Raw genomic sequence first — 72,089 nt, forward strand, 5'->3', positions numbered from 1 at the left:
TTTTTCAGTTTTGCGCTGTGTCACTTTAATGCAGAGATATTCACATGTGTTGGTTTTGGAGCGCAGTATGGGAAATCTCTGATTGTATTTTCACTGAGCATTTCTTAAGAATCTTCTCTTGGGGCAGGTCCCCCCCCTTCCCCCTCCAAATGCTGCCAAATCACAATTCAGCAGTATTTGAGACTTCTAGAGTTGTAGATCAGCTGTGATTGGCAGTGCCCATGAGAGAAGACTCTAACAACTAAACAAATGCACAATTGAACTCCGCTCCAAAAGCAATAAATGTGAATATCTCTGCAATTGAATGATGCAGCGCAAAAAGGAAAAGAACGGCAGAATCAGAGAAGTTCAAAGATTTTTATAAGGTATTTTGCTAAAAAAATGTAGCAAGTGAAAGGTCCTCTTTAAGAAAGATAAAATAAATAGTTGCCCAAAGAAACATAAGTAATTAAATACATAAAAATTGCAGAACAATGGATCATAAAATTACAATATAGTTTATTAGATTACATTAAACGTCAAAATTAAAAAGGATCCAGATAGTGGAACTGTAGATTATACATATATCTTTAAATAAATATACTGATTAGAATTAATTAGATTATTTAGCTGGGCATGATTCATAAATAGACAGGAAGGTATACAAAATTCATAAGGTGCCGCCTGAGAAAGTAAGTAGAAAACACGTGTTGTGGTGCAGGTTCTTACAGTAATACTAATGGTTAGTTGTTACTTTACATCCTATTTAGACTTTTGATTATGTTTATTCCAATTAATTCATTAAAAGGGATGTCTAGTCTTATGATAAAAGTCTGCAGTCAATCTACAGCTCGGGCAAAAATTAAGAGACCACTGAACAGTTTTCTATTGGAAAGCATGGAAAGACTGGTGGAAAGCATGGCAAGACGCATGAAAGCTGTGATAAAAAATCATTGTTAGTCCACCAAATATTGATTTCTGATCTGTTCCTGAGTTAAAACATGAGTCATTTGAGGTCTGAAAGCAGTGTTTGTTTTTTAGTATTTTGACACTTTATCATTTGCTGCAAATAAATATAAAATTTTTAGCTTTGAATTTCGGAGACATGTTGTCAGTAGTTTATAGACTAAAACAACAATGTACATTTTACTCAAAAATATACCTAGAAAGAGAAAAATCAGAGAAAATGAAAATTTTGCAGTGGTCTCTTCATTTTGCCAGAGTTGTATGTGACTGCAGACTTCTGAATATTTGTATCATCAACAAATCTATTAATTATTTATTATGTGCTATATCTGTTGTTGGTACCCCATTAGATCTTTTCTCATTTTGGTAACCTAATTAAACTTTACTGTAATTTTATGATCCATTTTCTGCTTTGAGTATTTAGCACAAAGATATATGTAGAAATATTAGCATGATTGTTTGTACAGGTGAGTTTTTAGGAACATTTGAAAGTTGCGAGGGTTGGAAAATATTGGATCTAGTGAAGACGTGAGCTCAAACAGAGAGGGGAAGCAGAAGAGACGTTTTCTTTCCAAGAGTGTAATTACAGTTGTAGAAAGTAAAAATTCCACAAGTGGTTGGTTTAAAGTGTATCTGTTATTTCCGCAGCTTTTCAAAATATACTGCCATGTGTATTTAAATGTGGAATGACATAATCTCTGGCCATTATATAATCTGTTTCCTGCATTTATCAACAGCTTGCTCCTCCCCTGACTCTAGCTCTGATTTTCAGTTCTCTCTGAGATTGTGGGTTAAGACTAGATGTGATTATAGCTCAAACACACAGTGCACAGAGACAAGAGGAATTCCTGCACTTCCTTCTCTGCAACACACAGAATCAGAAGCAGCAGCATGGAAGACATTGTACAGCAACGCTATGAATCCACCACTGAATACATGTTCTCTAAAGTGAAGTTTGATCTGACTGTGCTGAGTGTTCCTTGCTCCTCATCCTCCCTATCCATACAGTTCAATATATACATTAACCCCTCACTGTGCTGGCAGTCTGTCTTGCTTTGATCAAGACAGATTTAAGCTTTTTTTTTTCCAGAGTGGACGGTGAGTTCAGTGTGCCGTGGAGAGGGGAAAAGGGGGCTCATAAGTGGAGAAAGATTTCTCTGATAAAATATATACAAGTCTGTACTAGTGATTTATGCAGTTGGTTGAAACAATAGCGACCATTTAAATAAGAATTTTTCAGAATATAGTACATTTGTGTATATATATATATATGTATATATATATATATATATATATATACAGTATATGTAAATACAGTACAGACCAAAAGTTTGGACACACCTTCTCATTTAAAGATTTTTCTGTATTTTCATGACTTTGAAAATTGTACATTCACACTGAAGGCATCAAAGCTATGAATTAACACATGTGGAATTATATACTTAACAAAAAAGTGTGAAACAACTGAAAATATGTCTTATATTCTAGGTTCTTCAAAGTAGCCACCTTTTGCTTTGATGACTGCTTTGCACACTCTTGGCATTCTCTTGATGAGCTTCAAGAGGTAGTCACCGGAAATGGTTTTCATTTCACAGGTGTGCCCTGTCAGGTTTCATAAGTGGGATTTCTTGCCTTATAAATGGGGTTGGGACCATCAGGTGTGTTGTGCAGAAGTCAGGTGGATACACAGCTGATAGCCCTACTGAATAGACTGTTAGAATTTGTATTATGGCAAGAAAAAAGAAGCTAAGTAAAGAAAAACGAGTGGCCATCATTATTTTAAGAAATGAAGGTTAGTCAGTCTGAAAAATTGGGCAAACTTTGAATGTGTCTCCAAGTACAGTTGCAAAAACCATCAAGCGCTACAAAGAAACTGGCTCACATGAGGAACACCCCAGGAAAGGAAGACCAAGAGTCACCTCTGCTTCTGAGGATAAGTTTATCTGAGTCACCAGCCTCAGAAATCGCAGGCTAACAGCAGCTCAGAATAGAGACCAGGTCAATACCACACAGAGTTCTAGCAGCAGACACATCTCTACAACAACTGCTAAGAGGAGACTTTGTGCAGCAGGCCTTCATGGTAAAATAGCTGCAAGGAAACCACTGCTAAGGACAGGCAACAAGCAGAAGAGACTTGTTTGGGGTAAAGAACACAAGGAATGGACATTAGACCAGTGGAAATCTGTGCTTTGGTCTGATGAGTCCAAATTTGAGATCTTTGGTTCCAACCACCGTGTCTTTGTGCGACGCAGAAAAGGTGAACGGATGGACTCTACATGCCTGGTTCCCACCGTGAAGCATGGAGGAGGAGCTGTGATGGTGTGGAGGTGCTTTGCTGGTGACACTGTTGGGGATTTATTCAAAATTGAAGGCATACTGAACCAGCATGGCTACCAGAGCATCTTGCAGCGGCATGCTATTCCATCCGGTTTGCATTTAGTTGGACCATCATTTATTTTTCAACAGGACAATGACCCCAAACACACCTCAAGGCTGTGTAAGGGCTATTTGACCAAGAAGGAGAGTGATGGGGTGCTACGCCAGATGACCTGGCCTCCACGGTCACCAGACCTGAACCATATTGAGATGGTTTGGGGTGAGCTGGACCGCAGAGTGAAGGCAAAAGGGCCAACAAGTGCTAAGCATCTCTGGGAACTCCTTCAAGATTGTTGGAAGACCATTTCCAGTGACTACCTCTTGAAGCTCATCAAGAGAATGCCAAGAGTGTGCAAAGCAGTCATCAAAGCAAAAGGTGGCTGCTTTGAAGAACCTAGAATATAAGACATATTTTCAGCTGTTTCACACTTTTTTGTTAAGTATATAATTCCACATGTGTTAATTCATAGTTTTGATGCCTTCAGTGTGAATGTACAATTTTCATAGTCATGAAAATGCAGAAAAATCTTTAAATGAGAAGGTGTGTCCAAACTTTTGGTCTGTACTGTATATCTTTATAATGATATATATATTAATGTATATACATTAATGGAAGTACACTGTGCACACACAGGATTCATAATATATGTTTTTTTTATTGATTTATTTTATTTTACTCACTTATATAGCACCATTAATTCCACAGCACTTTACAGATATTATGGGCACTGTCCCATTGGGGCTCTGATCCCCTATCAATAAGTCTTTGGAATGTGGGAGGAAACCAGATAACCAAGAGGAAACCCAGATAAACACGAGGAGAACATACAACCTCCTTGCAGATGTTGTCCTTTGTGGGATATGAACCCAGGACCCCAGTGCTGCAAGGCTGCAGTTCTAACCACTGAGCCACCGTGCTGCCCTGTAGCATTTAGCTTATAATGAAATTGTATTACTTTAGTCCTTCTGAATATGTGAGACAGCCACTACTTAATAGATATGAAACAGATTTGTGTGCCAAAATTATTCCCATCCCGAACATGGGAAAAAAATTTGTCCGGGTGGCAGGAGGTGCAGAGTGTGATATTTTGACTCTTGTCTTCTATGGTATCATCCTGAATATTCTGTGGTAAAATACCACCACGTTCCAGTAGGATCCTTCAAGAAAGAAAAATAGAAGAAACAAAATCAGATGAACCAGACTATTCACTTTATATTAGCTTTACTTTAAAGATGATCAGTATGTATAAGACTTGAAAGAAAATGACTGTAAGCCACCTCTCACCACAGAAGTGACGTTGTTTGGTTGCCCCATTATTAGCCCCTCCACATTTCGCAAATAAGTACTTGCTATTTTATTGCTTCTGTGTACTACGTATTGGTCAGTTAGCCCTGAAATTGTGCTCTAGTAGCATAATGATGCCAATCGCAGAAGACATGAGCAGAACATAGAGCACTTTGCACAAAACAGCGCATGTGCGGCTCTGTGCCTTCTCTTCTATGGTGGCGCTAAAAATTGCTGGGCATATGGCGAACATCTCATTCCATGATGGAGTCCCGTTCCTGAGACAGATGCAGATCAAACTTCTTGCTGCTTGGCCATTTATGGCATATTCTATCACTATGCTATAAATATGCCATATCAATAGAATATGCCATAAATGTCCCAGACAGACAACCCCTTTATCTATTTGGCTTTAGTTTAAAAACCCATCTGACACACTTAACATGGCTCTTTTAAAGGAATTTCAGGACAGACCATGATTATTTGTTCGGTGCAGGAACAACTTACGGCAACGTCACCAATCAGCACAATGAAGGACCAGCTCATCCAATATGTCTTATCTGAACTACATCAAACCTAAAAAATCTATTTTATAACATGTTCAGCAATAACTTCAAGGACAAAGCATGATGTAGTAGGCACAGGAAAGTGAAACATTAATTTAATTTTGAGCACAGAAGACTTCACAATGTTCTCCTAGCTAAATAAAACATTTTTCCCTGGAGAACTTTGGACATGAATTATTGACACCAGCTAAAAATATAGCGTTCTGAATCCTCCCCTCTAGTACATGACCCATTTACAGCAGTTTTCTGACACTGAAGGTATCTGTCATGAAGTGTGCTTAAACTTGTCAATGTAAAATACAGAAACATTCCTAATGTATTTCCTACTAATACAGCTATCCGAATAAAGCAGTAATAAATTATTGGTCATTCCTTTCCTTGTACAAGTGCCCAAGTGCCCCTGCTGGTGTATAATACAGTGCTGGCCAAAAGTATTGGCACCCCTGCAATTCTGTCAGATAATACTCAGTTTCTTCCTGAAAATGATTGCAATCACAAATTCTTTGGTATTATTCTCTTCATTTAACTTGCTTGCAAGGAAAAAACACAAAAGAGAATGAAGCAAAAATCAAATCATTGATCATTTCACACAAAACTCCAAAAAAGGGCCAGACAAAAGTATTGGCACCCTCAGCCTAATACTTGGTTGCACAACCTTTAGCCAAAATAACTGCGAACAACCGCTTCCGGTAACCATCAATGAGTTTCTTACAATGCTCTGCTGGAATTGTAGACCATTCTTCTTTGGCAAACTACTCCAGGTCCCTGATATTTGAAGGGTGCCTTCTCCAAACTGCCATTTTGAGATCTCTCCACAGGTGTTCTATGGGATTCAGGTCTGGACTCATTGCTGGCCACCTTAGAAGTCTCCAGTGCTTTCTCTAAAACCATTTTATAGTGCTTTCGGAAGTGTGTTTTGGGTCATTGTCCTGCTGGAAGACCCATGACCTCTGAGGGAGACCCAGCTTTCTCACACTGGGCCCTACATTATGCTGCAAAATTTGTTGGTAGTCTTCAGACTTCATAATGCCATGCACACGGTCAAGCAGTCCAGTGCCAGAGGCAGCAAAGCAACCCCAAAACATCAGGGAACCTCCGCCATGTTTGACTGTAGGGATCGTGTTCTTTTCTTTGAATGCCTCTTTTTTTTCCTGTACACTCTATGTTGATGCTTTTTCCCAAAAAGCTCTACTTTTGTCTCATCTGACCAGAGAACATTCTTCCAAAACGTTTTAGGCTTTCACAGGTAAGTTTTGGCAAACTCTAGCCTGGCTTTTTTCTGTCTCGGGGTAAGAAGTGGGGTCTTCCTGGGTATCCTACCATACAGTCCCTTTTCATTCAGACATCGACGGATAGTACGGGTTGACACTATTGTACCCTCGGACTGCAGGGCAGCTTGAACTTGTTTGGATGTTAGTCGAGGTTCTTTATCCACCATCCGCACAATCTTGCGTTGAAATCTCTCATCAATTTTTCTTTTCCGTCCACATCTAGGGAGGTTAGCCACAGTGCCATCGGCTTTAAACTTCTTGATGACACTGCGCACGGAAGACACAGGAACATTCAGGTCTTTGGAGATGGACTTGTAGCCTTGAGATTGCTCATGCTTCCTCACAATTTGGTTTCTCAAGTCCTCAGACAGTTCTTTGGTCTTCTTTTGTTTCTCCATGCTCAATGTGGTACACACAAGGACACAGGACAGAGGTTGAGTCAACTTTAATCCATGTTAACTGGCTGCAAGTGTGATTTAGTTATTGCCAACACCTGTTAGGTGTCACAGGTAAGTTACAAGTGTTGTTAATTACACGAATTAGAGAAGCATCACATGATTTTTCAAAGGGTGACAATACTTTTGTCCACCCCCTTTTTTAGGTTTGGTGTGGAATTATATCCAATTTGGCTTTAGGACAATTCTTTTTGTGTTTTTTTCATTGAAGACAAATTAAATGAAGATAATAATACCAAAGAATTTGTGATTGCAATCATTTTCAGGAATAAACTGAGTATTATCTGACAGAATTGCTGGGGTGCCAATACTTTTGGCCAGCACTGTATATCATTACATTATACAGGGATCCAGGATAAGGTTGGCATCATTCTACATTTTCATGGGAATTATAAACGTGTGCTGGGCTCCACTGACTCTAAAACCCCCATATACCTTAGTTAAAAGGCAGCTGAAGCCACCAATTCCATGTGATAAGGCTCCCATAATGATGAGCAGGACCGATACCTATCCACATTCATTTCATATGGAGATATGCAGAAAAAGAACCTGTGACATGCTCCACTGGAATTAAGTGAGGGCTGAGGCATTCTTCTCTAAAAGCATTTCTAAGCAGATCTTACAACCTCGGCCGTATATTTTAGAATCTGATGTAGAATCTGGATTATTTATGACTATTTTGTAATTCAGCTAATGAAAACTAATATCACTGATAAAGGGAATCTGTCACCAGTTTTTTTTTTGTTATGTAATCATGCCGTAGGGGCAGAGACCCTAATTCCAGTGATATTTCAGAACTGCTTGTTGGAGTTTTGATAAAATTACTGTTTTCTCTGCAGATCTAGCAGCTCTCTGAATTCTGAGCTCACACTATTGAGTGGCAGCCTTCTGTGTGCACTGTACATTAGCAGAAAGCTGCCAGTCAATGGTGGGGGCGGGGTTATACAGAGCAGGAGGACTACATGGCATGAGACAACTAGTCCAGTAGTGATAATCTCCTGCTGATTTTATTGAAACAGTAAAACAAAGTCCAGTAAGTGACACATTGCTGGAATCAGGGTCTCTGTCATATGTCGTGCTGCTCTCAGATTAAATAGCAAAAACCTGCTGACAAATTCCCTTTAAGGAAAATCACCTTTCTCTAAACAATGTGATTAATGTGAATACATGAAACAAGGACTGACTTACCGTGTTGCTCTTCTAATATCAACATATGGATTGGGGGACTCAAATTGCCGGACACAATAGCGGTCAATGTCATAAAAGGCCTTGGCTTCCTCTTGTATTAATGTAAAGCAGCAAGGTCCAACAGAAGGGCCCAGGACTACTAGGATGTCCTTCACATCACTCCCATACTCTGATATCATTGCGTTCACTGTGGCCATGGAGACTCCTAGCAAGGTGCCTTTCCAGCCTAATAAAAATATACACAGGTTTTGATAGTAGTTATATGAAGAACAGGACACTTGACATTTACTATCCCCTGCACTATGTTGCTGATGGTGTTTTTAGCAATGTTCAAAAGCTGATATATATACCAATAATAAATATGCACGAGTATGATACGCTTTATAAATCAGCATTTATTCTGCCAAAAGTTTAGGCATAGAAAGGGTTGGCCGTGCATTTCTTTCATTGTTCCACAAACCAATCCCTTTAATGACCCCAAATAATCCAATCATAATTGACTATATAATCCTGATGTGTGATGGAGGGTGTAAACTTTGGTCTCCTAAGTTATTAGGGTGAGTTGCATTTCTGAGTAACGACAGAAAATACATCCTCTGTAATTACACAATAGCACAGGCTGCAGACCCAAGACGAGCTCTGTCCAGGGCTCAAATGTCAAACTCTGGCCCGTGGGCCAAATCTTGCCTGCAGGGTGAGTATATTTGGCCGCGATGCTGGGTGGGCCCCTTACCCGACATTGAACTTTCAACTGTTTCGGCATTCTGGATGCCTATACCATTGAAAGCAATGATGGAGGAGGGAACGTCAGCTGACGTTCCCTCTGCCATCATTCTCCCGTTGCGTCTGACGTCTCAGCGCAGCGGGCGCGATGACGTCATTACAACGCGCCTGCTGTGCAGAGGATCAGAACATGTGCTGCAAAGACAGGTTAAGTGGGGAAACGAGGAGAATTGAAGTGTGGGTTTTTTATATTTTTTTTTGTGGGGACCATTATACTGTATGGGGGACTACGTGGGGCCCATTGTACTGTATGGAGGACTATGTGGGGCCCATTATACTGTATGGAGGACTATGTGGGGCCCAACATACTGTATAGAGGACTATGTGGGGCCCATTATACTGTATGGAGGGCTGTGTGGGGATTACAGTTGGGGAATCATACTGTGATGGGGTCACCATACTTTGCCAGGGGAGGGGGGTACAGTAGGGTCATCATACCATGCATGTGGAGGGTGCTGTGGAGGAATTCACTGTGGGGGTGTCTTACAGTGTATGTGGGGCACTTTTGTTGTTATCATACTTTATATCTGCATTATTCAAGGTTTTTTAACCTTCATTAATTTTTTAAATTAGGCCATTGGACCATCTGCTTTATACCGCTCTTAACATATTATATTATTCCAATATGCTAAGATCTATTAATTAAAATGTGCTTTGTTTGTGGGAAAACCCCTTTAAGTTTGTTTCCATATGAAAAGGCTCATCGTTATATTTGATGATAAAGAAATACTTCCTCAATTGTAGACTTTTTTTTCTTTTAAATATCAAGGTTCACCCACAACTTTGTCCAAGCTTAAATTTTGTCCCTCTCTGTATTTGAGTTCTCTGGTCTAGAGATACCACACAGCTTCCCTCTTAGAATAGGTTCAAACATTGTGTTTTTTGTTTTTGTAATTTTTGCAGCATTTTTTAAATTAAAAGCTGCTTATTACAGTACTAGCAAAAGCTATGAGATTTCAGACATGTCATGCACATGCTTGTTTTTTCCCCCCTCAGTGAATGCGAAAACTGCAGTGTTTTTTATATCTGCAACATGTCAATTCTTTCAGCATTTTTACTGCATTTTTTTCACCTATAAAAAGCAATGAGAAAGTAAAAAACTGCAGTGTTTTTTGCAGCGTTTTTATGCGTTTTTGGTGATTAAAACTAACTTGATGAAACATGTACTGTAGCTAAAACGCACATGTAATCCACACCCAAAAAAACACTTCGAAATTGCCTTGAAAATGTTGAAAAAAGGGCGTTTTGCTGCAGAAAAAAAAGCAAAAAATGCTGCATGTGAACATAGTCTCATAGACTTCCAGCTGTTACTTTTTTCTATAATATATATTTTTATATTTTACAAAAGAGCTTCATATTATTTCTATTAAATCTGATATTGCACCTTTAAATTAAACTAGACAGTGGTTGACAAGGAGTATAAATACTTCAGACTTTGCAGTATTCTAACTGCAGCCTAAAGTCCCCCAAGAAATGGCCTTTAGGCTGTGTGCCCACGATGCATTTTTTAAGCGTTTCCACAGCGGCAAAAACGCTGCAGAAACGCTTAAAAAACGCATGTTCCCCAATGATAATCCGCATGTGCTGTGCACATGCTACGGAAATTTCCACTGTGGATTATCATTGCGGAAAAAACGCAGCACTACCAATTATTTTGCGGAAGCGCTGCGTTTTCGCCGCCATTGACTTGCATTGGAACGCATGGATTCCGCATCACTGCATCTGTACATGCGGAATCCATGCGTTTCAATGTGTGGATGGTACCCGTGTTTGAAGAAGAGGAGACTGTCCTCCGGACCTGGGTAGTATAGAAAACTGTAAAAAAAACTAATAAAATAAAAAATAAATATATACTTACCTACTGGCGGCCCCGCGGTGCGCTCCTCCTCGCATGCCGGCAGTTCGCGATGGACTGAAGGACCTGCGCTGACGTCATAGTCATGTGACGGGTCACGTGACGCTGACATAGGCAGGTCCTTCAGTGTACCACTGCCGGCAAGGAAGAACGGAGGGAAGCAGGACACCGGGGGCCATCAGAGGGTAAGTATATATTTATTTTTTTATTTTTTACCATTCTATCGGTCACAGTATATAAATCCATGCTGTTTGCATGGATTTATATAGTGTGACCAAGTTGACAAGCACTTTCCAAATGATGCTAAAATCGCTTGGAAAGCGCTTGTCAACCCGCATGCGGAAATGCAAGTGAAGAACGCTTCACATCCGCTTGTCCCTGGCAGGAAAAACGCATGTACAATCCGCATGTACAATCCGCATGTACAATCCACATGTACAATCCGCATGCGTTTTTTCTGCCAGGGAGATGCAGAAATGCTCAGGAAAAAATCCTGAGCATTTCTGCATCGTGGGCACATAGCCTTAGAAAGTTAATATTTCTATAGAAAGACAGATGCCTCCATTGTGACTATAGTCTGATATCTTATTTCGCTTCTCCAGCGGTGTAACTAGAGTCCAATGGGCCCCGGTGCAAGATTTGGAGCGGGGCCCCCGCCCCCCCTCCTGGTATATCCTGACGACTGGTATATATACACTGCTCAAAAAAATAAAGGGAACACTCAAATAACACATCCTAGATCTGAATGAATGAAATATTCTCATTGAATACTTTGTTCTGTACAAAGTTGAATGTGCTGACAACAAAATCACACAAAAATCATCAATAGAAATCAAATTTATTAACCAATGGAGGCCTGGATTTGGAGTCACCTCCAAAATTAAAGTGGAAAAACACACTACAGGCAGATTCAACTTTGATGTAATGTCGTTAAAACAAGTCAAAATGAGGCTCAGTATTGTGTGTGGCCTCCACGTGCCTGTATGACCTCCCTACAATGCCTGGGCATGCTCCTGATGAGGTTGCGGATGGTCTCCTGTGGGATCTCCTCCCAGACCTGGACTAAAACATCCGCCAACCCCTGGACAGTCTGTGGTGCAACGTGACGTTGGTGGATGGAGCGAGACATGATGTCCCAGATGTGCTCAATCGGATTCAGGTCTGGGGAACGGGCGGGCCAGTCCATAGCGTCAATGCCTTCATCTTGCAAGAACTGCTGATACACTTCAGCCACATGAGGTCTGGTATTGTCATGCATTAGGAGGAACCCAGGGCCAACGCACCAGCATATGGTCTCACAGGGGGTCTGAGGATCTCATCTCGGTACCTAATGGCAGTCAGGCTACCTCTGGCGAGCACATGGAGGGCTGTGTGGCCCTCCAAAGAAATGCCACCCCACACCATTACTGACCCACTGCCAAACCAGTCATGCTGAAGGATGTTGCAGGCAGCAGATCGCTCTCCACGGCGTCTCCAGACTCTGTCACGTCTGTCACATGTGCTCAGTGTGAACCTGCTTTCATCTGTGAAAAGCACAGGGCGCCAGTGGCGACTTTGCCAATCCTGGTGTTCTGTGGCAAATGCCAAACGTCCTGCACGGTGTTGGGTTGTGAGCACAACCCCCATCTGTGGACGTCGGGCCCTCATACCACCCTCATGGAGTCGGTTTCTAACCGTTTGTGCAGACGCATGCACATTTGTGGCCTGCTGGAGGTCATTTTGCAGGGCTCTGGCAGTGCTCCTCCTGTTCCTCCTTGCACAAAGGCGGAGGTAGCAGTCCTGCTGCTGGGTTGTTGCCCTCCTACGGCCCCCTCCACGTCTCCTGGTGTACTGGCCTGTCTCCTGGTAGCGCCTCCAGCCTCTGGACACTACGCTGACAGACACAGCAAACCTTCTTGCCACAGCTCGCCTTCTTGCCACAGCTCGCATTGATGTGCCATCCTGGATGAGCTGCACTACCTGAGCAACATCTGTGGGTTGTAGAGTCCATCTCATGCTACCACGAGTGTGAAAGCACAACCAACATTCAAAAGTGACCAAAACATCAGCCAGAAAGCATTGGTACTGAGATGTGGTCTGTGGTCCCCACCTGCAGAACCACTCCTTTATTGAGTGTGTATTGATAATTGCCAATAATTTCCATTTATTGTCTATTCCATTTTGCACAACAGCATGTGAAATTGATTATCAATCAGTGTTGCTTCCTAAGTGGACAGTTTGTTTTCACATAACTTTGATATACTTGGAGTTATATTCTGTTGTTTAAGTGTTCCCTTTATTTTTTTGAGCAGTGTGTATATATATATATGCCTGACAGGTCTCTGCACTGCAATACACTTCAACTGAATGTGAGGAAGCACATCCAGTTGAAGTTTGTGCTGGCACTGGGAGCCTCTCAACCACACGGGCCTGGTCTCAAGCTCTGTCGTTACACCACTGAGCTTTGCAACAAACCACAGTACATGGGCCCATGTCTACATTTATTTTACTTACATTGCACCATCATATTCCACATCGTTTTACAGATCTAATCACCAGTCTCCCTACTGGGGACCACAATTTAACCTCCCTATCAGTATGGCTTTGGAGAGTCAGAGGAAACCCACAGACAACATACAAACTCCTTGCAGATATTGTACTTGATGGGATTTGAACCCAGGGCCCCAGCGTTGCAAGGCTGCAGTGCTAACCACTGAGCCATCGTGCTGCCTGTTAGAAAGCAACTTCTGCTATTGTGACTTAATGTCTAATTTAAAAGGAATTGTACAAAATTTTCAAAAAGTTGTACAGCTGTAAGCATTGTTACAAAATAATAAACGAAACATTACTTTTAATTACTCTCTCTTCTGGTGCCACCTCCAGCCGTTATGGTGCGTAGCTGTCAGCAGTCAATCTCACTATAAATAAGACAAAAGCAAGCCCTACAGTGGCCATTTGATTGTGCTCATATGTGATTCCAGGGGCTGGGCTTAAATGTCCCTAAATTTCTCTCATAAACATTGGTAAGTATGAATTACATCACATCCATTGGTCACATGATCGCAGCAGCCAATCACATGCCTCAGCGATCACATGCTGTAGACACAAGTGTCACCACTGCAACCACTTATTGACAGCGGCAGTCATGAGACCACTGGTCATTATGTCTTCCTTGCAAGTCGGTTGAGGTACTCTGGAGCAGGACAACAGTGGGATTTAACCGGTCAGTAATGTTTCTTATATTACTCTATAACAATTCTCGCTGTTAGACAAGTTTTTGACAACCACCCTTAAATTTTACTGAAATGTTTTCATCCTTAGGATGCAGATACTGTGGAAAACAAACCGGCTCGTTCAGAACCTCCAGAGGTTCTCTGGGCCGGAATCAGGACCCACCTCTTCACCTCTTGCTGCACTGTGTCCTGTCCGGCCGCGCAGACGATGCCTCATGGTCTCTGTAAGTGCAGAAGATGAGGCTCCGCCCACCAGCTCCCACCAGTAGTTCCAGCAGAGGGGCTGCTCCAGCATGGCCCCTGCTCTCCCTGCCTCCCCTGCTCTGTAGGTATCTTACTGCTCCGCTCTTCCCCTCCTGACTTCAGCACTGCAATTTGCAAGAACACTCTGCTGTCGGGACCTGGGAGATGGGAGGCTGCACCAGAGAAATGCATCATGTGGAATCATCTGCAGAGAGGGTAAGTCCATGTCTAATGTGTGTGTGCGCATATATGTATATGCATATGTGTGTGTATATATGTGTGTGTGCATATGTGTGTGCGTGTGCATATATGTGTGTGCATATGTGTGTATAAATATATATATACAGTACAGACCGAAAGTTTGGACACACCTTCTCATTTAAAGATTTTTCTGTATTTTCATGACTATGAAAATTGTACATTCAAACTGAAGGCATCAAAACTATGAATTAACACATGTGGAATTATATACTTAACAAAAAAGTGTGAAACAACTGAAAATATGTCTTATATTCTAGGTTCTTCAAAGTAGCCACCTTTTGCTTTGATGACTCCTTTGCACACTCTTGGCATTCTCTTGATGAGCTTCAAGAGGTAGTCACCGGAGGTGTACCCTGTCAGGTTTAATAAGTGGGATTTCTTGCCTTATAAATGTGTGGCGCCCCAGAGGCTTCGGTCGCCACAAGGGGGGATACTGCAGCCAGTCAGCAGGTGTAGTGTCTCCTCACCCAGGTAAGGAAGGTGCACTGGTCAGGACCCTGAATCTACATTCAACACTACACAATCCTGACCTATGGGAGGCAAGTATGCACCATAGTGCTGCCTCAGCAGGATCACGAGTGGGGGGAACCAAAAGTTAGGGGAACCATGTAGTGGGTGAAGGGTAGAACACACTTTTAGTTACACACATAGTTTCATATATAATAGCCAGCCATCTTAAGCACAAGGTTTTTGATTCCTAGTTCTTGGCTCCTGTTCTTTGGAGTGTGATCTTCACAGCTGGCAGTGGCCTTGTGTAGGAGCCTGCAGGGTGCTGAAGATGCATGGTCCTCGTGCTCTGACCTTAACACGAGGAGCGGGTATGAGTTAACAGTGTCTCTACCCTGGTCAAGTTCCCTTGCTTAAGAAGGTCGGGAACTATAGTGACAGCTCCACAGGCAAAAGGATCCCAGGGAGCACGGACGGAGCGGAGTACGCCACCTGTACTCTCCATTCTGGCCCTGCCAGAGGGACTCCTGCTGCAAGAGGGGTACCGGCCCCCGACATCTGACTTTGCCACTTCACGTCTCTGTCAGAGAAGCCCGGTAGGCTACAGTGGATCCCGTCGGGTGACGGGCGAACCGGAATTGCCGCTTTACCCTATATCTGTGCATAGTCCAGAGGGAGACCCAGCCTTTGCACGCACATGGACAGGAGAGGTTCAAAGGGGAATGTTAGGAACACTCTGAGGGTCCTGATCCAGGCACCTGAAGCACCTGGGTGCGCTGAGCCCTCATCCCTGGTGGCCGCAGTGATCCGTGAGGAGCAGGGAGAAGCCTTGCGGCTGTGCTAAAAGAACTGTGAGTAAAAACCCTGGAAGACTATCCCTATGGCCTCCGGACTCTTTATTACACACTGTACCACACTGCACCTGAGTGACCCAGGACTACTCTCTCCATCCTCCTGTCACATCTGCCCTGAGGTCCAGCTCCGCCTGTGGGGAGTTATAACATCGCCTGCTGCCACTACATCCAGCCTCAGAGGACTGCTAGCAGAGCTGGTGGTGCATCACCAGACACCACAGGTGGCGTAGTCGATAATACCACTCAACCCTGAAAGCCCTTACATCCTTTTTAATGTGACGGCCCTGGGCACGGAACGGGTCCAGGCCACGGCTGCATCCCCCTCAACATCTGACCCGGCTCCGAGTACCCCCCCATCTCTTCCCAGGGCAGGGCTGCGAGCGTCACATCACTGGCGTAGTCGGCAGGATCTCGTGCCCGCAGCAACGGAGAAGATTGCCCATTGCTACCGGGTACTGCGCGTCTTTTTCCACGGACTGTCGTTTTTCACTTAAAATGGCGCCCGCCCAAGAAGAACGGACGCCATAATGTGCAGAAAGGACAGCGCTTCAACACCTCCCATCGTGGGCCGGGCTCCCCAATGGCGCCAAGAGAGCAGACCGCCCCCTTCATTAGAGACTGTCCGCGGGGTAGTGTCCATCACCCCGGATGGGATGTCCCTGGGAGGGTCCGTCAGCCAGCCGCCCTGGAGCCGCCCTAAAAGGAGGAGGAGACGAAGAAGTGCAGCGATTGTTGTGCGAGTTCCAGCATCGTCAGCAGTCAATCTCACTATAAATAAGACAAAAGCAAGCCCTACAGTGGCCATTTGATTTTGCTCATATGTGATTCCAGGGGCTGGGCTTAAATGTCCCTAAATTTCTCTCATAAACATTGGTAAGTATGAATTACATCACATCCATTGGTCACATGATCGCAGCAGCCAATCACATGCCTCAGCGATCACATGCTGTAGACACAAGTGTCACCACTGGAACCAGTTATTGACAGCGGCAGTCATGAGACCACTGGGCATTATGTCTTCCTTGCAAGTCGGTTGAGGTACTCTGGAGCAGGACAACAGTGGGATTTAACCGGTCAGTAATGTTTCTTATATTACTCTATAACAATTCTCGCTGTTAGACAAGTTTTTGACAACCACCCTTAAATTTTACTGAAATGTTTTCATCCTTAGGTTGCAGATACTGTGGAAAACAAACCGGCTCGTTCAGACCTCCAGAGGTTCTCTGGGCCGGAATCAGGACCCACCTCTTCACCTCTTGCTGCACTGTGTCCTGTCCGGCCGCGCAGACGATGCCTCATGGTCTCTGTAAGTGCAGAAGATGAGGCTCCGCCCACCAGCTCCCACCAGTAGTTCCAGCAGAGGGGCTGCTCCAGCATGGCCCCTGCTCTCCCTGCCTCCCCTGCTCTGTAGGTATCTTACTGCTCCGCTCTTCCCCTCCTGACTTCAGCACTGCAATTTGCAAGAACACTCTGCTGTCGGGACCTGGGAGATGGGAGGCTGTACCAGAGAAATGCATCATGTGGAATCATCTGCAGAGAGGGTAAGTCCATGTCTAATGTGTGTGTGCGCATATATGTATATGCATATGTGTGTGTATATATGTGTGTGTGCATATGTGTGTGCGTGTGCATATATGTGTTTGCATATGTGTGTATAAATATATATATACAGTACAGACCGAAAGTTTGGACACACCTTCTCATTTAAAGATTTTTCTGTATTTTCATGACTATGAAAATTGTACATTCAAACTGAAGGCATCAAAACTATGAATTAACACATGTGGAATTATATACTTAACAAAAAAGTGTGAAACAACTGAAAATATGTCTTATATTCTAGGTTCTTCAAAGTAGCCACCTTTTGCTTTGATGACTCCTTTGCACACTCTTGGCATTCTCTTGATGAGCTTCAAGAGGTAGTCACCAGAGGTGTACCCTGTCAGGTTTAATAAGTGGGATTTCTTGCCTTATAAATGTGTGGCGCCCCAGAGGCTTCGGTCGCCACAAGGGGGGATACTGCAGCCAGTCAGCAGGTGTAGTGTCTCCTCACCCAGGTAAGGAAGGTGCACTGGTCAGGACCCTGAATCTACATTCAACACTACACAATCCTGACCTATGGGAGGCAAGTATGCACCATAGTGCTGCCTCAGCAGGATCACGAGTGGGGGGAACCGAAAGTTAGGGGAACCATGTAGTGGGTGAAGGGTAGAACACACTTTTAGTTACACACATAGTTTCATATATAATAGCCAGCCATCTTAAGCACAAGGTTTTTGATTCCTAGTTCTTGGCTCCTGTTCTTTGGAGTGTGATCTTCACAGCTGGCAGTGGCCTTGTGTAGGAGCCTGCAGGGTGCTGAAGATGCATGGTCCTCGTGCTCTGACCTTAACACGAGGAGCGGGTATGAGTTAACAGTGTCTCTACCCTGGTTAAGTTCCCTTGCTTAAGAAGGTCGGGAGCTATAGTGACAGCTCCACAGGCAAAAGGATCCCAGGGAGCACGGACGGAGCGGAGTACGCCACCTGTACTCTCCATTCTGGCCCTGCCAGAGGGACTCCTGCTACAAGAGGGGTACCGGCCCCCGACATCTGACTTTGCCACTTCACGTCTCTGTCAGAGAAGCCCGGTAGGCTACAGTGGATCCCGTCGGGTGACGGGCGAACCGGAATTGCCGCTTTACCCTATATCTGTGCATAGTCCAGAGGGAGACCCAGCCTTTGCACGCACATGGACAGGAGAGGTTCAAAGGGGAATGTTAGGAACACTCTGAGGGTCCTGATCCAGGCACCTGAAGCACCTGGGTGCGCTGAGCCCTCATCCCTGGTGGCCGCAGTGATCCGTGAGGAGCAGGGAGAAGCCTTGCGGCTGTGCTAAAAGAACTGTGAGTAAAAACCCTGGAAGACTATCCCTATGGCCTCCGGACTCTTTATTACACAGTGTACCACACTGCACCTGAGTGACCCAGGACTACTCTCTCCATCCTCCTGTCACATCTGCCCTGAGGTCCAGCTCCGCCTGTGGGGAGTTATAACATCGCCTGCTGCCACTACATCCAGCCTCAGAGGACTGCTAGCAGAGCTGGTGGTGCATCACCAGACACCACAGGTGGCGTAGTCGATAATACCACTCAACCCTGAAAGCCCTTACATCCTTTTTAATGTGACGGCCCTGGGCACGGAACGGGTCCAGGCCACGGCTGCATCCCCCTCAACATCTGACCCGGCTCCGAGTAACCCCCCATCTCTTCCCAGGGCAGGGCTGCGAGCGTCACATCACTGGCGTAGTCGGCAGGATCTCGTGCCCGCAGCAACGGAGAAGATTGCCCATTGCTACCGGGTACTGCGCGTCTTTTTCCACGGACTGTCGTTTTTCACTTAAAATGGCGCCCGCCCAAGAAGAACGGACGCCATAATGTGCAGAAAGGACAGCGCTTCAACACCTCCCATCGTGGGCCGGGCTCCCCAATGGCGCCAAGAGAGCAGACCGCCCCCTTCATTAGAGACTGTCCGCGGGGTAGTGTCCATCACCCCGGATGGGATGTCCCTGGGAGGGTCCGTCAGCCAGCCGCCCTGGAGCCGCCCTAAAAGGAGGAGGAGACGAAGAAGTGCAGCGATTGTTGTGCGAGTTCCAACATCGTCAGCAGTCAATCTCACTATAAATAAGACAAAAGCAAGCCCTACAGTGGCCATTTGATTTTGCTCATATGTGATTCCAGGGGCTGGGCTTAAATGTCCCTAAATTTCTCTCATAAACATTGGTAAGTATGAATTACATCACATCCATTGGTCACATGATCGCAGCAGCCAATCACATGCCTCAGCGATCACATGCTGTAGACACAAGTGTCACCACTGGAACCAGTTATTGACAGCGGCAGTCATGAGACCACTGGGCATTATGTCTTCCTTGCAAGTCGGTTGAGGTACTCTGGAGCAGGACAACAGTGGGATTTAACCGGTCAGTAATGTTTCTTATATTACTCTATAACAATTCTCGCTGTTAGACAAGTTTTTGACAACCACCCTTAAATTTTACTGAAATGTTTTCATCCTTAGGTTGCAGATACTGTGGAAAACAAACCGGCTCGTTCAGACCTCCAGAGGTTCTCTGGGCCGGAATCAGGACCCACCTCTTCACCTCTTGCTGCACTGTGTCCTGTCCGGCCGCGCAGACGATGCCTCATGGTCTCTGTAAGTGCAGAAGATGAGGCTCCGCCCACCAGCTCCCACCAGTAGTTCCAGCAGAGGAGCTGCTCCAGCATGGCCCCTGCTCTCCCTGCCTCCCCTGCTCTGTAGGTATCTTACTGCTCCGCTCTTCCCCTCCTGACTTCAGCACTGCAATTTGCAAGAACACTCTGCTGTCGGGACCTGGGAGATTGGAGGCTGCACCAGAGAAATGCATCATGTGGAATCATCTGCAGAGAGGGTAAGTCCATGTCTAATGTGTGTGTGCGCCTATATGTATATGTGTAGCACCCTGAGGATTCGGCTGCTACAGGGGTATTGCACCTCAACCCAGAGGTGTGATATTCCACTCCCGGGTAAGGAAGGAGTGTGGAACTGAGCTCGGTAGGCTGCATGCACTACACACATCCCATTTCCGAGGAGCAGGCCGACGGTACTCCCACTTAGAAATGTGCAGGTACGACCGAGTCTGTTCCTGGCTGGAGTGGGAGGGGGGTGGTACATCCCAAGTAGTGTAGGGGCAGATAGGGGGAGCAGCCTGGGTAAAGATAGGAGCTCATTGGGTGCTGGTCACCTGAGCTCACACATAGAGGGATATATAAGGTGGGCACCAACTAAGAACAGGGTCAGTTGCAGAGAGAAAGTCAGCGAGCAGAGGAGAAGAGAGACCCAGAGTGAGAGAGGAGAAAGAGAGACCCAGAGGGGGAAACAGAAGAGAGGACTCTAAGAACCCAAATTAAATCCACGGGTGAAGAGTCGGCATCAGGGTACCGGAACCCAAGCTGGTGGGGGCAAAAACACACCCCAGCCAGAGACCGGAGGCCGTGGGCAGCGTCTGCCACGCCACCCACCACATCCACCATGAAGGCATACCACGTGGAGGGTCAGGGAACCCAAGGCCAAGGGTCTCCCAACAGAAGGCCCGAGGGAGCTGGACCTGGGTGGATCAATAGTGGGGACGGCCAGAGAAAGGACAGAAGGAGAGCTCAGGGTCACGCTCCGGACTTATTTGGGGGTTGGCTGGATCCAGAACCTGGTGGACGCAGCACGGCTCGGGAGGTCACTCGAAGCTGGAGTGACCGGAACATCAGCAGTGAGTAAACATCCTAAACTGCATAACCCGACTCTGTCTCTGATTGCCGTCTACACTGCATCACCACAACCCCCATCCTCTGCACCTGATCCCCCTGAGGCTATACCCCACCCGTTGGGGGTTATATCACCAAAGCTGCACCTACACCATCAGCCTCAGCGGACCCTGATGCAGCGGCGGCCGTAGTGACCGCAATACAACGGGTGGCGTAGTCGACATTAAGAACTTATTAACATCTGTAGGACTGCCACATACAACTGAGTTTGACACCCTGGGCACGGACCGGGTCACAGCCACTCGGAAGACTACAACTCCCATCTGATCCGGCTCCGGATATTCCCCCTAAAGAATATGGCCCAGGGGGCGCGTCAACTTTGGCGTAGTCGGCAGGATTACGTGCCCGCAGCACCCGGGTACTGCGTGCCTGAAGAAAAGTGCGAGTTTACCTCAAAAAGAAGTCTCCTGCCGGTTCCGGAGGGTCCCCGCCATCGGACTCCATCACCAGTCGATTCCCGCCGGTTGTCCGCCATAAACAGCTTTTTCCCGCCATCTGCAGAGTTTCCCGCCACTGGGAAGCGGTTCCCGCCATTTCCAAGGATTTCCCGCCTTGCCAGAGCGGACGCCATTATGGGCGTGCCAGAGGGTGGCAAGAGGCCGCCTCCCATCGTGGGCCAGGACCGAAAATGGCGCCAAAAGTGGAAACCGCCCCCACCAACAGAGACTGTGATGCTAGAGGTGTCTGTCAGCGTGAAAGAACAGCCCCTGGAGCTGACAATCACCAAGTGGCCCCGGGACCGCCCTCGAAGTGGGAGGAGACGAAAGGAGAGAACAAAGATGGGTGCCGCCTGGAGCAGTCTAGAGCGAGCGCACCCGGAGGCAAGAAGCCTGGAGAAGAGTAGCGGAGGAGCTTACCCGGAGATGGCGAGAAAGCAGAGCAGCACCGGCCCGCTGGCCAGGAGCCTGCTAGAGACAGAGGAAGGAGAGCAGAGCAGCACCGGCCCGCTGGCCAGGAGCCTGCTGGAAGAAGAGCAGAGCAGCACCGACCCGTTGGTCAGGAGCCTGCTGGAAACAATGACCCCACTAGGCCTAGTGGAGGTCCTAGCACAGCTCCCCCGAGACCGGGAGTGTGCACAGACCGCTCTGGAGGGCCTCGCAAGGAGGATGGCCCGGGTGCAGCTAGAGACGTTGGCGGAGTGGAGCCGTGAGATGGCCCAGCAGACCGAGACCTGTCAGCGGAGCACGCCACCCGAGACGAGGAGACAGACCGCCTCTGAGGATGGCGCGGGAGGACTGAAGGCCGGAGACGGCGCCGAGAAGGGAGCCGAACGAGTGGAGGCAGGTAAAGGGGACGTCTATACCCCAGACCGGGAAACCGCGTACCTGCCCCAGCTCCCCGTCGCAGAGCCCGAAGTCTATCCTGCCGTGCCCGTCGCTGCAACGTCACCGCCGCAGACTAGGCCTCAAACGGGAGCCGCGACCCCTGTGACGTCACACGCCTCGACCCCGAGCGTGACCAAGCAGGAAGTACCACCAGCCTGGTCGCAAGGCCTAGTACCCCCGGGCGCCGCATTACCAACAGCGCCCCCTACCTCCGCGGAGCCCCCGGCCTGGTCGCAGGGCCAAGTAGCCCAGGGCGCCGCCGTCCTTACGGTGCCCTTTACCTTCCAGATACCCCAGGCCTGGCCGCAAGGCCCGGGCAACCCGGGCGCCACCACCACCGCGCCCATAAGACCAAGAGTGCCGCATCTGGGAGAGGACCTGTACGCCCAGCATACGTGCCCGGATGGGCAGCCATTTATATGGCCACCGGAGTTCCACCATCCCCGACTCCGGAGAGAGAGACCCCTGGATGAACCCCTGATCCCGGCTCCAAAGCCCGTAAAGAGGATCTCGCCCCCGCTAGCGGAAGCGCAGTTTGAGTGGGACCCCACCGGAGAAGATCTTATGGGGTTCACTCAAGAGACTCGGGCAGCTGCAGCGGAGCGTGCTGAGTGCTGCCGCCAACAGCTCGAGGACTTCGAGAGGGAGCGGAGAGAGAGGCGGGTCCGGGAACAGCTAGCTCAAGTAAAGAGCGCGGAGCAGAAGAGCCGGGCCAGGAGAAACCCCCGTGCAGCGCATAGTCCCCGCACCACCGGGACTGTGATAAAGTTTAACCTGCAGCATGGGTGGGGCTTCATCCGAGACCACAACACCCCCGGCGACGTCTTTGTCACGCGCAGAGACGTGGAGTCCCATCTGCCGGAGGGGCACAGAGGTCGTGACCTTTACATCGGGGACGAGGTCACCTTTACCCGGCACAAGTGTGCCAAAGGACCTTACGCCCTCCATGTGCATCGCCTGACAGAGGAGGAGCTGCGATGTGAGGAGGAAGAGCAAGAGGACCCGGACGGGTCTGAAGCTAAGATCCCCAAAGAAAGAGCAGGAGGAAGACGTCGTTAAGTACAGCGGAGCAGGTGCTGTAAATAGTTACCCGACCGGGGTACAAAGAAACTGTTACTGCAAATATAGTCCCCGTTGGGACCAGCTGATGTGAACTGTTCACCCGTTTACCCTTAATCCCACTGACCGAGGACTGAGAGCGGTCATTCCTCCCCAATACCTGGCCGAGGACTGAGAGCGGCCATAGTCCCTGTATATAGTTGCGCGTCCTAAAGCGCCCCCTACCGGTTTTATAGGAAAACCAGTTTTCCAGAGAGACTGTCGCACTTTACCCGGTCACACGTTGCACAGTGACCGGAGGAGGAGCCAGAGGCGACGAGAATGTTTTATCTGAAAAGTTTTATATGTTTATGCAAAAATTTGTATGTTTTGGTGTTATTTATGTCTTACAGCCCGAGGACGTGCTGTGATTTACCAGGGGGGAATGTAGCACCCTGAGGATTCGGCTGCTACAGGGGTATTGCACCTCAACCCAGAGGTGTGATATTCCACTCCCGGGTAAGGAAGGAGTGTGGAACTGAGCTCGGTAGGCTGCATGCACTACACACATCCCATTTCCGAGGAGCAGGCCGACGGTACTCCCACTTAGAAATGTGCAGGTACGACCGAGTCTGTTCCTGGCTGGAGTGGGAGGGGGGTGGTACATCCCAAGTAGTGTAGGGGCAGATAGGGGGAGCAGCCTGGGTAAAGATAGGAGCTCATTGGGTGCTGGTCACCTGAGCTCACACATAGAGGGATATATAAGGTGGGCACCAACTAAGAACAGGGTCAGTTGCAGAGAGAAAGTCAGCGAGCAGAGGAGAAGAGAGACCCAGAGTGAGAGAGGAGAAAGAGAGACCCAGAGGGGGAAACAGAAGAGAGGACTCTAAGAACCCAAATTAAATCCACGGGTGAAGAGTCGGCATCAGGGTACCGGAACCCAAGCTGGTGGGGGCAAAAACACACCCCAGCCAGAGACCGGAGGCCGTGGGCAGCGTCTGCCACGGCCACCCACCACATCCACCACGAAGGCATACCACGTGGAGGGTCAGGGAACCCAAGGCCAAGGGTCTCCCAACAGAAGGCCCGAGGGAGCTGGACCTGGGTGGATCAATAGTGGGGACGGCCAGAGAAAGGACAGAAGGAGAGCTCAGGGTCACGCTCCGGACTTATTTGGGGGTTGGCTGGATCCAGAACCTGGTGGACGCAGCACGGCTCGGGAGGTCACTCGAAGCTGGAGTGACCGGAACATCAGCAGTGAGTAAACATCCTAAACTGCATAACCCGACTCTGTCTCTGATTGCCGTCTACACTGCATCACCACAACCCCCATCCTCTGCACCTGATCCCCCTGAGGCTATACCCCACCCGTTGGGGGTTATATCACCAAAGCTGCACCTACACCATCAGCCTCAGCGGACCCTGATGCAGCGGCGGCCGTAGTGACCGCAATACAACGGGTGGCGTAGTCGACATTAAGAACTTATTAACATCTGTAGGACTGCCACATACAACTGAGTTTGACACCCTGGGCACGGACCGGGTCACAGCCACTCGGAAGACTACAACTCCCATCTGATCCGGCTCCGGATATTCCCCCTAAAGAATATGGCCCAGGGGGCGCGTCATATGCATATGTGTGTGTATATATGTGTGTGTGCATATGTGTGTGCGTGTGCATATATGTGTTTGCATATGTGTGTATAAATATATATATACAGTACAGACCGAAAGTTTGGACACACCTTCTCATTTAAAGATTTTTCTGTATTTTCATGACTATGAAAATTGTACATTCAAACTGAAGGCATCAAAACTATGAATTAACACATGTGGAATTATATACTTAACAAAAAAGTGTGAAACAACTGAAAATATGTCTTATATTCTAGGTTCTTCAAAGTAGCCACCTTTTGCTTTGATGACTCCTTTGCACACTCCTGGCATTCTCTTGATGAGCTTCAAGAGGTAGTCACCGGAGGTGTACCCTGTCAGGTTTAATAAGTGGGATTTCTTGCCTTATAAATGTGTGGCGCCCCAGAGGCTTCGGTCGCCACAAGGGGGGATACTGCAGCCAGTCAGCAGGTGTAGTGTCTCCTCACCCAGGTAAGGAAGGTGCACTGGTCAGGACCCTGAATCTACATTCAACACTACACAATCCTGACCTATGGGAGGCAAGTATGCACCATAGTGCTGCCTCAGCAGGATCACGAGTGGGGGGAACCAAAAGTTAGGGGAACCATGTAGTGGGTGAAGGGTAGAACACACTTTTAGTTACACACATAGTTTCATATATAATAGCCAGCCATCTTAAGCACAAGGTTCTTGATTCCTAGTTCTTGGCTCCTGTTCTTTGGAGTGTGATCTTCACAGCTGGCAGTGGCCTTGTGTAGGAGCCTGCAGGGTGCTGAAGATGCATGGTCCTCGTGCTCTGACCTTGACACGAGGAGCGAGTATAAGTTAACAGTGTCTCTACCCCGGTCCAGTTCCCTTGCTTAAGAAGGTCGGGAGCTATAGTGACAGCTCCACAGGCAAAAGGATCCCAGGGAGCACGGACGGAGCGGCGTACGCCACCTGTACTCTCCATTCTGGCCCTGCCAGAGGGACTCCTGCTGCAAGAGGGGTACCGGCCCCCGACATCTGACTTTGCCACTTCACGTCTCTGTCAGAGAAGCCCGGTAGGCTACAGTGGATCCCGTCGGGTGACGGGCGAACCGGAATTGCCGCTTTACCCTATATCTGTGCATAGTCCAGAGGGAGACCCAGCCTTTGCACGCACATGGACAGGAGAGGTTCAAAGGGGACTGTTAGGAACACTCTGAGGGTCCTGATCCAGGCACCTGAAGCACCTGGGTGCGCTGAGCCCTCATCCCTGGTGGCCGCAGTGATCCGTGAGGAGCAGGGAGAAGCCTTGCGGCTGAGCTAAAAGAACTGTGAGTAAAAACCCTGGAAGACTATCCCTATGGCCTCCGGACTCTTTATTACACACTGTACCACACTGCACCTGAGTGACCCAGGACTACTCTCTCCATCCTCCTGTCACATCTGCCCTGAGGTCCAGCTCCGCCTGTGGGGAGTTATAACATCGCCTGCTGCCACTACATCCAGCCTCAGAGGACTGCTAGCAGAGCTGGTGGCGCATCACCAGACACCACAGGTGGCGTAGTCGATAATACCACTCAACCCTGAAAGCCCTTACATCCTTTTTAATGTGACGGCCCTGGGCACGGAACGGGTCCAGGCCACGGCTGCATCCCCCTCAACATCTGACCCGGCTCCGAGTACCCCCCCATCTCTTCCCAGGGCAGGGCTGCGAGCGTCACATCACTGGCGTAGTCGGCAGGATCTCGTGCCCGCAGCAACGGAGAAGATTGCCCATTGCTACCGGGTACTGCGCGTCTTTTTCCACGGACTGTCGTTTTTCACTTAAAATGGCGCCCACCCAAGAAGAACGGACGCCATAATGTGCAGAAAGGACAGCGCTTCAACACCTCCCATCGTGGGCCGGGCTCCCCAATGGCGCCAAGAGAGCAGACCGCCCCCTCCATTAGAGACTGTCCGCGGGGTAGTGTCCATCACCCCGGATGGGATGTCCCTGGGAGGGTCCGTCAGCCAGCCGCCCTGGAGCCGCCCTAAAAGGAGAAGGAAACGAAGAAGTGCAGCGATTGTTGTGCGAGTTCCAGCATCGTCACTGCGAGCAGCGACGATGGATGCCAGCGGAGACGGAGCCAGACCCCCTCCCTACCTGGGAGCCCCTTCGGTCCCCAGCTATGGACCGGGTAACCTGGCCAGGAAGCAAATGGAGAAGGCCCTGCGGCATCGGGAGGAGCAACGGCGGAGAAGTGAGTCCCTTCGCCAAGCGACGGCGGCCCAGCAGGAAGAGTCCCTGGAGGGCGCCTGCAGCCTAGCATCGGGTGAGTCGGAAACCCTTACCCCGGCCGCGGAACAGGCCGAGCCCCTCCTGGACCTGTGGTCCGAGTGCCAGTTCCCAGGTGTGGTATCCTGGGAGGAAGCCTTCTCCGCAGAGCTCCAACCCGCCGCCATGACTGGAGACCTCCGTGGTCTCTCACCTCCCGGTCCGGAGGAACCCGGTTCTGCATGGGGTTCCACTGGCCCCAACCCGGACTGGTCCGCATACTCAGGCCTGCTGCAGCAACCCCTAATGCTGCTTCCGGCCCCCTCCGTTAACTGCCCAGCGGCAGAAGAGTGGGCCTGGGAAAACCAGGGGGGCAACTTAATTGGCTTCCCCAGGGAGACCCGAGTGGAAGCTCAGAGGAGGAGCGAGTATTGCTCCCAGCAAATCCAGCAGCTGAGTCAGGAGCAGCAGGAACGGGAGCTTCGCTGTGAGCAGCTTCAAGTGCGGGCCAAAGCTGCCAAGTCCAGCGCCCGCCAGAAGGAGGCGTCCAACCCAAGCCCCTGTGAAGAAGGGCAGGTTGTCCGCTTCCACCGTGAGGCGGGATGGGGCTTCATATGGAGTCCCGGGCTGGAGCGGGACGTCTTCTTTAACCGGCGTGACGTCGAGCCCCAGCTCAAGAAGGGACACCCTGGCCGGAGTCTCGCCGTGGGCGACGTCGTAACGTACACCCGCCACCGTGGAGAGCGAGGTTGGTACGCCTTGGATATTCATAAAGTACCCAGGAGCGAGGCCCCTGCGCGCTCCGTTGCAGAGGACTGGCTAGCCTCTGTCGGGAGGAATGAGCCCTTTACTCGGCGGGAACCCAAGGACTGAACAGCCCCCGGCTGCTGTTGCAGTTTAAAAGTTTAAAAGTTAACTGTTTGCTTTATTATGCTTTTTCCCCATTTCCAGAGACTTTGGTCCCTGCGGACTATGGCAGGCGGCAGACTTTCTTTGTAAAAAGTTATGCATCTATTTAGGTGCTTCCTATTTGTTTTATGCAAAACCGTGCCTCTTCTTCTACCTCAGACCTCAGAAGCAAAACCTGTCTGGAGTGGCACGTGTGGAGGTCCAACACCGGATCTTCATGCCCTGCAGCCAACCCAGGGCCCACGTAGAGGGTTTAGGACAGGTCCCTCTTGCTACTGAACTGCCTCTTGCTACCTCATTTTAAACAAGTCTGCTGCCATAGTTAAAAGTCTCTTGCTCTAATTTATGCTTTCATACTTTTATATTTTTGTACTTTTGCACTTTATCTATTTACTGTTTGTAACGTTCAAGTGTCCTTGCCTCCCATAAAGGAAAGAGTGTTATGTTTATATGAAAATGTCTTTACCAGGCTTTACTCTCTTTGCTGCCCGCGGACGTGCTGTGTTTTACCAGGGGGGAATGTGGCGCCCCTGAGGCTTCGGTCGCCACAAGGGGGGATACTGCAGCCTGTCAGCAGGTGTAGTGTCTCCTCACCCAGGTAAGGAAGGTGCACTGGTCAAGACCCTGAATCTACATTCAACACTACACACTCCTGACCTATGGGAGGCAAGTATGCACCATAGTGCTGCCTCAGCAGGATCACGAGTGGGGGGAACCAAAAGTTAGGGGAACCATGTAGTGGGTGAAGGGTAGAACACACTTTTAGTTACACACATAGTTTCATATATAATAGCCAGCCATCTTAAGCACAAGGTTCTTGATTCCTAGTTCTTGGCTCCTGTTCTTTGGAGTGTGATCTTCACAGCTGGCAGTGGCCTTGTGTAGGAGCCTGCAGGGTGCTGAAGATGCATGGTCCTCGTGCTCTGACCTTGACACGAGGAGCGAGTATAAGTTAACAGTGTCTCTACCCCGGTCCAGTTCCCTTGCTTAAGAAGGTCGGGAGCTATAGTGACAGCTCCACAGGCAAAAGGATCCCAGGAAGCACGGACGGAGCGGCGTACGCCACCTGTACTCTCCATTCTGGCCCTGCCAGAGGGACTCCTGCTGCAAGAGGGGTACCGGCCCCCGACATCTGACTTTGCCACTTCACATCTCTGTCAGAGAAGCCCGGTAGGCTGCAGTGGATCCCGTCGGGTGACGGGCGGAACGGAATTGCTGCCTTAGCCTATATCTGTGCATAGTCCAGAGGGAGACCCAGCCTTTGCACGCACACGGACAGGAGAGGTTCAAAGGGGACTGTTAGGAACACTCTGAGGGTCCTGATCCAGGCACCTGAAGCACCTGGGTGCGCTGAGCCCTCATCCCTGGTGGCCGCAGTGATCCGTGAGGAGCAGGGAGAAGCCTTGTGGCTGAGCTAAAAGAACTGTGAGTAAAAACCCTGGAAGACTATCCCTATGGCCTCCGGACTCTTTATTACACACTGTACCACACTGCACCTGAGTGACCCAGGACTACTCTCTCCATCCTCCTGTCACATCTGCCCTGAGGTCCAGCTCCGCCTGTGGGGAGTTATAACATCGCCTGCTGCCACTACATCCAGCCTCAGAGGACTGCTAGCAGCGCTGGTGGCGCATCACCAGAAACCACAGGTGGCGTAGTCGATAATACCACTCAACCCTGAAAGCCCTTACATCCTTTTTAATGTGACGGCCCTGGGCACGGAACGGGTCCAGGCCACGGCTGCATCCCCCTCAACATCTGACCCGGCTCCGAGTACCCCCCCATCTCTTCCCAGGGCAGGGCTGCGAGCGTAACAAATGGGATTGGGATCATCAGTTGTGTTGTGCAGAAGTCAGGTGGATACACAGCTGATAGTCCTACTGAATAGACTGTTAGAATTTGTATTATGACAAGAAAAAAGCAGCTAAGTAAAGAAAAACGAGAGCCATCATTACTTTAAGAAATGAAGGTCAGTCAGTCCGAAAAATTGGGCAAACTTTGAAAGTGTCCCCAAGTGCAGTTGCAAAAACCATCAAGGGCTACAAAGAAACTGGCTCACATGAGGACTGCCCCAGGAAAGGAAGACCAAGAGTCACCTCTGCTTTTGAGGATAAGTTTATCCGAGTCACCAGCCTCAGAAATCGCAGGTTAACAGCAGCTCAGATTAGAGATCAGGTCAATGCCACACAGAGTTCTAGCAGCAGACACATCTCTACAACAACTGTTAAGAGGAGACTTTGTGCAGCAGGCCTTCATGGTAAAATAGCTGCTAGGAAACCACTGCTAAGGACAGGCAACAAGCAGAAGAGACTTGTTTGGGCTAAAGAACACAAGGAATGGACATTAGACCAGTGGAAATCTGTGCTTTGGTCTGATGAGTCCAAATTTGAGATCTTTGGTTCCAACCACCGTGTCTTTGTGCGACGCAGAAAAGGTGAACGGATGGACTCTACATGCCTGGTTCCCACCATGAAGCATGGAGGAGGAGGTGTGATGGTGTGGGGGTGCTTTGCTGGTGACACTGTTGGGGATTTATTCAAAATTGGAGGCATACTGAACCAGCATGGCTACCACAGCATCTTGCAGCGGCATGCTATTCCATCCGGTTTGCGTTTAGTTGGACCATCATTTATTTTTCAACAGGACAATGACCCCAAACACACCTCCAGGCTGTGTAAGGGCTATTTGACTAAGAAGGAGAGTGATGGGGTGCTACGCCAGATGGCCTGGCCTCCACAGTCACCAGACCTGAACCCAATCAAGATGGTTTGGGGTAAGCTGGACCGCAGAGTGAAGGCAAAAGGGCCAACAAGTGCTAAGCATCTCTGGGAACTCCTTCAAGATTGTTGGAAGACCATTTCCGGTGACTACCTCTTGAAGCTCATCAAGAGAATGCCAAGAATGTGCAAAGCAGTCATCAGAGCAAAAGGTGGCTACTTTGAAGAACCTAGAATATAAGACATATTTTCAGTTGTTTCACACTTTTTTAAGTATATAATTCCACATGTGTTAATTCATAGTTTAGATGCCTTCAGTGTGAATGTACAATTTTCATAGTCATGAAAATACAGAAAAATCTTTAAATGAGAAGGTGTGTCCAAACTTTTGGTCTGTACTGTATATATGTGTGTGCATATGTGTCACCCTGGCCTGGATGCCACAAAACGTAATAAAGCTGTGTCTGAGAGCAAGGGGGAGGTTCTCTAGTCAGAGGAACATTAGCATGCAGTACCTCCTGTCTCAGGCCAGTAGGGGGAGCAGGCTGCCCCTATAAAAGCTGGTGCTGGGGGCAGAGTTAGAGAGAGCTGGACGACCTGTCTCAGGATTCAGGTCCCAGAGCAGAGAGGGACAGTTGTATTGCACCTAAGAGGAAGTGTGGCAGTAGGAGAGCCACAAGCCAGAGACAAGAGGCGAAGTGAGCCTGTCTTGGCAGATACAGGACTTAATTTACCAGACTTTGGTGTCTGAGGCTGGGAGGATTCCACATCCTTCAGCAGATAACCAGTCCGCAGGGGACTGTATATTCCTTGGCCTAAGAAGCCTGGAGGCCCTGCCACAACAGAAGGGACCAGCAAAGCCGTACAAGGCTGGGAGCAGAAAGGAGCCCACGTCGCAGGCCATACAGGCGAGAATACATGGAAAGCTCGGAAGCATGGGCTGTTACCCTATAACGAGGAGATAGCCAGAAGGAGCACAGAAAGCACGGTAGGCCTACACCCTCACCCTGACCAGGGCCAATTTCCCCTTTGCTCTCAGACATCCAGGTCCCCTCCTAGCCGGGACTGTTTGTGGGTCAATTTACCTGTTCTAGTAAAGACCCTGGACTGCAACCTGTTGTCTGCGTGCTCCTTGCTCCTCCAGCACTATCAGCACTGGGACTCTCACTACCATCACTCCCAACATCCACTACACTGCCCTGGGGCCGCACTCTTCCCGTTGGGAGTCATACCATCCCAGCTGCATACATCATCAGCCCCAGCGGTCTGCCTTGCAGCGGCGGTTCCTAATGACCGCAAATCCACGGGTGGCGTAGTCGGACATAATCAGCACATAACGGACTACCACTGGCCTGACCACCCTGAGCCACGGAACCGGGTTGCCACTACTACTCCCATCGTTCCCCTATTGCCCGGATCCGAGTGCCCCACGGCCCAGGGGGCAAGTCACATATATGTAGTGGTGTACCGCCAATGGCGGCAAACCACACAACTGCTATGGGACCCGTGAGCTGCTTCCGCCTGTTAGCACCCGCTCTGTCCGGCCGCTCTCCCGCACAGAATAATGGGAATGGAAACGTCTTCTGATGCTCCCTCGTCCATCATCATTGCTCGTGCTGACAGCCAGAGGGGGGCCCAGTGAGAGCAATAATGATGGAGGAGGGAGCGTCAGAAGACGTTTCCATTACCATCATTCTTACTCGACGTATGATGTCATTAACGCTGAGGGGACTGGAGCATCGGCTGAAACCAGGAGAGGTGAATATTGTATTTATTTGACCGATGGCCATAATACAGTATGACGACTGCATTATACTGCATGGAGGACCAGGGGGTGCATTATACTGCATGGAGGACCAGGGGGGTACATCATACTGCATGTAGATCCATGGGGGTGCATTATACTACATGGAGGACCATGGGGGTGCATTATACTACATTGAGGACCATGAGGCTGCATTATACTGCATGGAGCACCATGGGGGTGCATTATACTGTATGGAGGACTATGGGGAGTGCATTATACTGTATGGAGGACTATGGGGAGTGCATTATACTGTATGGAGGACTATGGGGAGTGCATTATACTGTATGGAGGAGTATAAGGAGTGCAGTATACTGTATGGAGGACTATGGGGAGTGCAGTATACTGTATGGAGCAGGGCTTCGGAGCCCATTTTGGTGGAGTCAAAGTCGGTATAAAATGGACCAACTCAGACTCCTAAAATATATAATAAATTGGGTACAGTAGTTCAACGCAGTTTGTGAGGAATATTTTTTCATAAGAATTTGGGAAAGTTATGAAATGTCAGATAAATGTCTGTCCTATTTCTGATCTAAGGGTCTAGACTTTTAGCTGAGATGAATCTGTGTTACAGTAAATTTATCACTTAAACATGAGCCATGTATGAAGGAGTCGGAGTTGTGGAGTCGGAGTTGGAGTCAGTGTCATGGAAATTGAGGAGTCGGAGTCCACAGCCCTGGTATGGAGGACTATAGCGAATGCCGTACACTGTATGGAGGACCATGGTGAGTATCTTATACTGTGTGGAGGACCATGGCGAGTGCATTATACTGTGTGGAGGACCATGGCGAATGTCTTATACTGTGTGGAGGACCATGGCGAGTGCATTATACTGAGTGGAAGACCATGGTGAGTGCATTATACTGAGTGGAGGACAATGGTGAGTGCATTATACTGTATGGAGGATGATGGCGAGTTCATTATACTGTATGGAGGATCATGGCGAGTGCATTATACTGTGTGGAGGACCATGGCGAGTGCCTTATACTATATGGAGGACCATGGCGAGTGCATTATACTCTGTGGAGTGTGGAGAGGTGTGGGGCCATTATATTGTATGTAGGCCCATTATACTGCATGGAGGGCTGTGTGTGGGTCACAGTTGGGGGATCATACTGTGTTGGGGTCACCATACTTTGCCTTGGGAGTTGAGGTGGGGTACAATAGAGTCATTATACTGTGAATGTGGAGGAATTCACCATGGGGGTATCATACTGTGTTTGGGGACACTTTTGTTGGCATTGTTGGCATCACGCTTTATGGGGCAATGAAAAAGGAATCTAGGACTTCAGCTGGTGGAAAATTACTATGTAAAGGCTGGAAAGTTGTGAGATCTGCTCTTCTGTGACCCCGACAATTATTTACCTTTTTTTGGGGGGGTGGGGGCCCAATCAGAACTTCTGCTATGGGGCCCCATGATTCCTATGTACGCCCCTGTTTCATCCCCTTTCTACAAGTTCATGTTTATTTTCACCGCCTCAATAAGAAGCATAAGTAAAATGATTTTGTGCCTTTTTTGGTTACAAAAACATCTAGTTGAAATGATGATTAACCCCTTTACAGCCCATGACGTACTAATACGCGACAGTGCCCTGGGCTTTAAGAGCCTGACCCGTATTAGTACGTCATGGCGATCGCGCGCGCACACAGGCTGTGCGGGCGCAATCGCCGCCGGGTGTCAGCTGATTGTCACAGCTGACACCCGGTACTATGTGCAGGGAGCGGTCCCGCACTGCTCCCGGCACATTAACCCCCGCAATGCTTTGATCGAAGTCGATCGCAGCATTGCGGTTGCAAGGGGAGGTGATCACAATACTCACCTCTTCTTCCGGCCTCCAGCGCTGTCTGCCCGGGCTTCCCGGGTGTCAGAAAGTGAAAAAAAAAAAATAAAAATTGTAAAAATATTTAAAAAAAAAATAAATAAATAATCCACCAAAAATAAAAATATAATGTACCCATCAATAAATATTATTTTGAAAAAAAAAGCAAACAAACAATAAAAGTACACATATTTGGTATCGCCGCGTCCGGAACGACCTGACCTATAAAACTGTCCCACTAGTTAACCCCTTCAGTGAACACGGTAAAAAAAAAAAAAAACGAAGCAAAAAACAATGCTTTATCATCATACTGCCAAACAAAAATGGAATAACACGCAATCAAAAAGACGAATATAAATAAAAATGGTACCGCTCAAAACGCAAAGAATAAAACTGCCTTATCAATTTTACCACACGCGGAACAGAATAAAAAAAACAAAAAAAACAATTCCTGAATTGGTGGTTTTTGTTTATTCTGCCTCCCAAAAATCGAAATAGAAAGCGATCAAAAAATGTCACGTGCCTGAAAATGGCACCAATAAAAACGTCAACTCATCCCGCAAAAAATCAAGCCATAACATGACTCTGTCTGCCAAAATATGAAAAATTATAGCTCTCAAAATATGGTGATGTAAAAACTAAATTTTACAAAAAATGCGTCTTTTAGTGTGTGACAGCTGTCAATCATAAAAACCCCATATGATTCTGGTATCGCTGTAATCGCACCGACCTGAAGAATAAAGTCGTCTAATAAATTATACCGCATGAGGAACGGCGTAAAAAATAAACTCTCGGGTTAGGGTTGTGGTAGGGTTAGGGTTGTGGTAGGGTTAGGGTTGTGCTAGAGTTAGGGTTGGGCTAGGGTTAGGGCTGGGGTTGGGGTTAGGGCTGGGGTTGGGGTTAGGGTTGTGATGGGGTTGGGATGACGATATGGCGACTAGTGTTGAGCGCAAGTGCTCACTACTTGAGTTTGCATTGGGTGCTCTGGTATGCATTGAGTATCGTGGGTATTTGAGTGACATGCTCGAGTCTCCGCCCCATATGCTTCGCGGCCAAAAAACTTTGCGGGGATTGCCTGCCATGCACGAGCGATCCCCGCATGTTTTTTTGGGGGTGTCTAATAACCGTGAAACATCCGGGCGGGGACTCGAGCATGTCACTCGAGCACACGCAGTATATGGTGCATACCTGAGTATTGGTGCATACCTGAGTCAAATTGTTAGCGGATACCATGTTGTGTTTGGAGAGCCCCTGTGTGCCTAAACATTGGAGCTCCCCCACAAGTGACCCTATTTTGGAAACTAGACCCCCCAAGGCACCTATCTAGATGCATAGTGAGCACTTGGAACCCTGAGGTGCTTCACAAATTAATCCGTAAAAATAAAAAAAGTGTTTTTTTTTCCACTTTTTCATTTTTACGAATCAATTTGTGAAGCACCTGGGGGTTTCAAGTGCTCACTATGCATCTAGAAAGGTGCCTTGGGGGGTCTAGTTTCTAAAATGGGGTCACTTGTGGGGGAGCTCCAATGTTAAGGCACACAGGGGCTCTCCAAACGCAACATGGTGTCCGCTAACAATTTGAGCCGATTTACCATTCAATTTGCTAGCGGACACCATGTCGCGTTTGGAGAGCCCCTGTGTGCCTAAACATTGGAGCTCCCCCACAAGTGACCCCATTTTGGAAGCTAGACCCCCAAAGGCACCTATCTAGATGCATAGTGAGCACTTGGAACCCCCAGTTGCTTCACAAATTGATTCGTAAAAATGAAAAAGTGGAAAAAAAAAAACTTTTTAATTTTTACGGATTAATTTGTGAAGCACCTGGGGGATCAAAATGCTCACCACCCATCTAGATAAGTTCCGAGGGGGGTCTAGTTTCCAAAATGGGGTCACTTGTGGGGGGTTTCCACTGTTTAGGCACATCAGGGGCTCTCCAAATGCAACATGGCGTCTGCAAATTATTCAAGCAAATTTTACAATCGAAAATTCAAATGGCGCTCCTTCCCTTCTGAGCCCTGCCGTGCGCCCAAACAGTGGTTTTTCCCCACATATGGGGTATCTGCGTGCCCAGGGGAAATTGCACAACAAATTTTGGGGTCCATTTTTTCCTGTTACCCCTGCGAAAATAAAAAAAATTGGGTCTAAAGTAACATTTTTGTGAAAAAAGTTAAATGTTCATTTTTTTCTTCCACATTCCAAAAATTCCTGTGAAGCACCTGAAGGGTTAATAAAGTTCTTGAATGTGGTTTTGAGCACCTTGAGGGGTGCAGTTTTTAGAATGGTGTCACTTTTGGGTATTTTCTGTCATAAAGACCTCTCAAAGTGACTTCAAATGTGATGTGGTCCCTAGAAAAATGGTTTTGTAAATTTTGTTGGAAAAATTAGAAATCGCTGGTCAACTTTTAACCCTTATAGCTCCATAATAAAAAAAAATTTTGGTTCCAAAATTGTGCTGATGTAAAGTAGACATGTGGGAAATGTTATTCATTAACTATTTTGTGTGCCATATCTCTCTGATTTAAGGGCATAAAAATTAAAATTTTGAAAATTGCAAAATTTTCAAAATTTTCGCCAAATTTCCGTTTTTTTCACAATTAAACACAAGTGATATCGAAGAAATTTTACCACAATCATGAAGTACAATATGTCACGAAAAAACAATCTCAGAATCAGGGGGATCCGTTGAAGCGTTCCAGAGTAATTACCTCATAAAGTGACAGTGGTCAGAATTGTAAAAATTGGCCTGGTCATTAACGTGCAAACCACCTTGGGTTGTAAAGGGGTTAATAGTGACATGATTAATGCAAGTTTCCAGGATTCAGATTTAAAAAGGAACCATTCTAATTATTCATCCTGCAAGATTGTACTGGTGAGAAACATATACTGTATATGGTCAGGAGCCCAGTGATCATACGCTTATGGATGTGTGTGCAATGTAAAGAATCCAGGAGAGGACAAGTCATACATGTTGTATATCATAGCTAGTAACAGGGAACTGAAAGGCCATTAAACTGCATTTGTGCATCTATAGCGCCACCTACTGTATGACCCGATGTTGCACATTTACAGATAAAATGCTGACTATTTTACAGAGTTCTCTAAGAACTACAAGAATGATTTATTTCAGTTCTCTGCTATTTTTAATCTTGGTCTTTGAGATTAGACCATATAACAGAAACAGAAGCAGTGTAAAAGACTAGGGGCCGATACATCAAAGTGTTTACACCAGAAAACAGGTGTAAAACACTTTATATAGTTGCAAAATTTTTGCGTAACTTGGAGTTGCACAAAAAAATTGCAGGTATTGGCGTTTTCAGTTTGAAGCAGAACTGCTGTAATGGACGGAGCCGGGGAGGAAGCGGGTTGGAACGGGTATGCTTGGGTATGCGAGCCTGTCAAATTCAGCAAAAGGTCCGGCTTTTCTTACACTAGAAAAATTGCTCCCGTGCCTGGATGGAGTAATGTTTCTGGCAAGGTGCACAGTACCGCATGCCACTGAGAAGAAACAGAGTGATATTGACCATGGCAAACATTGCAAAGCCATATGTCATAGTATGGCAATCCTTTATTGCAATATAATAGACGTAAATGTCATTTTGCCACAACCATAAGTTGGTGCATCCAGTAGGTTTGGGTTTCTTGTGACTTGCATATTGCCGTTGAGGGACCTTGTGGGTAACAACACTAGAACAATTACTTTCATGAAGTGGTGATAAAGCATTGCCATACTGCGATCTCTGGCAGCGTGACTTGTGGTTGTCCAAGCAGCCATATAGCCCCATCCTTACTCTTACACCACTTCTAGTATAACCTTTTCTATCACTGTATATGGCCAGATCTCCGGTCTAAGGGGAACTTACCAGAATGGGCTGCCCCACACGCCTTCTTAACTGGATCACAGAACAGGATTGGTATACAGTCGGCACCAGGAGCGGCTATCGTCACGCCTTTCTGGTTGGTTACTATCCCATCATAGCAGGGAGGCTCCGGTTTTCCCATTATCCAAACCTTCTGAGCATGGTCAACCTGCAAGAAGAAATGTAAAATTGGCTAAATGTGTAATGATTACCACCAGGGAACAAATAATAATTTCCTTTAGCAATGTATCACCAACATATTTCACCGTTCTCTGCAGAGATTGCCATTGTTCACATTAGTCCCTGTCTCACACAAGGCCAAATAGATAAAAGTTTAAAAGCTTCATTTTGTCAGCAGGTCCTGCCTCAACCGAATAGAAAAATGACAATATCTAAATGAGTACATGTTGGCTTTTGTCTAAATTCGAATTTACTAACATGTGGTCATTGCTTTAAATACCCCATTATCTGTAACAAAATAATGACTTGGGTATTAAGACGCACACAGATTGCTTACACAAATGCAACTTTCAGGCATTACTTAGGCCGAATGTCTCCTTCATGAAAGAGTAGTTAAAGTTGGTTGTGTAAAAGCCACCCTAGCTTCCATCTTTTCAATGACATAATTGGCAAAATGGTAATTCTGTGGTTCTGTGTTTTATCGGATAGCTCTCGGACCAATGTTATACTATGAGGCACAACAGATGTGCAAATTTTTTTTCAAGCCAATTCGGCAAGAGAAAATAATCGCAGCATGCTGCAAGTGGCTCCGGATTTTGAATCACGCGCACCCATGAAAGTCTATGGGTGAGTGTGAAACATCAGACGGCACTCGGATGTCATCCGAGTGCAGTCCGACATCAGCAGACACAGACAATGGAGAAATTAAGTTCTCTGTCCTCTCCACACCTGTGCTCCAATTCTTGCATGCAAGAGAATCTAATCACACTAAGATGGCTTAAACTATGACATTAGTATATATTATCATTATACTGTATATGATACAGATAAAAACTCTGGTCCTAACATAATATAAAGAGAGGAGGTGATTGACACAAATGTACTTTATATGTATTATGGGACAGCAAGTACAAAGTGGGGAGAATAGAAATAAAAATAAATGTGGCAAAAATCCAATGAATGGGATACATATCAATATCATCCTAGGAAAAAACTAGAAACAGAGCCGTAGTTACCTTCACAGGGACATAGGTCTGAGGATCAAATCCTGCAGCCTTTCCAAGACGGCGGAAGTTTTCTGCAACAACCCCCTTGGGATCTCTTCTTTTTGAACTGCTGAAAAGATTTAAGGAGCTGAGGGATGGTATATAAGATATGCCACCACATCGCGTGCTAAACCCGTGAAGAAAAATATCCTCTGTAGACAAATAAGTATATAGAGAGAAATGAATGCATGAAAATTAACCATGAGAATGTTATACAAAGTTTTTTTTATAATGTATGTAAATCTCTTCATATAGGTTCATCAGAGAACAGTACAGGGTGGGCCATTTATATGGATACACCTCAATTAAATGGGAATTGTTGGTGATATCAACTTCCTGTTTGTGGCACATTAGTATATGGGAGGGGAAAAACTTTTCCAGATGGGTGGTGACCATGGCGGCCATTTTGAATTTGGCCATTTTGGATCCAGCTTTATTTTTTTCAATGGGAAGAGGGTCATGTGACACATCAAACTTATTGAGAATTTCATAAGAAAAACAATGGTGTGCTTTTTTTTAACGTAACTTTATTCTTTCATGAGTTATTTACAAGTTTATGACCACTTATAAAATGTGTTCAATGTGCTGCCCATTGTGTTGGATTGTCAATGCAACCCTCTTCTCCCACTCTTGACACACTGATAGCAACGCTGCAGAAGAAATGCTAGCACAGGCTTCCAGTATCCGTTGTTTCAGATGCTGCACATCTCGTATCTTCACAGCATAGACAATTGCCTTCAGATGACCCCAAAGATAAAAGTCTAAGGGGGTCAGATCGGGAGACATTGATGGCCATTCAACTGTCCCACGACAACCAATTCACTTTCCAGGAAACGGTTCATGTAGGAATGCTCGGACCTGACACCCATAATGTGATGGTGCACCATCTTGTTGGAAAAACTCAGCGAACGTGCCTTCTTCAGTGCATAAAGAGGGCAACACATCATCATGTAGCAATTTCAGATATCCAGTGGCATTGAGGTTTCCGTTGATGAAGAATGGCCCCACTATCTTTGTACCCCATGAACCACACCATACCATCAAGATACGAGATGTGCAGCATCTGAAACAACAGATACTGGAAGCCTGTGCTAGCATTTCTTCTGCGGTGTTGCTATCAGTGTGTTAAGAGTGGGAGAAGAGGGTTGCATTGACAATCCAACACAATGGGTAGCACTTTGAACACATTTTATAAGTGGTCATAAACTTGTAAAAACCTCATGCAAGAATAAAGTTACGTTAAAACCAAGCACACCATTGTTTTTCTTATGAAATTCTCAATAAGTCTGATGTGTCACATGACCCTCTTCCCATTGAAAAAAATAAAGTTGGATCCAAAATGGCCGACTTCAAAATGGCCGCCATGGTCACCACCCATCTGGAAAAGTTTTCCCCGTCCAATATACTAATGTGCCACAAGCAGGAATTTGATATCACCAACCATTCCCATTTAATTTAGGTGTATCCATATAAATGGCCCACCCTGTATAATAGAAGATACAGACAGAATATCTCCTTGGCCGATTTTTCCCACTCCCTTGTAAATGCCTTCCATGACAGTTAAGATACCACCTAAGACAAGCTTGATAAGAGGCTGACCTCTTGATTCCAGTCAAATAGACAGATTGTAATGGTAATTTGTGGAAAAATGCTATTCTGATACTCAGGTAACACAATTATTTCTCCAGTGGGCTGTATTTCAGGAATACATAGTCGCCTGCCTTTTTGTGATTTTCAGTGTACTTGTTCTGAACATAAAGAATAATCATTTTCATCTGATAAATATCCATCATTTCTGATTATTTACAGCAGTATCAATGGAGAAAATGGAAATTAAAAGAATTCATTGACAGTTTTATATCACCATCTACAGGATATTAGGAAGAATGCATCTAGTCTTTTCCAACCAGTGTTTTCCACAAATGGGATCATAGCTGTAGAGAATGTATAGGTATCAGATGCACCAGGGTCCTGATGACTAAGTAGGACCAAACCTCTCTGTCAAAAATTACAAATTTTGGACTGGGGTTCTGAAGCTTCAAGTTGCGCCTCTGTGTGCAGATATTTTGGACAGTAACATAAATTAAGCTGTTGTATATCCTGTGTTTTCTTTCTTGCTATCTCTTAGTATTCTGTAACTCAGGTCCGGCATAGGTTTTGGTATAAAATACTATGTTTAGGGGGTGCATTTTTTAGCCCAAATCCCTATTCTGCAGAATTGGCGACTATGGGGTCCAGACAGAAATACTGCAATAGGACTCCAGGATCCTTGTATAGTGCATGTAGCTCATTGGTGTCATTAAGCATATACAAGAAAACCAATATAGTTAGTTGAAAAAGGACAGTTCTTCTGGAATATGGATGAACATACAGGTGCTCTCACTAAATTAGAATATCATCAAAAAGTTAATTTATTTCACTTCTTCAATACAAAAAGTGAAACTCATATATTATTTAGAGTCATTACAAACAGAGTGATATATTTCAAGTGTTCATTTCTGTTAATGTTGATGATTATTGCTTACAGCCAATGAAAACACAAAATCCATTATCTCAGTAAATTACAATAATTAACAAAAAAACACCTGCAAAGGCTTCCTAGGCATTTAAAAAGGTCCCTTAGTCTGTTTTAGTAGGCACCACAATCATTGGGAAGACTGCTGAACTTGACAGATGTCTAGAAGGCAGTCATTGACACATTCCACAGAGAGGGTAAGCCACAAAAAGTCATTGCTAAAGAAGCTGGCTGTTCACAGAGTGCTGTATCCAAGCATATTAATGGAAAGTTGAGTGAAAGGAAAAAGTGTGATAGAAAAAGGTGCACAAGCAACCAGGATAACCACAGCCTTGAAAGGATTGTTAAGAAAAGGCCATTCAAAAATTTGGGGGAGATTCACAAGGAGTGGACTGCTGCTGGAGTCATTGCTTCAAGAGCCACCACACACAGACATATCCAGGACATGGGCTACGAGTGTCACATTCCTTGTGTCAAGCCACTCATGACCAATAGACAAGAAGCGTCTTACCTGGGCCAAGGAGAAAAAGACCTGGACTGATGCTCAGTGGTCCAAGGTGTTGTTTTCAGATGAAAGTAAATTTTGCATTTCATTTGGAAATTAAGGTCCCAAAGTCTGGAGTGTAACGGGTCTGGGAGGCGGAACCTCTGAGCTACTATACAAGGGGGCGGCCCTTGTAAGGGAGCGGGTGGCAGTCTCTGGATGAACGGACAGGGAGATACGGCAAATGATCAGGGCAGTCTCTGGGTAAAGGGTAGGTACGACCTGTGATGGCAGAGCCTCCGGGTAGGCTAGCAGGCAGATGGTAGATGTGTGCTCCCAGGTGAGCAAGCGAGAGTCTCTGGAATAACAGGTGGTCACGGCACGTGACGGCGGAACCTCCGGGCTGGCAAGCAGGCAGGTAACGGAGAAGCGCTCCCAGGTGAGCGGGCAAGAGTCTCTGAAGTAGCTGATGGTCACAGCACGTGACAACAGAGCCTCCGGGCTGGCAAGCAGGCAGGTAACGGAGAGGCGCTCCCAGGTGAGCGGACAAGAGTCTGAAGTAGCTGATGGTCACAGCACGTGACAACGGAGCCTCCGGGCTGGCAAGCAGGCAGGTAACGGAGAAGCGCTCCCAGGTGAGCGGGCAAGCTGGTCCATAGACAGACTGACCGGAGTTGTAAGGTAGACCGTCGGACCTCAGGAAAGTAGGCAGGTAGCTGATGTGCGCTCCCAGGTGAGCGGGCAGGCTGGTCCTTTAGACAGACTGACAGGAGTAGTAAGGCAGACCGTCGGACCTCAGACTGGCAGACAGGTAACAAGTATTCAGGCAGGAATCAGGCAGGTAACTGGCAGGAAACTGGCAGGTAACTGGCAGGTAACTGGCAACGGGACCTGAGGGCTGAAGCACAGGTGAGACACAGGTGCAAACAACATTGCTCGGGCACCTCCATTTTGGAGGAGGTGCCTTATATATGATGAAGTCCTCCGGCCATTGGCCGGGGACTCCTTAGGACGGCGCGCGCGGCCCCTTTAAGAGGAGGGGAGCGCGCGCGCGCGCCCTAAGCACAGGGGCCGGGAAGGAGCGCGCGCTGAGAGCAGAGCGGGAGGAAGACGCCGGGAAGGAGCGCGCGCTGACAGCAGAGCGGGGAGAGGACGCCGGGCACGGAGCAGAGCGGTGAGGGGAGCAGCGTCCCTGCCTAGCAGAGGGCAGGGACGCCAGCGCTACAGTACCCCCCCTTTAGGCCCCCCCTTTTTTAGGCCAGACAGAAATTTAGCTAGGATGAGAGGGGCATGGATGTTCTCCCGGGGCTCCCACGTTCTCTCCTCAGGACCAAACCCCTTCCAATCTACCAGAAAAAAGGTCTTTCCTCTTACCCTTTTGGTGGCAAGAATGTTCTCTACCTCAAACTCGTCCTCAGTAGAAACCGGAGCAGGAGGCGTACCTGTAGACTTGGAAAAAGAGTTAAGTACCACAGGTTTGAGGAGAGATACATGGAAGGAGTTAGGGATCCGTAAGTTGGCCGGGAGTTTCAATTTATAGGCCACCGGGTTGATCTGACTGATGACCTCCAGTGGGCCGATGAACCGAGGCCCTAACTTATAGGAAGGGATCTTGAGTCGGACATATTTGGACGAGAGCCAGACTTTATCCCCAGGACGGAATTGAGGAGGGTCCAGACGTTTTTTGTCAGCGTGTCTTTTCATACGCTCGGAAGACTGAAGGAGTGCGGATCGGGTACTCTCCCAAATGGAGGAAAATTTGCTAACGAGAGATTCCGCAGCCGGGTTGTCCACCGAGGTGGAGACAGGAAAAGGAATCCGAGGATGCTGACCAAAGACTACAAAAAACGGGGATTTGGAGGAGGATTCGCTCTCGTGATTATTGTAAGAGAACTCGGCCCATGGTAGGAGATCCACCCAGTCAGAATGGTGGGCATTAACGAAGTGCCGGAGGTAACTGGTCAGGTTCTGATTGATCCGCTCCACTTGACCATTGGACTGTGGGTGGTAAGCGGAAGAGAAGTCCAGGGTGACGTCTAGTAGTTTACAAGTGGCTCTCCAGAAGCGTGAGGTGAACTGTACCCCACGATCCGACACGATGTGGAGGGGTAGGCCATGAAGACGGAAGATGTGACGAATAAAGTCTCTAGCTAGCTCGGGTGCAGACGGGAGGCCTGGCAGGGGAACGAAATGAGCCATCTTGGAGAAGCGGTCAGCGACCACCCAAATGACCGTACAACCGGCAGAGAGTGGGAGGTCAGTTATGAAGTCCATTGCAATATGCTGCCAGGGGGCAGCAGGTACTGGGAGCGGAAGGAGGCGACCGGCTGGCAGATGTCTCGGAACCTTGTTGCGGGCGCAGGACACACAGGCAGAAACAAAGTCTATTACATCCTGGTGCAGGGTAGGCCACCAGTAGTGCCGGGAAATAAGCTGGAGGGTCTTCTTCTGACCAGCGTGACCAGCCAGTTTAGACGAGTGACCCCAGTGAAGGATCTTCTCCCGATCAGGTACTGATACGAACGTCTTTCCGGGAGGGAGACGATTTAGACTCACGGGAGCCACCTGTATTACTCTGGCGGGATCGATGATGTGTTTCGGATCTTCCTCGAGATCAGATACCAGAAAGGATCGAGACAAGGCGTCCGCCTTGACGTTTTTGTCAGCCGGGCGAAAATGAAGGACAAAATCAAAACGAGCAAAAAACAAGGACCACCGGGCTTGGCGCGGGTTAAGTCTCTGGGCATGCTGGAGGTAAGCCAAGTTCTTGTGGTCCGTGTAAATTATTACCGGGTGAAGAGCCCCCTCAAGCAGGTAACGCCACTCCTCCAATGCCAGTTTGATGGCCAATAACTCTCGATCTCCTATGGAATAATTGCGCTCTGAGGAGGAGAAGAGTTTAGAGAAGAAGCCGCAAGTTACCATCCTCCCGGAAGAAGATTTTTGAGTAAGTACCGCTCCAGCTCCAGAGGAGGAGGCGTCCACTTCCAGGAAGAACTGCTTGTTGCCGTCCGGGCGATGCAGCACCGGGGCGGAAGAGAAGGCCTGTTTTAAGGAAAGAAAGGCTTCTTCTGCTTCGGGCGGCCACTCTTTGGGATTAGTGCCCTTACGGGTGAGCGCGGAAATTGGGGCAGTCCGGGAAGAGAAGTGTGGTATGAAGAGGCGGTAGTAGTTGGCGAAGCCCAGGAACCGCTGAATGGCCTTCAGCCCCTCCGGTCGAGGCCATTTCTCGATGGCAGACAGTTTCTCTGGATCCATTCGTAGGCCGGTCTGAGAAATAATGTAGCCCAAAAACGGAAGCGAGGTCTGCTCAAAGAGGCACTTCTCGTATTTAGCGAAGAGGTGATTCTGCCTGAGCCTGAGCAGAACCTGACGAACGTCCCTCCGGTGAGTCTGGAGATCCGGAGAGAAGACCAAGATGTCGTCCAGGTACACCACTACGCAGGAGTAGAGAAGGTCCCGGAAGATGTCATTGACCAACTCTTGAAAAACGGCAGGAGCGTTACAGAGACCAAAGGGCATTACCAGGTATTCATAGTGGCCGTCCCGGGTGTTGAATGCCGTCTTCCATTCATCCCCTTGACGGATACGAACCAGGTTGTACGCCCCACGGAGGTCTAGTTTGGTGAAGATTCTAGCCCCCCTCAGACGATCAAATAATTCTGGAATGAGCGGAAGGCGGTACTTATTCTTCACCGTGATCTGGTTTAGGCCTCTATAGTCTATACAGGGACGGAGAGAGCCGTCCTTCTTTTTGACGAAAAAGAAGCCCGCTCCCGCCGGGGAAGTAGATTTCCGGATGAATCCCCTGGCCAGATTCTCCTCAATATATTCGGACATCGACCGGGTCTCAGCAGCGGATAAAGGATAAATACGCCCACGGGGAGGAGTAGTACCGGGTAACAGGTCGATGGGACAGTCGTATGGTCTATGAGGGGGTAATGTCTCTGCCTCCTTTTTATTAAAGACATCAGCATAAGACCAATAAGGAATTGGAAGTCCAGGTAGATTAGCTGGGGTAGGAGAGGGACGGACGGGATGGACGGGAACCAGGCAGGTCTTATGACAGTCTTGTCCCCAGCGAAGGACTTCTCCGGTTTGCCAGTCAAGCACGGGTGCATGTTTCTGGAGCCAAGGCAGACCTAACAAGAGGGCGTGAGAGAGTCCAGGCAGAACATGAAAGGAGATACTCTCAGAATGTAGCATTCCCACCTGCAGAGTAATGGATTCGGTGATGAGTTGGATGGGGCGTGGTAAGAGCCCCCCATCCACGGCAGCCACAGACAAAGGTACAGCCAGAGGTTTGGTGGGGATGCGGTATTTCTCTACCAGGGACTGTGAAATAAGATTCCCGGCTGCTCCAGAGTCCAGTTGGGCTAGTTCGAAATAACGGTTCTCCCCATAGACGATTGAAACTGACAACAGCAGGGATGGAGAGGATTTATTCTTGTCTAGGTGGACCTCTCTGAGCGAACCTAGACACAGGCGTTTCCCGACCTCTCCGGGCAGGCACGGATCCGGTGCTCCTTACTGCCACAGTAGAAGCAGGTCCCCTCGGCACGGCGTAAGTCCTGACGGGTCTTGACCATCTTGGTCTGGTCGACCTGCATAGGCTCAGGAGGGTGTACCTGGTTAGAGACAGAAGGAGTGACGGGTTTCTGAAAAGTAGGAGCTAGACGTGGTAACCTCCTCTCACGGGTGACCTCTCTGGCACGCTCCTGGAACCGTAGGTCAATCCGGGTGGCAAGAGTTATTAAGTCATCGAGAGTGGTAGGAATGTCCCGACCGGCAAGTTCATCTTTAATACGGCCGGACAGACCCTCCCAGAAGACGGAAACCAGAGCGTCGTTATCCCAGGCCAGCTCCGAGGCAAGGGTACGGAACCGTATGGCATATTGGCCCACGGTGAGACTCCCCTGACGGAGGCGTAGCAACGATGATGCAGATGAGGTCTTCCGTCCGGGTTCGTCGAAGACTTTCCGGAAAGCCGTGAGAAAAGCAGGCAAGTTGGACACCAGGGGGTCTCCTCTCTCCCATAGAGGATTCAGCCAGGCCAGGGCCTCCCCGGTGAGATGGGACATGATGAAGGCAATCTTGGCCCGGTCGGAGTTAAACTGGTAGGACAAAAGTTCAAAATGCAGGGTGCACTGATTTAAGAAGCCCCGAGCCTGGACGGGGTCGCCTCCGAAGCGAGGAGGTGCAGAAAGCCGGGGTCCGGGGTAGGATACCATAGTATTAGTGGGCAGCGGAGCTGCCGGATTGCAAGATATGGCACTGGCGGAGGTTGTTGGTGGATCAGACAGAGTGTTCAGGCGAGTATTGACATTCCGCAGGTGACCCAGGATGGCCTCTTGTTGGGACCTCTGACGGGACAGTTCAAGACAGAGGTCCGAGAGCGAGGGAGCTTGGGTGCCACCGGGTTCCATGGCCCGAGCAAACTGTAACGGGTCTGGGAGGCGGAACCTCTGAGCTACTATACAAGGGGGCGGCCCTTGTAAGGGAGCGGGTGGCAGTCTCTGGATGAACGGACAGGGAGATACGGCAAATGATCAGGGCAGTCTCTGGGTAAAGGGTAGGTACGACCTGTGATGGCAGAGCCTCCGGGTAGGCTAGCAGGCAGATGGTAGATGTGTGCTCCCAGGTGAGCAAGCGAGAGTCTCTGGAATAACAGGTGGTCACGGCACGTGACGGCGGAACCTCCGGGCTGGCAAGCAGGCAGGTAACGGAGAAGCGCTCCCAGGTGAGCGGGCAAGAGTCTCTGAAGTAGCTGATGGTCACAGCACGTGACAACGGAGCCTCCGGGCTGGCAAGCAGGCAGGTAACGGAGAGGCGCTCCCAGGTGAGCGGACAAGAGTCTGAAGTAGCTGATGGTCACAGCACATGACAACGGAGCCTCCGGGCTGGCAAGCAGGCAGGTAACGGAGAAGCGCTCCCAGGTGAGCGGGCAAGCTGGTCCATAGACAGACTGACCGGAGTTGTAAGGTAGACCGTCGGACCTCAGGAAAGTAGGCAGGTAGCTGATGTGCGCTCCCAGGTGAGCGGGCAGGCTGGTCCTTTAGACAGACTGACAGGAGTAGTAAGGCAGACCGTCGGACCTCAGACTGGCAGACAGGTAACAAGTATTCAGGCAGGAATCAGGCAGGTAACTGGCAGGAAACTGGCAGGTAACTGGCAACGGGACCTGAGGGCTGAAGCACAGGTGAGACACAGGTGCAAACAACATTGCTCGGGCACCTCCATTTTGGAGGAGGTGCCTTATATATGATGAAGTCCTCCGGCCATTGGCCGGGGACTCCTTAGGACGGCGCGCGCGGCCCCTTTAAGAGGAGGGGAGCGCGCGCGCGCGCGCCCTAAGCACAGGGGCCGGGAAGGAGCGCGCGCTGAGAGCAGAGCGGGAGGAAGACGCCGGGAAGGAGCGCGCGCTGACAGCAGAGCGGGGAGAGGACGCCGGGCACGGAGCAGAGCGGTGAGGGGAGCAGCGTCCCTGCCTAGCAGAGGGCAGGGACGCCAGCGCTACATGGAGGAAGAGTGAAGAGGCACACAATCCAAGCTGCTTGACGTCTAGTGTGAAGTTTGCACAATCAGTGATGGTTTGGGGAGCCATGTCATCTGCTGCTGTAGGTCCACTGTGTTTTATCAAGACCAAAGTCAACGCAGCCATCTACCAGGAAATTTTACAGCACTTCATGCTTCCCTCTGCCGACAAGCTTTTTGGAGATGGAAATTTCATTCTCCAGCAGGACTTGGCACCTGTCCACACTGTCAAAAGTACCAATACCTGGTTTAAAAACAACAGTATCGCTGTGCTTGATTGGCCAGCGAACTCGCCTGACCTTAACCTCATAGAGAATCTATGGGATATTGTCAAGAGGAAGATGAGGGACACCAGACCCAACAATGCAGACGAGCTGAAGGCTGCTATCAAAGCAACCTGGGCTTCCATAACACCTCAGCAGGGCCACAGGCTGATCGCCTCCGCATTGATGCAGTAATTGATGCAAAAGGAGCCCCGACCAAGTATTGAGTGCATTTACTGAACATACATTTCAGTAGGCCAACATTTCGGATTTTAAAAATATTTTTCAAGTTGTTTTTATAAAGTATTCTAATTTACTGAGATAATGACTTTTGTGTTTTCATTGGCTGTAAGCCATAATCATCAACATTAACAGAAATAAACACTTGAAATAGATCACTCTGTTTGTAATGACTATATAATATGAGTTTCACTTTTTGTATTGAAGAACTGAAATAAATTAACTTTTTGATAATATTCTACTTTAGTGAGAAGCACTGGTATATGCATGAGCATTGTTTCCTGAGTAAGTGCAAAAGGTAAGATTACTATCAAAGAAAAACAAAGAATGATAAAAAAAGAGAGATGCAAACAGAGAGAAAAAGAGAGAGAAAACATATAAAATACATATAGAAGTCTGTAAACTGGTGTGTATATGCTACCTTGTTGGTGCAAGTTTTGATAAATCCGTTGGACAAATGGTGGCACTCTGACCTCATCTAGTCCCCCCTACACTTTTTTTGTAACTTTTCAAAAATGTCAAGAAGCAAAAAACAGTTGCAAATTGTAACACAAATATGGCATATGCTCAAATTTGCAACTTTCTTTTAGGCCGAGGTCAGATGAGTGTATGAAAAATCATCGACGTTTCATCTATATTGCCATACGTGTGCGATCCGTGTGTCCGCTTTTTACGGCTATGTGACATCCGTGTGGCATCCATTTTTATATATCAACATTTTAAAATGCACATTATCAAATACAGTTTCCTAGATTAATAATGGCAATGTATCTGTAAAAGTCTTATGCTACACTGAAGATCCGTATAGGATCCGAATTTTTTTTTGCACACCCATAGGCTTGTATAGGCGATTCTCATCTGATACTTGGAAGAAAATAGAAAATAGTGCATGGTAATATTTTTTGATTGCAAGTGCACGGGGCAAACACTGCACTTTCAGCTCTTTTGCCTCTCTCCCTATTTCCCCGCATGCCACTAGCCTACATTTTTTGGTGGACAGGTCGCTCTTTTCTCAGTTATGTTGCTTCCCTACATAAGACACTAGATCTTGCAGCGTCATCAGAAGCTTACTGAGCATGCACTGCCCATCTGAGGAGATGACCCCGGGCAATTATGATGCTTGCACAGAATCAAGGGCAGGGGAAGCAACGTCATTCAGAAAAAAAGTGGCTTGTTCACCAGAAACCAGAGGTTGGCAGTGGGCAGGGAAATATGGAGAGAGTAAGGAGAGCTTACGTTTTTAATATTTACAGCAATAGTGGAGTTAAGGTATTGTCAGGACTGTCGGTATTGTTGGTATTGTGTGTCTCAAAAGTTTACAAGTATGTGGTCCTCATTTTGAGCCCATGAAAGAAATCACCTTAACAAAACCTCTGCAAAGCAGACAAATGAGCTTCATGTTCTGGGTTATTTAGGACCTTCTATTCTATGTAGGATAAGTCGTGCTATGGTTTTACCATTATATAACCCAAAGATTTCCTTTCTTTGTCACTATTAATCATCTATGTTCTCTTTTCCAGTTCTCCAGCTAGACAACTGATCTGAAGATCATTCTCAGTGGAGTTTTCTTTGATATGGCAATGGCAGTACCCTTGTCCTATCTAGGATCACTAGCTTAAGAGAAAACACATTCTACTCCCCAAAAAAAGTGAAAAAACATTCTTAAATATCTATTAGCTGCAACTTTAAAAGAAAATTGTTGTAGGCTTGCATTTCAACAATTCAGTAAGATTTTTGAGGCCTAGAGTCCCATCCTCAAATATTGCATTATACATATGGCAGTGGAGCAAATAAGTAACGTGGCCTCTCAGCCACTGTTTTCTTTACTCAGTATAAGAATCTGCATAAAGATCTAGAGAAAAGATTGTCTTTAGAGATTGTCTAATTTTGAGATCCCTACAGTTAGACCTTCCTTAGGGAATTTCTTTGTCCTGTTGTAAGAGAAGTGATTATTTAGAATGTAAATCTGTTCTCCCTTAGTCCTGTCAGTAGCACAAGGCTCCCTCCCTATAATATTATTAGTCAATCTGCTTATAAAAAATGAAACAGACATAGGGGTGGAGTTTAGGGCACCATATATAGTGTTCAGATGTCAATAAAAATTTCCACCTGTCCTATCAGCTTGCAGGTTGAAGAATATCCACCCCCTTCACCATCTGTTGTGCTGGGACTAAGGGTGAACACATTTACATTCTTAATCATCACTTATGTTTATCATCTTATTTTGTAACTTTTTCTGTTACTGAAGATATTTTGGGTTTGGGTCAGCTGTTGATTGTAGGGATCACAGGGATCTTTTATTCGGCGAAGAAGATAGAGTAATTGTAGCAGGAAGAAGGAAAACTAAGTAAAGCATCCTCTGCAAGCAAAATAATGAATCGCCTATTTCTGTAAACGGCACAACAACAATAGGATTTTACTGGCAGTGCCCTGGCAGGTCTGCCAATGAGTCTTAGCATATTTACAAGAAGAATTATGTGGCCAGGTAAACCAGTTCTGTAATGAACTACTAAAGCTCGGTTACCTTCCAGTAAGGGTTAGACACAAACACATTGTGGATGACATGATGAGTCTGGAAACAATAACACTTCTTCACCTCTACCTTTGGTTATTCTTAAACTAATCTATAAGATATTTTCCAACATTTACTGCTTAAACAGAACATATAGACCCCGAATCATCAAGACCTGTGTTGTTTACCCTTTGTCTTGATGAGGGGTGTGCTGAAGTCAGACCCTCGTGAGTCATGAGGAAATTCACACCAGTTTTTGAATCTTGAGCGTCTAACAAGTGACATGTGTCTCCATGCCCCATGACAGAAATTTTACTTCAGTCAGGTACTGGAGATTTCTGACTTAGGCAACAACATATCACGTCATGAACTAGAATGAATCTGAATCATGAATTGTCTTGTCCCGTCATACCCCATCCCTCCCCAGCTCTGCCAATCTTCTCGGAGGTAGGAGAAACAGGTGTGAAAACATCAAAAACGCCAGAATTCTGGTGTGAAACCTTTGATGAATCGGTCCCATTGTGTTCAAACCATAGTTACCTGGTATTTTCTGTGAATTAAGAATGATCAGCTCTCCTTTCAGGCTTGGGAGGCTTTGAAGGTATGACTTGATGTTTCTCCTTGCAAGTTCTTCGGAGTCCTCACTGGTCAATTTATACTTTTCTGTCTCTGTGGCACAAAGTTGTATAATGTCCCCATTGTCAGGATGTGCATTGAAATATTCGAATGAGAATTTGTACACAGCAGTAAAAAGTTGGTCAATGTATTTATCCATTTCTAGTTTCTTCTGCTGAGGCAGAATAATAAGTGCAGCGCTTTTTTTTTGTTCATCTATTTCTTGTTTGATGGTATACAGTATAGCAGCCATATTTGTGTTTTTCACAATCTTATACCCATTTTTCAAACTATCAAGGTCCATTGCAGGTAGGCCAAAAAATGCTTCTGACGTATTTTCCTTATGTATAGGATACTGGTGGCACATGAAGTAAGTCAATGGTATATTGGAGCCATAGCGTTTTTGATTAATACTCCAAATGTCCAGTAAAACTTTGTCTTTGTTGAGACTTTTACTTTTATGACATCTATAGTCAAAAAGGTCTATCAGTACTACTTCTTCCATGCAAGTTTCTTTAACCATATTTGTCCTAAAATATTTAAAGGCAAAATGTAGATGATTATGGAAAAAATACAAGTCATATTAGCATGAAAAATTAGCTTTGCTTTCTCAATCTCTCCAGACAACAAAGAACCAAGTACAGATGGTAGTACATGTAGAGGACCTCCCTGTGTTTTAGAAGTCTGAGCCTTTTATTTTGAGCCTCCAAACAGTTTTCAGTTCTACATCATTTGGTGCACATAGAACCAGGATAAGAATGCGTAAACCAAATAAACACTAAAAAGCCTCCGTATACTCAATATTTACTTTATTGATTTTGAACCTTTACTCCACATCTATTTTTGCCCATGACACCGATCTAATCATCTCCTGGGGCCATATTATCAGATTATACTGTATGAATTCTCTGTGTTCTCTAGAAACCCAGTTTTGCATATATCGACAGACATATCTGTCTGATAGCTTCTTATTTTAAGGATTCCAACTTCCCAACATATCATAACTAAAAATTCACCTCTTCTGGCTTAAATTGTGGACCAAGGTCTCCATCAAATTACCATATAACTGACAAGGCACCATTGTGTCAAGTTCTTTTCCCCAGAAATATCCAGAGAAAGAACATATTCCACAATCATCTGTAGGACATCCTTTTCTTTTGATGTTTTTTTCACTTGCAGCAGAAAGACGCCAAGAAGTGGTTTAAACAGTCGTTGTTGCATTTTTATTAGTTAGTATTAAATGACAATTTGTTAGCTTGTCCTTCAAAAAGACGCTGCTGCTGACCCTCTTGAACTCTTCCATCCAACCACTCTGCGGGACTAGGATGAGCAGGTTTCTTGCTAAGCCTCAGAGCAGCCAGCTTCCCACTAACCTGTCCACAGCCCACACTGACCCAGCAAAGACTCCAAAAGTCTCACTGTCTCTCACTAACAGCTCACCAATTATCTCTGAGAAGAAATAATTGGGGCTCTGGATCTCCCAGTTTCTTTCTCTAGTCTACTGGCAGAGTCTCCATCATTTTGCATACCTCATAGTGGCTGTACTTGGGTCTGTTTGCTCACACCCATTCAGCAAGTCCCTTTGTCATTGAACAGGGTTGCTCCTCTTCTTCCTTGCTAGCACCAAGCATTGCTTCTTTAACACCACTGTCGGAGACTGTATGGGTCACACTTGTAGGGACTGGCAGCCTCACATTTAACAAGAAACATAGACAATTTACTGTAAGGCTATGTTCACACATCATGGTTTTTTCAGTGTTTTTTTCTGCAGCAAAACCTGATCTCTTGCCTGGAGGTTGTTCAGGATTTTTCTTGCGTTTGTGCTTATTTTTTGATGCGTTTTTTCAGTGTTTTTCCCTGTCCTTTTGTTTCTCTATGCATGTACATAAAGTTCAGTGAAAAAAAAAATCTCATTCTGGTTTTGGCACAAAAAAAAAACGCTGAAAAAAATGCTGAAAAACTTGACACCTGCATTTTTGGTGCGCTTTGTCAGCATTTTTTTCACCACCCATTACTTCCAATGGGTGAAAAAATGCTGAAAAAACTCTGAAAGAAGGGACATGTCTATTTTCCAAAAAAACATGCAAAGCACAAAATCCTGAACAAAAAAAAAACATGTGTGCATGAGATTTCTGGAATGTCATAGACTTTGCTGGTACTGCAAAACACAGCTGAAAATTTGCATAAAAAAACGCTGAAAAAAACATGATGTGTGAACATAGCCAAAGGGGAAAAGAGGTTACTCCTTTTCACCCTAGCAGACTGGCCTAAAAAAATCATGTAGCATTGTCCATGACTTCATTATTTTATTTTTCAACACAATCCTTGTCCATTTAGCATCACTGATATTTCATGTGATAGGTTCTATAACAACAAATAAACAGGCTCCTGTTCCACCAACCTTATGCCACTTTTGAACAGAAGATTAGTAGGTTCTATCGTTGTTGTTAATACAATTAAAAACTACTTGACTGAATTTTTATATGTGTTATTTATTTAAAATGTGTATGTAATTTAATCAAGAGTAACATATCAGTATGGAAGATTTTAGGCATTATTCCAAACAAACTGAGCAAATGGAATAAACATTATATAAGTAGATAAGTAAATAAATGCAGTTGTAAAATAAACAGACAACAGAAAGAACACAAATAGTTCTCATGCTATAGTATTCTCCAAGAGACTGGTAATTACAGCTCAATAAAAGACTGAACTAAATCTTCCTTGTCTGATAACTTCCTCTAAACACTGCGGATAATAATCATTTACCTACTATAATCCATACTCAGAACTAAAGCCATATTTCACAAAAAGATAGAGAAGGAATAAATAAAAAAGATAAAGAAGGTAGTCTCGCCAATGTTGTCAATATTGGTGTCCCGATATCGGCATTCGGCCAAGCCTCAGATGTGTATGGGGCATCAGATGTGCATGTTCAAACAAATTTCCTAACAGACCTCCAATTGGATTGTTACTGGACAGCGTTTGGAAAGCATTCCTCCTCTGAAAACAGTATTGTGGCCGCAGCTGTCACCAAGCTGAGTTTTTTAATGATTTATTTACTTACCCATAATTCTCATGAAGTGCCATTTCCCTTTTTTACTTGTGTGTTCTTGTCAACAGGCGGTAGCTATAGCTACAATCATCTAGCTTAAAGGGGTTGTCCACTACTTGGACAACCCCTTCTCAATTAAAAAATAAAACAGCCCATACTCACCTCCGGTGTCTGCGCCATTCCAGCGACACTGGTGATTAGTCCCGGGGGCTCGCCTGACGATGCAGTAGCTAATAAGTGGCTACTTCACTCTCTTTTCCGTCGGACAAAACTGACACCCAGAAGTAGTGAAAGTTGCTCCTCTCTGATCTCCTGCAAATGTCAGTACACCTGAAGGAATTGACAATGAAGTGACTAGCAAGCATGCTCGTTACTCGAGATTTAGGAGCATGCTCGGGTGTTTTCCGAGTATTTTCAGTGTGCTCGGGTGATATGTTTCAATCACTCTGTGCTCATGATTTGCGACTGTTTAACAGCTTTAATACATGTGAGGAATGCTTGTTTCTTAGGCTTTCCTCACATGTATTAAAGCTTTCAAACAGTCACAAATCATGAGCACGGAGCTACTGAAACATAACACCCGAGCACTCTGAAGATACTTGGCGAGCACCCGAGCATGCTCGTCGAAAGGGTTAACAGAACATACTCGCTCATCACTAGAAGTGACCCCTTATTGGTTGCCGAGCTCACGTTGGATTACAATGTCCCTCAATTTCCTGGGACCAGGCGCCGACATTGCTGGAATGACGCTGACACCGGAGGTGAGTATAGGCTGCTTCTATTTTATAAGGGGGAATATAGTGATCGAGTAGGGGCTGTTCGAGTAGTGAACCACCCCTTTAAACAATCACTGCATCCAATCTTTCCATTTTCTATGTTATATACATTGCAGAACATTCTAAAAGTGTCAACAACAATTCTTCACCAAAACTCATGCATATTCGTTTTGGATGGACATACATATGTCCTGAATGGGGATAGGGGAGTAAGCAACTGTTACACAATGCTGGAGGAGGCTTATCTTTCTTCAAACTAAAATGATCAGGCAGTAAAATTGAACAGTTGTCAGGGGAGAGTCAGGAGATCTCCATATGAATAAGATGGTCAGATGGTCCCAGCAAAATCAGCAAGTTTGGCCAATTTTGCTCTTTTGCCTAAGGGCACCTTCAAGTACCATTCCGGGGTTTTATTTCACCACCAGATAGGTATCAGTAATGTATGTTCCCTGTGTGTAGTAAAATACTTAGTGGTCGCAGTCTTCTGCTTTTCCCAGCGCTGCTATGGTCCTTTTCTGCACCACGTGATTGAAGTTGTGACTGGTCAGATCACTCCAGTGTTTGCTGGATGGACCAGAAATCACTTCTTAATGTAAGTGTATGAGACTCAGTAAGAGGGTCTCATAGACTTACACTGAGAAAAAATAACCGCTGGTAACGAATTCCAGCCAGCCAGAGCTGCGGTCAAAAACGATGGTAGAGAGGGATCACAGCAGCACCGGAAACAATAGAAGACTAGAAGAAAATAATTGTTAACCCCCATACACATAACAATCTATAATAGGGTTATGAATTTAAAAAATGGTAAACAATATACAAAATAACATGAAGTACTACTTTTTTCATGTATTTTTGAAAAATAAAGATCACATATTAAAAACTAACATACTGTATGTATCCAAAAATAAGGGCTTATCTTGTCACAGACATTGCTGGTATAACGATAGGACATGCCTCTAATGACCATCTGGATGTGTTTGGCCCCTGTAATCTCCAATAAACCCACTTCTCTGCATTTCTTGGCCAGGCGTTTAGTCAGTCTATTCATAGACATTGTAGCCAATGATAATTTGTCTATCAATCACAGGGATGGTTCACATAAATAAGTCACACCCTCGCCAGTTAGACATTAATACTATATCCTAGGGTCATGCCACTAATGACAATGTACAATAAAGTTCTCTTAAAATAAGGCTAGGTCAGCAATGGCGTGCAGAGACTGTCAACCACTTAAAAATCCCCCTCACTCCTACTGATACATTTGTATTTCAGGTGGTCAGCACTTTATTCATACATTTGACACAGTTCCTGCAGGATTAAGCTGAACAGATATATACACATTAGGTGGAAGGTCCTGGAGGGCAAGTGTTAAATAATATATTGTGAGCGCATTACTAATGATGATTGCTATAAGTTGACTTATGCAGCATGTGTATGTCTTTGTTCCGTAGGGTTTGCAGCACATTGAGGTTCACCTGCGTAGACATTATTATGTACGATTCAAATGCTTAACCCTAATCGAAGCTTAACTTAATCATCATATACAACTGCAGGAGGAGGTTAGCATAATAGAAATCCTAATATTTCATCTACACATAAGTACCTGTATTACTTCCAAATCAAGCTGCATACCCTACACACAGTGTGTCCTTACATGCCTGAGAATGCTGATGCCGGCATTATTCTGCCTTATTGTACTATTACCTAAATCCACAATTGTTCCTAATAGGATTTTCTGATTTCAGCCAATAAACACCCTATGAGAAAGTTGTGTGACTTACCGATTTTTGACATGCAGATCCATAGCTGTCAGCGAGTGCAGAGTTTACTTCCTTAATGCACAAGAGTTATTAGTGACACGGTGCACACGTAAAACCCACTCTCCTCCTCTTTTTCTCCCTCAATGGCTTCAGGCTGCTTAAGAGTTGTTTGTGTAAGGATGAATGTAGTATTGCTAGAACAACTCACATTCCCAGGACTTTCTTAAAATGTCAAAAATGAAATGGCAATGTAATTCAGGTTAACACTACAGCACTATAGGTTACTTCCTGGATTACATTGAAATTCCTTTAGAAACTACACTGAATTAAAGTAAGTTAAAGGGATTTTCCCATGAATAAAGTACATTTTAGTCAATAGATCTTGGAATAAAAATAGGTTCCATAATTGGATTTGTTAAAGAAATGTCCCTGTGCTGAGATAATCTTATAAATGTGTCCCTGCTGTGTACTGTGTAATGGCTGTGCCTGTCCGTGCTGGAGATTAACATGTTGCTCACGGCTACTGGCCCACGCCACGTTACAGGTACATGGTCTGAACATACCACATCTCCTGGCCATGGGAGGAAACAAAAGAGAATACAGACATTACAGTATTGGATCACAGCTGATTCTTTCTGTGAGGTAAAACATTTCCCTGCCTGTTTTATCATATGTTTAGTGTTTCTCCCGCATCTCCAGCCCTCTGAGCTCATCATCAATCAAATCATTGGCATATGAGCCCAGCAGCAGCCAGAGCTCCTACCTCACTGACTTGGTTTATAATAAGCTCAGGGCACTAGGGTCACAGATAAAACACTCGCTCGTGTGATAAAACAGGCAGTGAAATGTTTTACCTCACAGAAAGAATCAGCTGTGATCCCATGCTGTAATGTCTGTATTCTTTTTTGTTTCCTCCCATGGCCAGGAGATGTGGTATGTTCAGACCATGTTTTACCTCACAGAAAGCAGCAGCTGCAAGTCACTGTTATGTTGTCTGGATAATCACTTATTCTTCCTCCCCTAGCCTGGAATTGTGGTATATCCATCCTTCTCTCTGCATGGTCAGACGCACCCATTACACAGTACATAGCAGGGGCACAATTATCTCAGCAAAGGAAAAAAATGTAACACTTCCAACTGTGCAAATTGTCTCTTCAGAGAGGAAGAGGACTAGAACTCTAGTGCCACCTACAGGAAGTAGCAATCCTAAAAATCAATAGTGACCCTTTAACGAGCCTTATCACATGACTTAGGATAAAATGCCAAGACCAGAAACTCAATTTGCAGACACTGTTTTGGGGTATTGCCCCCTTGTCAATGGAAAGTGTGAGTTCTGGTTTGGCTGGGTGAGAGGCGTCAGACCGGTATCTAGGGGTAATATTTCTCCTTGCAGAGAGTGACGTGTTGAGCACGTCAGGTGAAGAGACTTTTAAAGCCGCAATGCTCCTCTGGGAAATATGCAAATTGTCTCTTCACAGAGGAAGGGGACTATAACTCTAGTGCCACCTTCCAATAGTAGAACATATTTTCATTCCAAAATCTCTTGATCAAAATGTACTTTGTTCATGGGAAAACCCCTTTAAAGACGTATCTTTTGTAATATTTACATTTACTATTTCTGGTATATCCACAGTATAAGTCACATATACCATATTTCTAAAGTGTTAGGCCTGGTTCACATGAGCATATAAAAAGTTGTCAAAGGTTCATCCAGGAAACTCAGGCGATTTTTTTTCACATCTGCATGCAATCCATTTTTTTTACAGCAGCAGCTATTAATAATTTATAAGCCCATTTACAGTTTCCTATGTTAAAGGATTGCAAAATAATCATAAAAATACTATATGGATGTTCTGTACGGGATCCATTTTTTTCTTCGCACCCATAGACTTGAATGAGTGAGTCTGACCCGACATGTGTAAGAAACTAGTGCATGCTGCGATTTTTTTAACATGTAGATTCAATCACTGAAAAAAAAAATGCTCATCTGAACAGCCCAATTATATAACCTTAATCCTGGTGCTGTCCCTGTGCTGTTCATTTTTCTCACTGGTCTATTTTTCTGGCAGCTTCTACTTGAAAGACGCCACTAAGTTATTTATGGAATTTTTTGAAAAATACACAGGTGCCAAATGCTGGACACCTTAATCCCTTTAAGTCCAATGAAGGACATAGTACATCATGAGCCGGTGTCAGTTCCCGCACCATGTCGTGCTATGCCCGTCATGATTTGAACTATCACTGCATGTAAACAGGCAGTGACAGTTCAGTGCCGACAGCTGTCACTGACAGGTGCGGGGACTCATGCCATTGGTCCCTGGTCAACCTGACTGACCGATCACAGCATGATCACACAGGAGGTGCTGAAATATCAGCACCTCCTGCCCAATCAAAGCAGGAACTCATCGCTGCTAGTGGCCAAGCTCCTGCACTAACAAACAGGGACGGTGGCAGCACCGCCTCTGGCTGTTCAATTCCTTAAATGAGAGCGAATGCAACATTCAGGAGACAGGCAGAGGGACAGGAGTTCGCGCCCGATCATGATGGTCATCAAGCTATGGAAAGCTTCTGAGACCATGCTCAAAGCATGGTCTCAGAAGCTTTCTATACAGGTATAATACATTGCCATGCTGGTGCATTGCAATGCATTATACCTGCAATTAAAGTGAAAAAAGTGAAAGTCCCATAGAAGGACTAAGTAAAAAATTTTAAAAAGTTTTAAAAAAAAATGTAAAAATATTTTTTAAAAAATATTAAAAAAAAAAATTGCAAACTAATACAAAATAAATATTACTTTAATAATTACACATTTTTATGTAAAAAATAAAGAAAATAAAACACGTATGCATATTTGGTATCGCCACGTCTGGAACAACCTGTTCTATAAAAGTGTCACACTAGTTAACCCCTTCAGTGAACGCCGTAAAAAAAAAAACTTGGCAAACTATGCTTTTTTATCATACCGCTGGAAAAAAGGTGGAATAAAACGCGATCAAAAATACAAATGAAAATAAAAATGGTATTGCTGAAAATTTCATCTTGTCCCGCAAAAAAGCCACCATACAGTGTCACCAGCGAAAAAATTCAAGTTAGAGCTCTCAGAATATAGCAATGTAAAAATAATTATTTTTTCTATAAAAGTTTTTATCGTGTAAAAGTACATAAATGTGATATCGCTGTAAGCATACTGACCATAAGAATAAAGTTGCCTTATCAATTTTACCACATGTAAAATGGCATGAAAACAAAACAAAAAGAATTCCTGAACTGCTGGTTTTTGTTCATTCTGCCTTCCAAAAATCGGAATAGAAAGCGATCAAAAAAATTTATGTGCCCGAAAATAGTACCAATAAAAACACCAACTAGTTCTGCAAAAAACAAGTCTTCACATGACTCTGTTGGCAGAAATGTGTAAAAATTATAGCTCTCAAATTATGGCGATGCAGTTTTTGCAAATAAAAGCGTCTTTTAGTGACAGCAGCAAAACAGGAAAAACAATATAAATCTGGTATTGCTGTAATCGCACTGACCTGAAAAATGAAGTCGTCTAATCACTTATACTGCACGAGGAACGGCGTAAAAAAATAAATAAAACCAATTCATCCCTGCTGTTGATTTTTTCATTCTGTCTCACAAACATCGCAGTATGGCTTGGCTCACATTTATCCTGCGCTCTACGCTGAGCGCTTACACTGGGGTTTCCATGTAAATCTCTGAAATATGTGATTCAGATGGAACTCCTGGTGTAAGATTCCCTGTAATGAGGCAGATGGAAACATTGTGGACGCCGTCTGACCTGTGATCCAGCAGTGTCCATCTTTTTAGGCGTTCATAAAAGTGCCGTCGGCCATAGTTTTGTGTACTTCTGAAAAGAAGGACACCGCTGAACAGAGGCCAGACGGAGTCTAGAGTAACTCTGCTGCCTCCTTATAGTGAATGGGTTTCATCTGAATCATGTCATTTGGGGCTTTAGATGGAAACCCCGATGTCAGTGCTCAGCGTAGAGCGCCGGATAAATGTGATCCAAAATGTTATGTAAAATGTTCCCAACAAAATCTTCAACTCAATCCACAAAAAAAGAAAGTCCCCACTTAGGTCTGTCATCTGTCAATGGAAATATAGGGGGCTTCCACGTTACTGGTAGTAAAAAGGCTCTGGAAAAGCGCTATGGCTCCTCGCCCCCCAAAAAGAAATCCAAAGAATTCTGCGCTTCCAAATCCAAATGCCCCTCTCCCTTCTGAGCTACAGTGTGTCTAAACCGCAGTTAGTATCCAGATGTTTGGTAGGGATATAATTTCCAAAATGGGGTCACTTGAGGGGTGTATTCTGCTCTTCTAGCACTTAGGGGCTCAGTATATGGAGTCCGCAAACAATTTTAGGAAAATCTGTGCACCAGGAGGCAAATTACGCTCCGTTCCTCCCAAGTCTCGCCATGTGGCTAGGCAGTACTGTACAGCTACATGTGGGGTACTGCCACGTTCAGCAGAAATTGACTAATTTTGGTGCCCTTTTTGACACATTTCCTCGTGTGAAAATGTAAAATCTGGGGCTAAAACAAAATTTGATGGTAAAAATATAATTATTTTTTCTCCACTGTCCAATGGTATAAAATTTTGTGACACACCTGTGGTGTCAATATGATTCCTGCACTCTTAGATGAATTCATTGAGAGGTGTAGTTTGTAAATGGGGTCACTTATGGGAGGATTCTGCTGTTCTGGCACCTCAGGGGCTCTCCCAGTGGGTCATGGCACCTGCAAGCCATGACAGTAAAATCTGCACTATAATATGGTGCTCCTTCCCTTCTGAGCTTTGCACTGTGCCTCAAAAGTAGTTTCTGATTATATGCAGAGTATTGGCGCAATCAGGAAAAATTGCACATCAAACCGCTATGTTCATTTTTTCCTATTAAGCCTTATAAAAATTAAAAATTTGGGGCTAAAACAACATTTTAGCTGTAAATATTTAATTATTCTTTCTTCACCGCCCAATGGTATATATTTTTGGGAGGCACATGTGGTGTGAACATGCTCACTGCACCCCTAGATGAATTCATTGACAGGTTTAGTTTGTAAAATGTAACATACCTGGCGGCGTTCTTGCATGGTGGTCCATCTCCCACTGTGCAAGAGCGCGCACTTGATTTCCAGTCCAGTATGTCTCTCTGGCTTCCCTCCATGCTGTCTGTTTGTGTCTGTTTCTGCTGCTTAAGGGCGGCGCCCGATCACTTCCTGCTTTTTGTACCTGCTGTGGGTCACACCCCTTGTGCGTCCTCAGCCTATTGCTGTCTGTCACCTGGTATATAGCTCAGCTGCTCCCATCTATCCCTGCCTGAGCATAGTGTTTCATTCAGTGTGTGCTTGCACTCTGAAGGTGCCAGGTCCCGTTCTTTGTCTCCTGCCTTGCGGTATCAGTTCCCGTGTCTGAACTGAGTCCTGTCTATGTCTCCTGCCTTGCGGTATCTGTTCCCGTGTCTGAACTGAGTCCTGTCTTTGTCTCCTGCCTTGCGGTATCAGTTCCCGTGTCTGAACTGAGTCCTGTCTATGTCTCCTGCCTTGCGGTATCAGTTCCCGTGTCTGAACTGAGTCCTGTCTATGTCTCCTGCCTTGCGGTATCTGTTTCTGTGTCTGAACTGAGTCCTGTCTTTGTCTCCTGCCTTGCGGCATCAGTTCCCATGTCTGAACTGAGTCCTGTCTATGTCTCCTGCCTTGCGGTATCAGTTCCCGTGTCTGAACTGAGTCCTGTCTGTGTTCTCTTGTCTGCCTATCCTGGAGGCTGTATTTCCAGGCCTGTCTGAACACGCTCCTAGCCTGTTCCTCCCGCCTTCTAGAGGCCGATTATCTAGACCCGCTCCTGTATCTTGTCTGTCCTGTCTGAACACGCTCCTTGCCTGTTCGTCCTGCCTCTCTGTGGGCCGTATTTCCAGACCCGCTCCTGTATTCCGCTGCAGTGTCGGTCTCCTCCGTACACTCAGTTCCAGTCTGAACTCTCTCCTATCCTTTACCTGTTTTGCCTCTATGTCCGTTCCCTTCCTTTTTCTGCAGAGTCTGAACTCGTACCTAACTCCTGCTTGTTGTCTCTGTACTCCCGTTTGTGAGTTTGTGGTCCACTCGCTACTTCTCTGCAAGTACCCTGTGGGTATCTGGCTCTGCCTTTCCCTTCCTGTCTGTTCCGTGTGAACAGAGCCCTGTCCCCCCTCTCAGCCTTGCCTGCTCTGACTCATTTGCTCACCGCTCCGGCGGTTCTAGCCTGCTCTGACTCCTTTGCTCACCGCTCCGGCGGTTCTAGCCTGCTCTGACTCCTTTGCTCACCGCTCCGGCGGTTCTAGCCTGCTCTGACTCCTTTGCTCACCGCTCCGGCGGTTCTAGCCTGCTCTGACTCCTTTGCTCACCGCCCAGGCGGCCTCGTCCTGCTTTACTCTTGTTCACTGCTCCGGCAGTCTCGCTCAGCTCTGACCCTTTGCTCACCGCTCCTGGCGGCCTTGTCCTGCTCTGCTCTTGCTCACCGCTCCAGGCGGTCTTGTCCTGCCCTGTTCTTGCTCATCTCTCTGGGCGGCCTCACTCTGCTGTGTTTGTCCGCCACATCTGTGGTCCTGTTCCTGAGTCCCAGTGTGTACTGGGTCCTATCCCGCCAGTGTCCCTACCTGCTAGTGCCTTCCTTTCTGTACTCTAGCTGTGCTCACCTGTACCCCTCTGCCTGTATTGTTCCTGAGTCCCAGTGTGTACTGGGTCCTATCCCGCCTGTGTTCCTACCTGCTAGTGCCTCCCTGTCTGCACTCTAGCTGTGCTTGCCTGTACCCCCCTGCCTGCATACCCGCCTGCCTGCATACCAGTCGTGCCTGCCTATACCCACCAGTCTGTGCGCCAGCCTAACCAGTCTGTTCCTGTATTCCCCTGTGTGGGTCAACAGCCGTGTCCGGGGTCTGTCCTGGAGTAGCACCTGGTCCCTCTGCTCGGTTCCTCCTTGGTGCACTGGCGTCGTATGCCGTCGTGCGACCCTGGTCGGATCGGGTGAATACCTAGTTACGCCCCTCCAGGCATTCACTCTCCGGCACGGTCCAGTGGAATCACACGCACACGCCGCTCAGCCCGGGCGTGTGCATTACATAAAATGAGGCCAATTATGGGGGGGTTTCTGCTGTTCTGGCACCTCAGGGGCTCTGCCAATATGACATGGCACCCTCAAATCATTCCAGCAAAATTTGAACGACAGTCTGGTGCTTCTTCCATTCTGAGCTTTGCACTGAGCCTCAAAAGTAGTTTTTGACCATATTTGGGGTATTTGCGCATTCAGGAGAAATTGCACAACAAATTTGGGGTCCATTTTCTCCTGTTACCCTTGTGAAAATGAAAAATTTGGGGCTAAAAAAAATTTTTTTCAGGGGAAAATGTGATTTTTTTATTATCACGGCTCTACGTTATAAACTTCTGTCAAGTACCTTGGGGTTAAAGGTGCTCACCACAGATCTAGATACATTCCTTAAGGGGTGTAGTTTCCAAAATTGAGTCGATTGTGGGGGGTTTCCACTGTTTTGTCACATCAGGGGCTATCCAAACACGACATGGCGTTCGCTCTTGATTCCATCCATTATTGTGTTAAAAAAGTCAAGCGGTGCTTCTTCCCTTCCAAGCCTTGCCATGCGCCCCAAACAGTAGTTTTCCCCCACATATGGGGTATCGGGGTACTCAGTAGAAATTGCACAACAAATCTTGGGGTCCAGTTTCTCCTGTTACCCTTGTGAAAATAAAAAGATTTGGGACAAAAAGAAATTTCTGATGGGAAAAAGTTAAATGTTAATTTTTCCTTCCACTTTCCATTAATTCCTGTGAAGCACCTGAAGGGTTAATACATTTCTTAAATGTGTTTTTGAGTAGTTTGAGGGATGCAGTCTTTAGAATTGTGTCGCTTTTGGGTATTTTCTGTCATATAGGCCCCCCAAAGTCACTTCAAATATGATGTGGTCCCTAAAAAAACGTTTTTGTAAATTTTGTTGTAAACCCCAAAAATTATGTTTCAAAAATTGTACTGATGTAAAGTAGACATGTGCTAAATGTTATTTATTAACTATTTTGTGTGACATAACTCTCTGGTTTAATAGCTTAAGAATAAAAAAAATTAGAAAATTGTGAATTCTCTAACTTTTCGGCAAAATTCCGATATTTTCACAAACTCCAGTCATGTCTAACAAATTTTACCAATATCACAAAGTACAATATGTCAGAATTAGTAGGATCCATTGAAGCATTCCAGAGTTATTACCTCATAAATTGACAGTGGTCAAATTTAAAAAATGAGACCCTGTCAATAACGTACAAAGTGGCTAGGTCCTTAAGGTATTAATTGAAACCAAACAGCCCCCATTATAATTAAGTAATATTAGTTTCCATGACTGTTCTTGGGTCTGACATTTAAAATATAGGATGTCAGAGATGAATATTTGTCCCTTGTATTGTGTGAATGGTCCGCGGACTCTATATCTAACTTCGAAATTGTGTCTGCTGTTAAGTCACATCCCTAAAGTATGCCACTTTTTACTTTTGCTGTTTTTTGGGTGAAAAAGATAACAATACTAGTGGAAGTGGTTGTCAGAGCTTGCTACCTGTCTCTTCGGAGGGTGTGGTGAGTTAGCGTCCTGTTACCTTAGTCTCTGATCCATTCCTTTGCTTGGAGGGGTGCCATTGGCTTTATCTGCCTAAGGCACCAAATTACCTTGTCCTGGCCATGCAGTGTCGTTGTGATGTCCCCTCTTCAGCCCGTAATTAATCACTTGGAGCAGTGGCAGCAACCAGCACTGGAGTAGGGGAGTAGTGCAATTGTAATATCTCTATTTGTTTTATCCTTATCACATTCCTTGTACTGTGACATTGATGTGTAGATTACCATGGTGTTGTGACAACACTTTGCCACTATCCCTGTACTGTGACATCAATACTTGCATTAACATTGTACTAAACATCATTTTGATTATACTGAATTTGTTATCCCTGCGTTAACATCGCTGTGTGTCTTATCCCTGTTTAGTATCCATTATACATTGCTCAAAAAAATAAAGGGAACACTTAAACAACACAGTGTAACTCCAAGTCAATAACACTTCTGTGAAATCTACCTGTCCAGTTATGAAGCAACACTGATTGTGAATCAATGTCTTCTGCTGTTGTGCAAATGGAACAGACAACTGGTAGAAATGATCGGCAATTAGCAAGATACCCCCTATAAAGGAGTGGTTCTGCAGGTGGTGACCACAGACCATTTCTCTGTTCTCATCCTTTTTGGCTGTTGTTTTGGTCACTTTTTCATTTTGCCATTGCTCTCACCCCTAGAGATACCGTAGCATGAGGCGGTGTCTACAGTACAACCCACAAAGGTTGCTCAGGTAGTGAAGTTCATCCAGGATGGCACATCAGTGCGAGCTGTGGCAATAAGGGTAGCTGTGTCTATCAGCACAGTGTCCAGAGCATGGAGCAGATACCAAGAGATGTGGAGGGAGCCATAGGAGGGCAACAACCCAGCAGCAGGACTGTTACCTCCGCCTTTGTGCAAGGAGGAACAGGAGGAGCACTGCCAGAGCCCTGCAAAATGACCTCCAGCAGGCCACAAATGTGCATGTGTCTGCACAAACTGTTAGAAACCGACTCCATGAGGGTGGTATGAGGGCCCGACATCCACAGATGGGGGTTGTGTTCACAGCACAACACCGTGCAGGACGCTTGGCATTCCCCACAGAACACCAGGATTGGCAAAGTCGCCACTGGCACCCTGTGCTCTTCACAGATGAAAGCAGGTTCACACTGAGCACATGTGACAGACGTGACAGAGTCTGCAGACGCCGTGGAGAGCAATCTGCTGCCTGTAACATCCTTCAGCATGACCGGTTTGGCAGTGGGTCAGTAATGGTGTGGGGTGGCATTTCTTTGGAGGGCAGCACAGTCCTTCATGTGCTCGCCAGAGGTAGCCTCACTGCCATTAGGTACCGAGATGAGTTCCTCAGACCCCTTGTGAGACCATATGCTGGTGCGGTTGGCACTGGGTTCCTCCTAATGCAGGACAATGCCCGACCTCATGTGGCTGGAGTGTGTCAGCAGTTCCTGCAAGATGAAGGCATTGACGCTATGGACTGGCCCGCCCGTTCCCCAGACCTGAATCCGATTGAGCACATCTGGGACATCATGTCTCGCTCCATCCACCAACGTCACGCTGCACCACAGACTGTCCAGGAGTTGGCGGATGCTTTAGTCCAGGTCTGGGAGGAGAGCCCACAGGAGACCATCCACAACCTCATAAGGAGCATGCCCAGGCATTGTAGGGAGGTCATACAGGCACGTGGAGGCCACACACAATACTGAGCCTCATTTTGACTTGTTTTAAGGACATTACATCAAAGTTGGATCAGCCTGTAGTGTGTTTTTCCACTTTAATTTTGGGGGTGACTCCAAATCCAGGCCTCCATTGGTTAATAAATTTGATTTTCATTGATGATTTTTGTGTGATTTTGTTGTCAGCACATTCAACTTTGTACAGAACAAAGTATTCAATGAGAATATTTCATTCATTCAGATCTAGGATGTGTTATTTGAGTGTTCCCTTTATTTTTTTGAGCAGTGTATATGTATTCATTAATTGTTCAAGATAATACAGGTTATTGCTGGATTAAATAATGAGTCATTATTAAAGAAATCTGATGAGCATCACAAGTGCCGTGGTTTAATCTTGAAGATTACCAGGTGGAAATTCCTCCCTTTTCAATGTCCACTGGTCTTTTATCAGCCTGGAGTGCTAGTCATAATTTACTAATTATCCTTTTAGTCTGACATCACCATGTGAGTAATCTCTATGCTGTGACTTCACTATTTATGGTGCCTGTATTCACTGTGCGCATTATTTACGCTTAGCAACGTCATAGTTCCCAACCCTCCCAGATTCTGCGGGATAGTCCCGGATTTCTTTGTCCCGCGCGGTAAGCCAAGTATCCTGCCCTGGCCTCTACTATGTAGCACTGACCTGCTAAGCTCACACTGCGCAACGCTGTATAGATGGGCTGCAGTGTTCCCTGAGAAGAAGCAGTTTATCACCGCTATCTGTCTTCTCTCCTGCAGACATGTAACGGGTAGGGCAGCAGCCGTGACCAAGGTAGGCATTCGCACCTCTCCACGCTATAGGAAAATGGGGATCCTGGCTGGGTGTGTGCAGCTGTTACCTTGGTGATACGCCTCTGCAGTTAGGGGTGGATTAAGAGTAGTCAGGGCCCCGGGCAGCTTAGAAGGCGTGGCCCCCCCCCCTCCAGGTACCACATGTATCACGTGACATGTCACATGATCTTCATTTGATAGATCATGTGATAGGTCATGTGAGTAACACACAGAAGTTCTGATCACATCTATAGACGGAAAATGGCGGAATTTTTTTTCCATTGTGTACAACCCTATACATAACATAGAACTATATATAGCTGAGCAGGGGTGGGAGATTAATGTTCCAAAGGGGCCACATGAGAGACCGTGACTGTTGTGGAGGCCGAACCAATAAGCTGAAATTAATTCTGCTCAATATTAATATTAACAAAATAATAAAATTATATTAATTGTATGACTTAATATTGAGCAGAATTACGTATGCTGACATCACCCTATATACAGTATGAGTCCCCACAAAGCCCCTAGATACAGTATGAGTCCCCACATAACTCCCTATGCACAGTATAAGCCCCACATAGCTCCTTATATACAGTATGAGCCCCACTTAGCTCCCTATATACAGTTTGAGCCCCCAAATAGCCTCCTATATACAGTATAATTCCCCCACATAGCCTCCTATATACAGTATGAGCCCCCCACATAGCCTCCTATATACAGTATGAGCCCCATATAGCTCCCTATATACAGTATGAGCCCCATATAGCTCCCTATATACAGCATGAGCCCCCTAATAGCCTCCTATATACAGTATGAGCCCCCAAATAGCCTCCTATATACAGAATGAGCCCCCGCATAGCTCCTTATATACAGTATGAGCCCCCGCATAGCTCCCAATATACAGTATTAGCCCCCGCATAGCTCCCAATATACAGTATGAGCCCCCATAGCCTCCCTATATACATTATGAGCCCCCCACATAGCTCTTTATATACAGTATGAGCCCCACATAGCTTCCTATAAACAGTATGAGCCCCACATAGCCTCCCTATATACAGTAAGAGCCCCACATAGCCTCCTATATACAGTATCATTCCCCCACATAGCCTCCTATATACAGTATGAACCCCTCACATAGCTCCTTATATACAATATGAGCCCAAACATAGCCTCCTATATACAGCATGAGCCCCACTTAGCCTCCCTATATACAGTATGAGCCCCACATAGCCTCTCTATATACAGTATGAGCCCCACATAGCCTCCTATATACAGTATCATCCCCCCACACAGCCTCCTATATACAGTATCATCCCCCCACATAGCCTCCTATATACAGTATAAGCCCCCCACATAGCCTCCTATATACAATATGAGCCCATCACATAACTCCTTATATACAATATAAGCCCCAAAATAGCCTCATATATACAGTATGAGCCCGCACATAGCTCCTTATATACAACATGAGCCTGTACATATATCCCTTCTCTGATCGACTGTCGGTTCCACAGCCAGCTCAGAGAATGATCGAATCCCACTCTGGGGGTGGCAAAATGCAGCTGCCAGGGAGACACCTCTGACCACTACATGAGGTGGCCCGAAGCCACCCCCCTGACCGCTGTACCCAGGTCACCTGCCCCTCCTCTTCCCCTAGGTATGGCCCTATACAGTCTATATGAGAATACATGACTGGTATCTATAATATAATCAGAGATGTGTCCATCTGTTCGAAGCCTTTATAGACTATGCACGCAATGCGCCTGCGCAGTCTGGCCAGAGACAGAAGAACACATCAGACATTACAGGTGAGAGGCAGGAGGACGAGGATAAAGGATTGTGATGCCAGAGATCATGGTATGCGTAAGAGCTGACTGCATACTGCTATCCCTGGCGCCATTAGGACACATATCTCGATCTCCATTTTGTTGAAGACACTGTGTGCAAATTTGTCTTCAACAAAATGGCGCCGGAGATCGCAATTAGTGTTGAGCGAATTTGTTCGGCATTTCAAATTCAGGTTCATATTCGGGGTTGCGGCTTGTTCGCGCCAAAAAATCGACTCCGCCCATGAAGATCCCTGATTTTCCACGCTGTCACGCAAATAACTAATCGCAATATGTCCAGGCACGAACTCTGGCGCCACACTCCTCCAGCCTCACCGGAGATCGAGGACGCGCTGCAAGGGGGAGGGGAAAAGGTGAGTAGGAGTGTTTTTTTGTTTTTTTTTATGGATGGAAGAAAAGCAGAACAGGCAGGATTGGGGAGCATATACCAGGATGGGAGACCTGGATTGGGAGCATGGACCAGGATGGGGACCTGGATAAGGGGACCATATACCAGGATGGGGGGGAGCATGTACCAGGATGGGGGACCTGGATGTGGGCGCATGGACCAGGATGGGGGACCCGGATAAGGGGACCATATACCAGGATGGTGGAGAGCATGTACCAGGATGGGGGACCTGGATAAAGGGACCATATACCAGGATGGGGGGAGCATATACCAGGATGGGGGACCTGGATGTGGGAGCATATACCAGGATGGGGGAGCATACACCGGGATGGGGGAGCATT

The 72,089-nt window shown here is 46.3% G+C and overlaps 1 protein-coding gene across 3 annotated transcripts; it reads right to left on the reverse strand.

Moving 5' to 3' along the window:
* Positions 1-3,970: 3,970 nt before the first annotated feature.
* On the reverse strand, positions 3,971-58,535 carry LACC1 (laccase domain containing 1). 3 transcript variants are annotated; one of them, XM_073670288.1, is made up of 6 exons: positions 58,404-58,535; positions 52,717-53,321; positions 39,599-39,780; positions 38,406-38,571; positions 8,087-8,312; positions 3,971-4,479 (listed from the first exon to the last, which is right to left on the reverse strand). In XM_073670288.1, exons 1-6 carry the CDS (start codon positions 58,424-58,426, stop codon positions 4,308-4,310), a joined length of 1,374 nt encoding a protein of 457 aa, XP_073526389.1. In that variant the 5' UTR covers positions 58,427-58,535; the 3' UTR covers positions 3,971-4,307. The 3 variants fall into 3 exon arrangements, with proteins under 3 accessions (XP_073526389.1, XP_073526391.1, XP_073526395.1); XM_073670290.1 differs by lacking the exon at positions 52,717-53,321 and having other exon boundaries at positions 58,404-58,493; XM_073670294.1 differs by lacking the exons at positions 39,599-39,780; positions 52,717-53,321 and having other exon boundaries at positions 58,404-58,462.
* Positions 58,536-72,089: the final 13,554 nt, after the last annotated feature.

This window comes from Phyllobates terribilis, unplaced genomic scaffold, assembly GCF_046119375.1.
Source record: "Phyllobates terribilis strain yellow unplaced genomic scaffold, ASM4611937v1 Scaffold_2__4_contigs__length_985480577, whole genome shotgun sequence".
NCBI classification, from domain to species: Eukaryota; Metazoa; Chordata; class Amphibia; order Anura; family Dendrobatidae; genus Phyllobates; species Phyllobates terribilis.

Bases quoted from the DNA above. Each gene is read 5' to 3' on its own strand.
- LACC1 (XM_073670288.1), bottom strand. From the start codon at position 58,426: ATGGATCTGCATGTCAAAAATCG. The intron at 39,781-52,716 runs GTAACTATGGTT...ATTTGTCTACAG, and splicing joins TAATTCACAGAAAATACCAG to AGGATATTTTTCTTCACGGG. The intron at 8,313-38,405 runs GTAAGTTCCCCT...TATTTTTATTAG, and splicing joins GTGTGGGGCAGCCCATTCTG to GCTGGAAAGGCACCTTGCTA.